General features: G+C 42.1%; 3 protein-coding genes across 7 annotated transcripts in view; 1 reads left to right on the top strand and 2 right to left on the bottom strand.

The window, feature by feature from the left end:
- Positions 1–9,759: 9,759 nt before the first annotated feature.
- csgalnact2 (chondroitin sulfate N-acetylgalactosaminyltransferase 2) lies at positions 9,760–49,286 on the top strand. 3 transcript variants are annotated; one of them, XM_055661717.1, is made up of 9 exons: positions 9,811–9,867; positions 19,906–20,319; positions 27,529–28,935; positions 37,603–37,819; positions 38,291–38,392; positions 39,012–39,190; positions 39,908–40,002; positions 41,064–41,145; positions 44,127–49,286. In XM_055661717.1, the coding sequence occupies exons 3-9, from the start codon at positions 28,257–28,259 to the stop codon at positions 44,417–44,419; spliced, it is 1,647 nt and encodes a 548-aa protein (XP_055517692.1). In that variant the 5' UTR covers positions 9,811–9,867; positions 19,906–20,319; positions 27,529–28,256; the 3' UTR covers positions 44,420–49,286. The 3 variants fall into 3 exon arrangements, with proteins under 3 accessions (XP_055517695.1, XP_055517692.1, XP_055517694.1); XM_055661720.1 differs by lacking the exon at positions 19,906–20,319 and having other exon boundaries at positions 9,760–9,867; XM_055661719.1 differs by lacking the exon at positions 9,811–9,867 and having other exon boundaries at positions 19,591–20,319.
- Positions 49,287–62,480: 13,194 nt separating this feature from the next.
- LOC129712932 (basic phospholipase A2 myotoxin I-like) lies at positions 62,481–64,024 on the bottom strand. The gene has a single exon (XM_055661716.1). The coding sequence runs from the start codon at positions 63,470–63,472 to the stop codon at positions 62,801–62,803; it is 672 nt and encodes a 223-aa protein (XP_055517691.1). The 5' UTR covers positions 63,473–64,024; the 3' UTR covers positions 62,481–62,800.
- A 989-nt stretch (positions 64,025–65,013) lies between these two features.
- LOC129712930 (ras-GEF domain-containing family member 1A-like) overlaps positions 65,014–65,213 on the bottom strand; it is a 177,581-nt gene continuing 177,381 nt past the window's right edge. For 2 of the 3 annotated variants that reach the window (XM_055661713.1, XM_055661715.1), the window contains one exon: positions 65,014–65,213. This exon is cut by the window's right edge and continues 388 nt beyond it. The gene's annotated coding sequence lies outside the window, so the exon portion shown is untranslated. The other variant, XM_055661714.1, reaches the window with a different exon arrangement.

Below are 65,213 nucleotides of genomic sequence, written 5' to 3'. Positions count from 1 at the left end.
ATTTTAAACTTAGGCTTAAGATTGGTTTAATATCTGAAGATGTTCTGACATAGGATCTTCAACCTGAAGCATTATCTCTGTTGCTCAACAGGTGCTACCTGACCTGTTGAGTGTTTCCAGTATTCTCAGTTATTGTTTCAGATTTCCAACATCTGTAATTTTATTTTGCTTTTCATGATTTAATAACATATGTACTGGAAAGGAATTAGTCAGCTGGTTTTGTTATCTACTTAGCTCAGGCAGTGTTAATGGTGCTGTAGCTCTAGTCTTAAAGATAGTTAGATCTCTTCTGCTTTATCCAGTGTATTTCTGATCATATGACTGACAAACTGGTGAAAAAAATTGAAATTGCTTTTTAGCTTCTTGCCAGATGTAGACACAAGGAACTGCAGATGCCGGAATCTTATGTAGAACACAAAGTACTGGAGGAACTTAGCGGGTCAGGCAGCATCTCTGGAGGACATTGATAGTGATGTTTTCAAATCGGGACCCTTCTTCAGATTTAGTTCCTAGCCTTTGACCAGGTCTTTAGTGCAGTCCAAGAATATAAGCAACTTTTTGGAAATTCTCCAGCCAAATCTGCTTTTTCACTGAGAAAGTTTTACTTCCTGAACTTAACATGAAAGATTGAAAATAAAACTAATATTCCAGATGTAGGAGAGTTTTGTAGTGAAAACTTCTGGGCCTCAGGAGGCCGGATCCATGTCGGAAGGTTTGGGATGAGATATTAATAGCAAGAAAAGAAATATTATTTTCAGACTATTCAGCACGGCTATTGGGAATGTACATGATGATTACCAATGAAAAATATTAATTTAGGTCCTCACCTTTATTGCGTTGAGATTCTGGGGCAATCCCTTGGCTGTCTGCATGTCTGTGCTTGCAGCTTTACTGGAGATACGGATGCAGGTTAGGGCATTGTTTCAATCTGTCAAACCAACCTTTGCCAGCTGTGAATGTTTCTGAGCTATCTCCTTCTTCTTCCAGTAAGTGTTTCTAAGCTATCTCCTTCTTCTTCCAGTAAGCTCCTTGCTTTTTCCATGATTATAAGTTGGCTTAATGGCTTCTTGCAATGTGTTTGGTCATCCAATCAAATGCAAAACTTCCATTTCTCCTTGACCACATTGCTGATATCTGTGAATTTGGCATGGCAGAAGCTTTTATCTCAACTGAATTTTTAATAAAGGTTCTAATCATTGATTCAGTCAAGTTCAAAGATTTATCAACATCCATATTTTCACCAGCTTCCAAATGCCTCAACACTTGTAGTTTTACATCCAATGGACACAGTGGGGATGTAGCATTTTGTCACGGAGTCTTTGAACACATCCTTGAATTTTTACCTTTATCAACCTACTAATTCTTTCCCACGACAGAGCTTGGAATAAAGTATATTTTTCTTGAGTAATATACTTGGCAGATAATCGATGCTAGCCTGGCTAATGTTGCTGACTGAGCCTGTCTAGGACCTCAATGCCGGGGATATTGACCTGGGACAGGATATTGACGTTGCCTTGCTTCCACATACAGTGAATCCGCGTGTGGATATAACTATTCACTGGATTTCAACAAGGGATTAATGCATTAGAGAACATAAAAGCACTAGGTAAATTCAAGTCTCATTGTTCAAGTCTTATTGTAGAATTTTAATCATGGCAGCTCAATTTTAGGGTTAATGTCCATGCCTCTGAGATATAATTGTATTTCATTGTATAACTGTTCACTGTGCCTGAGAGCATGTAGTTCTATTTTAGGTCACACAATCATTATTAGTCTGTGGTGCAGCGTAGCTTTAATTGTAGCACATATTGTAACTTAGAGCAAATGCTTGGAAGTGAATCACTGACAATTCCACACAACTCTTTCTGCAATGGTTTTATTCGAAGACAGTCTGACTCTGCTCTTTCCCCCACATTGGCCTGCTTCCACGGGTTAGTTTTGATCAATGGGTTTCTGTGGTATTACTTGGTGTTACTATTTCCCAGGGGCTACTGTGTGATTGCTTCCTCACTGCCAGACCTTGAATCAAACTCCAAGTCTGTACTCATTTACTGCAAAGGGCAATCGAGGAAATGAAGTGGGAAGAGGTAGCGAGACTGGGTTGAAACATCAAAAGAATGTTGGAGGATTTGTTATGATTGTGGGGGTTTTTATTGCAGAATGTGCCAACATGCAGAAATCAATCTTAAGACAATGATCATGGGATAGTGATTCCATGCTGGGAAAGATGACTGGCAGTTTCCACACTTTCCCAAAGTACTTTACAGCCAGTGAAGTATTTCTTAAGTATAGTAATGTCTGTAATGTAGATATGATTGTGCTGGGGAGAATGCAGCACAGATTGATTTTGCTGGAGAGAGCACAGAGGAGATTTATCAGGATGTTGCCTGGATTGGAAGACTTTAGTTATGGAGAGAGATTGGCTTGTTTTCACTGGAACAAAGGAGATGAAGGGGGTGACCTAATAGAAGCATAAGATTATGTGAGGAATGGCTAGATAGGCAAAATAAATCTTATAACATGGCTCTCAAAAACAATAGGACTTAGTTCTAAGTTGGGAGGTAGATGTTTTATAGGGGGTCCGAAGGGTATGTTGTTTTTACTCAGTGGTTGATATCTGCAACTGAGGTAGTGGAATCAGATACAATTACTTCTTTTAAGAGGCAATTAAACAAACACTTAAAAAGCAAGGCATTAAAGGATAGGTTCCTAATATGGGCCAATGTGATTTGTATAGATGAAATGAGACCATGTGTTCAGTTATTCAGTATAGATGAGATGAGAACATGTGTTCAGTTATTCACAGCTCAGAGAAACGTGACCCTCTGCCTTCCTCCAGCTTGCAGACTAATTGAGGCACACCACTTCCTGGTTTTATAGTCCATCCCCACTGCCGCCAGCGGGGGCAGCAGAATGAATGGGGAATTTTGTAAAATCATTAATATCTCTGTCATTTTTCATCGACTGGAAAAATCCTCAGCGCACATGTGGCGGAGGGGGGCTCTGAGCAAGGTGGCCAAAAATGACGGCCGTAGGTGGCGGCGTTCTCTCGGAAATCGCAGCACAGATCGCCAAAACCGGTCAAGAACAGACTTTTAGTAATATAGATGGAAGATATTATGTGCCTTTTGATGTGATGGTTGTGCACTCGAAAACACTTGAATAACCAGACATCATTAAATAGTTCTATTTTAGCAACGTATCCTTTAAGATATGTTTTTATTTTTTTATTTTTTATTTTATTAGAAGTTAATACAGTACAAAACAATACAGTGGAACCTAATTTTAGGTGCCAACTGTGTCATACCGTAATCCATTCTATGTACAACCTCTAGTTTTATGTTTTGAAAAGGAAGCAAGAGAGGCAAGAAAAAGAAAACAATGGAAAGGGGAAAAAGAGGAAAAATAGATGGTAGAGAATAGAAAAATGTGAAATGTGTATATAAAAAAAGTGGAAAGTAGAAATAGGAGAGAAGGTCCCTTAAAAGAGAAATTTTCAAATCTTTATTCGGAGATGTAGATCTATCCACGGCATGAACTGAAATCAGCAATCTTTACGGTACCGCTGCATCACATGATTCCAAAAAGTCGATGAAAGGAGACCAACTCCTTAAGAATTGGTCATATTTATCTATTAGTCGGAGCCTCATTTCTTCTAGGCGTGCCATGTCCATCATATTCCTAATCCACATTTTAACAGTTGGTATAGCTATATTTTTCCAAAATTTAAGTATCAATTTCTTTCTAATTATTAGCCCATAATTAAAAAAAACATTTAGTCTTTATTTAAATTGATATCTTCTACTATTATTCCAAATATAATCCACCCATGATAAAGATCTCGAAGGATAGATGAGAAAAGTATCTGATGAACACACATAATTGTTCCATTAATGAAAGACATAATTTAATTCAATTCTAATTACTACATAGACTATATTATTAAAAAACGAGGTTTTACCCAAACGTCTCTCCCAGATGCGATAAATGTTTGTTTCAAAACGCTAATATAACACATTCATTTGTAGGATGTACAAAGTTGAATAAATTTTGGAGCGATATATTTACAAAGCTTTTCAAGTCAAGAATAGAACCTTTAAGATATGTTGTGTGCAAAGTCTCAGCAATGTGTTTAAGTGATGTGTTTGGGTAATCCTAACTCTTCAAAATTGCTCTTGTCTACTGGAATTAAAGGTTAATGTCTACAAGCAGTGCAGATCAAAAGGTACAGGATTCACACACACACATCATGAAAATGTCAAAGATAGATATAGAGATTATCCTGGACTTGGCATCGAGCACACTGATGCACAAGTTACACTCTACTATGCAAAGCCCTGGTTTGACTGCACCTGGAGCAGAGAGCAGTCCCAGGCATCTCACTTTATAGGATTTGGCTTGGTGGGAATGCAACAGAGATTTTTTCACCAGTGTTATATCCAGGTCCCGGGAGAGAACTTACCAAAGAAGATTATGTTTCCTGAAATTTTGCACCATGATGTGATATTCAAATTAAATAAAACACATATTGTTGACACAAATCTGGGTAATTTTGGCCTTGGGTGCACAATCAAAAAATTAAAGTTACATATTTCACAAATAAAACTACATGCAGAGGGTAGGATAAACTTGTAAGGCAATTAATGCTACACCAATTGTTAATTTTATGATTTAAGTTTTGAAAATATGTTAAGTGAAAGGATTAAGGGATCTCGGGAAGAGGCACACAAAAGTTAAGTTACTGATCAACCATGATCTCACTGAATGAACAGGCTCAAAATGCTATCTGGCTTCTTACTCTTATTGTCCTTTGTTCTAATAATTGGCCTAAAGGCCTAATACTTTGCATGGTATATGTGATATAGGTTGTGAATAATTCTTGTTAATTTTAAGTATTGCGACATGTGACCAACTACTCGAAGGGTTGCAGTAATGCTCGTTGTTAGTTCCAGAGACTGTTTGTGAAGTGCGCTTGAAATTATTGCATGCATTTTTGATTGAACTCCTCATGTCTCACAGGTATGTATGTCTGTACACTCTGCAATGGACTTCATTAGAGGTTAAGAACTTATTGAGTGCACAGGCTTTACACTTTGGAATTAAACTGTGAAATAATGAGCGTATAAATCTGAAGTACGTCTGGATAATGTCGTCTGCATACTTCTTTAGCAGAGGCAAAGACTGTTTTATTTTACATAGGTTAACACATTTCCCTCTCAATATTGCAGACCAATTTCTTTCCAATGTACAAAATGTACACTGATAATGAACTGGCTAACCAAGATTTGTTGTTTTAAAAGGGGTGCTTCTAGAATTAAGTTGGGTCGGATTCCTGTAGACTGGAATATTTAATCACAATGTATTTTGATGGACCTGGTCTGTAAGCATATTAGTTATCAGTACTGTTGTATATAGCTCTAATTAGTGTCTAACGTAATGGAATAGAGAAAAGGTAAGAATAGGGCAAAGTCCGATTGACTGCATACCCTGCAAACATTTGACATTAGTCTAACGAGAAGCAGGAGAAAGAAGACTATAACAAATAATAAACTGCTGGTGGTACTCAGCAGATCAGGCAGCATCTGTGGCAGGAAATAAACAGTTGACATTTTGGCTTCCTGTGAACCTAAAATGTTGACTGCTCATTCCCCTCCACAGATGCTGCCTGACCCTCCTCAGTTCCTCCACAGTTTGGTATATTGTTTCAGATTCCAGCATTTGCAGCTCTTGTGTCTCCAAAAGGAGACTTAACCCTGAATATATAAGAATTTAAAAAATACAGCTTCTGGTCATTTCATGATTTTCTAGTGGATTTCTGAAGATTAATTTTATAATAGAGAGTTTGAACAGGAAACACTGGGAATTAGGAAGATATGCTCAGTAAGTAACGATCTTATCGGTGTAAGATCATCGATGATTAATGTATCATCAACCATTTCATTAGTTTAGTTTACTGGCATGTTACTTAAACTTATTTCATCCACTATTGTCCAGAAGCAAATCAGCAGATGTTGGAAATCTGAAGTAGAACAAAAAATGCTAGATACACTCACCTCGACAGGCTGCACATGTGGTGAGGACAAGGTAACTTGGCAAAGATATGGAAAACAAGTATTAACATGCAGACAAAGGAAGGGTGGAGAAGGAAGAACAAAGGGGAAGGTGTGTGATTGCGGACAGCAGGGAAGATTAAATACCAAAAGGAGTGTGGAGCCAGGTGCAAGGGTGCATTGAAGGCCAGTTAATTACAGAGAACCAATAAATGTGTGAAATCAAAAGAAATTATAGATGAAAACAAACTAAGCTGTAAATGTGAAAACTCAATCTAATGAGCCATAACTGACACAAGAGACTGCAGATGCTGGAGGCTGGAGCATAAAACAAACTACTGGATGAATTTAGCAGGTCAGGAAGCATATGTGAAGAGAAATTGAATTATATTCTGTTTTCTTGGTAAATTGCCTGAATAAAGTTGAATTTGTATTAAGTTTTCATCGCAAACTGGAATGCCGGGGCAAACACACAATTTGTTTGGCTTTTATGGCAACCAGGTAGCACAACATCTGAAACTGCAGCAAGTAAAATATACCCATTACCCAACGGACATGGAGGTCAAATAATGATTACTTCCAGGTTTTTAAAGATTTTAAAAACTATTTTCTTTATCTCTTCAGCTGTCCCAACTCTCTTCTCTCAGATCAGCTCATGCCTTCTTTTGGTTTAGTTTATTATTGTCTCGTGTACCGTGGTTCATGACAAGCTTTTATCCAGTGGTATTTTATCCAGTGAAAAAAAAGACTACACATGTTCCAATCAAGTTGTCCACTATACACAGGTAAAGAATTCAGGGTACAACATTTAGTGCAAGCAAGATAAAGTTGGATTAAAAATAGTTCACAGGTTTCCAATTAAGTAGATGGTAGGTCAGGACTGCACTCCAGCTGATGAGAGGGTTATTCAGTTGCTTGCTAACAGCTAGAATGAAACTGTTCCTGAATCTGGAGGTATGTGTTTTCAAACTTCTGTATCTTGCTTGAGGGGAGAAGAGGCAGTGACCAGGCTGAGATTCATCCTTGATTATTCTGGTGGACTTGTTGAGGCACTGTGAGGTGTAGATGGAGTCAACGTTGGTTTGCGTGATGGTCTGGGCTACATCCACAACTCCCTGCAATTTCTTGTAGTCCTGCATGGAGCTGTTCCCAGACCAAACTATATTGTATCCCAATAAAATGCTTTCAGCGGCTCATCTGTAGAAGTTGGTGAGGGTTGTTGGGAACATGCCGAACTTCCTAGGCCTTCTAAGAAAGTAGAGGCATTTGTGTTCTTCTGTCCAGTTTTAGAATTGGCAATGGGTGGAATTCTAACCCAAAGGAATACATTTCACATGGTTCAATTTTTGGATATGCCAAAATCAGAAGAACATTTTTCTCACACACAATCCACTATTTCTCATATCTCTGAGGGATCTGTTGATTGCAGAGTTTACATCAATACTATACAAAATGGATTGGGGATACCTAGTCACTATCATAGAAACAGATAAGGTTGTATCTGCTTACATAAGGAGGACTAACATAGGCCAGAAGATAAACTTTTTAATAAGTCCTTTAATACATTCTTGGAATGTGAATGTTACAAGAGGGGATGAATGCACAAATACGTTTACCCAAGGTATGGGAATCAAAAACCATATGATATAAATTTAAGGTGAGAGGGACCAGATTTATTATGAACCTGAGGGACAATATTTTCACTGAGGGTGGTGGATATATGGAACAAGCTTGCAGAGGAGGTGGTTGAGGCAGGTACTATAACAGCATTTACAAGACTCGGACAGATACATGGATATGAAAGGTTTATAGGGATATTGGCCAAATGTGGGCAAATGGGACTTAGATGAGGCACCTTGGTCAGCATGGACTAGTCAGGCCGAAGAGGCTGTTTCCAATCTGTATGTTAATTTGTAATTCCCTCTGCTTTGGTGTGAGATCTGCAATGGGAGATTTGCCGGTGTCACAATGGTAACGGTCACTTGCAGAAATCTGGAAATGATTTGATTATATAACGTGTTTGGTGATATAGAAAATTTGGAAAGAATTAAATAATTTAAAATCAGGAAATAGCTTCAGGCCACACAAAGGTTTTCTTAATGGGGATTGGATACAATGAAAGCTGCACCACAGAACTTCTGAAGAAGGGACTCGACGCGAAACGTCACCCATACCTTCTCTCCAGAGATGCTGTCTGTCCCGCTGAGTTACTCCAGCATTTTGTGTCTATCTTCAGTAAACCAGCATCTGCAGTTCCTTCCTACACCTCTCACATAGAACCTTCTGAATTTTGTAGTCGGCATCTCTGCATATCGCAAATTTGGACAATCTTACAATTTTTTTAAATTAAGCCAATTAACCTACAAACCTGTACGTCTTTGGAGTGTGGGAGGAAACCGAAGATCTCAGAGAAAAGATCTCAACATAGATTACATGACCTACACCAAACCCAAACTAATTAGGAGCAGACGAGGGCATTCAATCCAATTTGAGATTCCAGCTACCAAGACAGATGTGTACAGCAATTCGTTCTTCCCCCGCACAATTAAAGCATGGAATAATCTTCACCCTGCTATAGTTACCCAACCAGATGCAACAAAATTTAAGGTAGTCTTTCTTCCCAAAATACCCTTTCTGGCTTAAGTCCTCCCTCCACCACCTCCATCTGTGAAAAAAAATCTTGTAAATTTCCTCTTCTGTTTTATTAGTGACTAATAGCCAACCGCTTTTGCTGTTATGCCCCTGTCCCACTTAGGAAACCTGAACGGAAACCTCTGGAGACTTTGCGCCCCACCCAAGGTTTCCGTGCGGTTCCCGGAGGTTGCAGGTGGTTGCCGGAGGTTGCAGGAGATTGCCAGAGGTTTCAGGAGTTTGCCAGAGGTTGCAGGTGGTTCCTGGAGGTTGCAGGAGGTTGCCGGAGGAGGTTGCCGGAGGTTGCAGGTGGTTCCTGGAGGTTGCAGGAGGTTGCAGGTGGTTCCTGGAGGTTGCAGGAGGTTGCCGGAGGTTGCAGGTGGTTCCTGGAGGTTGCAGGAGGTTGCAGGAGGTTGCAGGTGGTTCCCGGGAGGTTGCAGGTGGTTCCTGGAGGTTGCAGGAGGTTGCCGGAGGTTGCAGGTGGTTCCCGGAGGTTGCAGGAGGTTGCCGGAGGTTGCAGGTGGTTCCCGGAGGTTGCAGGAGGTTGCCGGAGGTTGCAGGTGGTTACTGGAGGTTGCAGGAGGTTGCAGGTGGTTCCTGGAGGTTGCAGGAGGTTGCCGGAGGTTGCAGGTGGTTCCTGGAGGTTGCAGGAGGTTGCCGGAGGTTGCAGGTGGTTCCCGGAGGTTGCAGGACGTTGCCGGAGGTTGCAGGTAGTGGAAGCAGGTAGGGAGACTGACAAAAACCTCCGGGAACCGCACGGAAACCTTGGGTGGGGCACAAAGTCTCCAAAGGTTTCCTAAGTGGGACAGGGGCAGTAAGGCAGCAACTCTACCGCTGCGCCGCCGTGACATAGAACGGTATAGCATAGGAGGAGGCCCTTCAACCCACAAACATGATGTCAAGACCAACTCTTATCTGCATCTCCCGGCGAGGCGAGGCGTTGCTCTGCTCCATGACCCTGCAGCAGCACCAGCAGCAGCAGCAGCAGCCCCCACGCTGGGGCGGAGCAGGCTCCCACCGGGCCGCGGTTGCTAAGCGACGGCGTGTGCGGTCCATGCCCAACCTCCACCCCCCCTCACCCGCTTCCGTGTCAACTTCCGGCCCGCCGGACTAATGCATCCGCCGCTCTCAGGGCATCGCTGGCGCTGCAGAAGGAGCTCGGCGTCTCCAGAGAAACCACTGACGGGTGAGTAGAGGAGTCCGGGAGTAGAGGCTCTTCCTCTTGGCTCCCGTGCGGGTGAAGTGGATGGGTGCACCTCCCCCCCCACACCCACCCATCCCTTGTCCCATCAGCTACGACCAGTTTCACTGTCCTCCTGATTCATTTCACCGTTTGTTTTGCCGCGTTGTCACCTTCACCTCAGCCAACAATGGACCAAATATTCTACATTTCCTTCTTCATCGTCTGCTTTGATCTGTGTAGGGGGAGGGGGAGGGGGCTTTCACTTTGACTCTGACATGGGGGGGGGGGGGGGGGGGAGTGCAGTGGAGAGATAAGTTTATTTGGCCTTCCATCACAGCTATGTGATGGATGTTTATGTAAAATGTAATTATGTTGTGTCTGGGGTCTATTTGTGTGTAATGTATGGCTGCAGAAACGGCATTTCGTTTGGACCTCCAGGGGTCCAAATGACAATTAAATAGACTATTGACTATTGACTATTGGGGGGGGGAGGGGACTGCAGATGCTGGTATACACCGAAGCAAGACTCAAAGTGTTGGAGTAACTCAGCGGGGCAGGCAGCATCTGTGAAGAGAAGTAGTGGGTGACTTTTCGGGTCGAGACCCTTCTTCAAACTGTTGTTTTCACATTTTCTTCTTTCCATATATTCAGATTCAGATTCAGATTCAATTTTAATTGTCATTGTCAGTGTACAGTACAGAGACAACGAAATAGTCTCCCTCTATCCTGACTATCAGTCCGAAGAAGGGTCTCGACTCGAAACGTCACCCATTCCTTCTCTCCAAAGATTGAGCCTGATCCGCTGTTATTCCTACATTTTGTGTCTATCTTCAGTGTAAACCTGCATCTGCTGTTCCTTCCTGCATCTCTCATGTCCTCTCCACACCAAACTTGCACCCTCCAGACCTTACTCTTGTCCAGATCTTTTATTTCTCATCTGTTCTCCACTACTATCTCCCAACACCATAATCACAAGATCTGTGCTCATGTCCTGATCCTCTCGTAATCAGTCCATCCCAATGTTGACCCCATTGGTCAAATTGTCCATCAATTGCTCCTCCCCACCCGCGTTAAAATGTTATTCATCTCAATCAGTGCTGTCAGAGTTACACAATCTTGCTAATCTGTGAAAAAAAATCTTGTAAATTTTCTCTTCTGTTTTATTAGTGACTATTAGCCAACCGCTTTGACCTCTCTTAGTTTAGTTTATTGTCGCATGTACCGAGGTGCAATGAAAAGTTTTAAAATTGTATTTGCATTTCTTCTTGCAAGCCCTTTAAAAGTGCCCTAAAATGTACACATTGGAGTTCTCTTCTGATGCAATATGCTTTGTTTCCATGCCTCAATTACATCCTGTTGCTAGTTGTACCATGTCCAGTTTGCTATAATGAAATACGGGGCTTGGTAATTACAGAAAAACAAATAAAAACAATAGTGTGCACAAAAGCCCTAATGATTGGTTAGAGTTACAGCGAGCAGAATAAACCATTGTTTTTCGTCATGTTTTAGTTTTGCAGAACTTGGAATGAACAGCAAAGCACACTGCCTCTTGAGTTCCTTCTAGAGTAATGCAATTGTTTTGAATCTCTTGCCCTTTATCCATAGCCCTGCAATTATTTTTGAATAGTGATCCAACTTCCTTTTGGAATCTATAAATAAATCTGCCTGCATACCCCGTCGGGCAATGTACACCTGATGCTAATCACATGCTGTAGAAATGAAGAGTTTTAATTTGTACTGTTGTTTGGTTCTGCTGTCAATTGCTTTACAGCTATTGACTCTGGTTCTTGATATTCCTCATCTATTTGGAAATTTTTCTCTGTACCAAATTTCTCTGTACCAAAAGGATAAGGGGGAAATCCTTTAAAACCGAGATGAGAAGAACTTTTTTCACACAGAGAGTGGTGAATCTCTGGAACTCTCTGCCACAGAGGGTAGTCAAGGCCAGTTCATTGGCTATATTTAAGCGGGAGTTAGATGTGGCCCTTGTGGCTAAGGGGATCAGAGGGTATGGAGAGAAGGCAGGTACGGGATACTGAGTTGGATGATCAGCCATGATCATATTGAATGGCGGTGCAGGCTCGAAGGGCCGAATGGCCTACTCCTGCACCTAATTTCTATGTTTCTCTGCCTAGATTCTTCATTATTTTCAGCACCTCTTTCAAACTTCTCTGCACCAAGGAGTGATAGGTTGCAGGGAAATAAATGTGGAATCGACGGACATGATTACCCTGAGTGCTGAAATAGTGCCGATGAACCAATTGTCCTCCTCCTCCATTGGAAGGAAATATAGAAATAACAAAATCATTCCAGCTGTTGACAAAACAGTGCTTTTTAATAGTTCATTATAACTTCTCAATGTTTGTGGTCTGTCTCTGTTTTTTAAACCCAGGATCCCTTTGCAGGTCAGACAGAAGGGTCAGTATGGGAAGGGGAGATGAAATGGTGAGCAACCAGGAGAAGTAAAAGTTGGTTAACCAGCGCCACAGTTCACAACGATATATCCCTCTTGGGATTACACCATCCCTCACCATCAATTGGCCTCTCAGGGAACCACCTGCCTAAAGTAATCTGTTTTGCCAGTCCTGATCTTTTCTTACTTCCAGTCCCACACCAATCAGTCTGAAGAAGAGTCCTGATCCGAAACATCACCTATTCATTTTCTCCAGAGATGCTGCCTAACCTGCTGAGTTACTCCAGCATTTTATGTCTATCTTTGGTATAAACCATCATCTGCAGTTCCTTTTTATTAAATCTGGGAATATTTTGAGTACAACCTAATGGAAGTGATAGAGCAAATTAAGAAATACATCTTTAAAAAAATGTCTGAAATGGGCTTTATAAAGAGACTTAAAATATAGGAGCAAGAATGTTGTGATGAACTTTTTTGATAAAGTACTATTCCTAGCATAATTGGAGCGTAGCAATCAACTTTGTTGAATATATTACGACCCTAAAATGCAAGAGATTTATTATAATGATTCTAGGACTGATGGTCTGAACCAACATGGGTAGACTGGAGAAGCAAGTTGTTACTCTTTGGAAAGGAAGAGGTCCAGCGGAGATCTGGATGCAGTTATTTCAAATCATGAAAAGCCTTGAAGGGAGGGAAATTGCTTCCACTGCTGATGGAGCCAAGAGCCAGAGGGCATAGAATGGTAATTGACAAAAAAAAAAGATTATATGATGCAGTATTGTTTACACCAAAGATGATAGAGTGGAGATGATCTCTGGTTCACACAGTGAGTATGTTTACACTGTGGATTGCAAGCTTATAGCGAAGACAGATTTAATCATGGCTATCGAATGGGAATTTGCTTTACCAAGAAGCTTTCCATAATACCACAGGAAGGGGATAAGAAATTATACTTGGTGTATAGCTTGACTCGGAATATCGCAAAGCTGATCACATTCGATAATAATTTATTCATGTTGCAACAAGCCGACAGCAAGTTTTAACTTGTGTATTTCAAAATTAGAAAGCTTTCAATATACTCTCTTGATAATTCCCGTAGAATTTCTGTTAAGCTGTTTTGCTGGTTTGATGTTTCCTTTTCCCATATTTTCAAGATGAGAATGCCAAGTTTCTCAAATCACTACTGGTCCTTTTTAGAGTAGTGATCCATTCTTTAGCCAAGCAAAAATTTTTTTCTCATGGCCAGGACCTCGCAATACTTGAAGTACAAGAGACTGGTTGGAGTCCTGCCTCCAGACCTAAACTATACTGATATATTTTTCTTCCAGGTTCAGTTTTATCGAGTTAAAGGAATATTTAAAGGTTTTACTTGGTTGTGCTTAACCCTAGGGTAAAGGGTGTGCAAAAATTGAGGCACAGGCTCTCCTTCTGGGGACTTCCAGGAAGTTGATGAAGACTGTAGAGAATGTTTGCCCCTAGTGTTCAAGGGAATTGGATAGGAAGAACTTAAGGAAAAATTATAAAGGATTTGGAACAATGGAAAGGAAAAGAACAAGTTTGCTGTTGGGCACTATCTGCCTGAAAACATATACCGATTCTTGGGAGATAGGGTTCAACTCAACAAACAAATCCCCCTGCATGTTAGTGCACCGCAGACCACAAGCTTGTTTTCATTATGTTCACTCTTTGCCTTAAGGTGACAAGATAAACACACTGCCTAGCGGCTTCAGTCGCCTGAGGCTATGTTACAAAGAGTCTATAGTATAGAATGGATCAACCATCTTCAGCTCATTCCTTTAATGTGATCCTTTAAATAATAATAATAATAATAATAATAATAATATATTTTTGCCTTCATGCTCTTGCGACTTCCTGTTAATTGTTTCCATTGAATATAAATTTCAGACACACTGTGAGATACCATGTGTACCTCTTTCTAACCGTTCTTTAGGCTCCCAAGCTGTTTGACATTGATACTCTGATGGGCTGAAAGGAGTGGGGAGAAATCACAACTCCCAGTATAAGTTGGCCTAATATCTCCAGAGGGCAGGGTGTTTTAAAGCGATTCAAAGCATGGCCAGGAAACAGGAGACCACTAGAGAAGACAAGAGTTTAAAAGACTGGAAGCCAGGGAGAGTTAAGTTAAAGATAAAAGAGATCTTGGTGGATGGCGCAGCGGTAGAGTTACTGCTGTACAGCCCCAGAGATCCGGGTGTGATCCTGATTATGAGTGCTGTACGGAGTTTGCTCAACCTCCCTGTGACCGCGTGGGTTTTCTCCAGGTGCTCCGATATACTCTCACATTCCAAAGACGTCCAAGTTTGTAGGTTAATTGGCTTCTGTTAATTCTCCCTAGTGTGTAGAATAGAACTAGTGTATGGATAGGTCGGTGTGGCCTCGGTGGGCCGAAGCCGAAGGGCTTCTTTCAATGTTGTATCTCTAAATCTAAAACTAGGAGAGAACAAGTGGAAATGGGTCTGATCTGACGTCCAGGCTATCGTATTAACAACAATGTTGACAGTGCACATCTCCCTCTTTAATTCCAAATACATTAAGATAATTTTTTGGCTTATCTTGATTGCTGCAGTTGATCTTGAATGAATTAAATGTTCTCTTCCATTGTTCTCTGCCAATTTTTATTTTTGCAAAGAGTTTTCATCCTCCATCTCAGAAAGACCCTTGTATTGTATGGTACAGCTTTGCTGAGATAAATTGTATCAAAAATGTGCATTTATCTAGCCTTTTGGCAAAAATACTATTAAAATAAATGCTGGAGGCTGGAATGATTGAAAGTGAGATGAGGTGCCACAAGATTCTGTACCTGCTGTTATGACAGAGTGCGTCTTTGTGGAGGGAAGGAGCTCAGCTGTTTCGGTGACCTTGGTCTTGAACCGCAGAGCGAACGTCTTTCATTTGGATGAAACTCTTTTGATGGCTGAAAGAATGTAAAACTTTGAACTGCAGTGTCCGGTGCTGCAGTTTTGATTAGGAATGCAATGGGTTTCATTGCATCGGAAGCCCTTGAAACCTTAATATCTTCCATTAAACCCTGTGTACACTTTTCTGAAAGATTCACAAAGTTTTTTTGTAATTGCAAAAAATAGTGCTGTGTTCAACAAAGGTCTGATGGCGGTGACAATTTACGTCCTTTTCCTTGTATATCGAGTGACCCCCCCCCCCCTCACCCCAACCTTCATAGAGTTAATTCATCCCTGTTTGGAAATCTGAATTGCTGCATTGTATAAGGCAGCGTGGCACACAGTTCTGCTGCATTGCTTGTCTTGGGTAAGTGCATCAATCAGTTTTTTTAAAAGCCATTTGTGACTTGTTGGGAAATAGATTGGTAGGATCAATGGTAATGGCATGTTGATTTTGTGTCTCTGTAGCAGTGTATTTAAAACCTCACCATATTTTGGTGCTTTTGACGCAAAATCCAGATGTCTGACCTCATTAAACTCTTGGAAACTCTTTGTAGATCACACTTTTGTAAAAGTGTGACAATCTATGTGGGAAAATCTTACAATATTCAGTAAAATAACATGAATCAACAAATAAAAAGAGAAAAGAACTCAGAATTCTGGAAACATTATTATTGGAGTGCATGGTACATCAAGATACAGACGGATCTTTGTAGATCTATTGGCACGTCCTAGCTTTGGAAACATTACTTAACATAAACCACGTTATCTATGAGCTCAGCAATGTTTAAATGGTGAAGGACTTGTTGATCATCCAAGTTCCACTCTATTTTCCTAATGTTCAGAAGCTGTTTGTGAATTTCTTTGGAGGTTGGACAGATTAGCCTCAATGCACATTTATGGTCCACTTGAAGTTAGAGCCAAGATACTCCACACTTTAGGAATTCTCGATCGTGCAATGCCGACTACACTTTAAAATGGTTGAAAACTGCTCTGCACCACAAACGGTTAAAGCCCCTATCTAAACATATCTTTTTGAAAGAATGGGTTCCTAAAAGGCTTTGACATGGAAGCTGCTGAGCATTTTGGACTGGACTGAGAGTCTCTTTCATTTAAAAATTGCCATGAATCTTCAGAATTCTGGACCTCAGAGGATTGTGGATTTTGTTACCAAGTACATTCAAGATAGAGATAGTATGTTAAAAAAAATCAATTCATATGAAGATTAGTGTAGAATGGAGCAGAAACTGCTTAGGAACAGCTTCTTCCCCTCTGTTATCAGGCTTCTGAACGGTCCTTTCATAAGCTTGGGTATTGTCTGATTCACCTCTACCCCATTCCAGATATTGGACGTTGTCTATGGAACTGATTCTGTGTGATGCTGAGACCTATATTCTGCATTCTGTATCTTCCCTTGTGCTATATTTATTATACTTAAGTTTGACTTGATGGTGTTTGAGTGTAGTATTATCCGATCTGTTTAGAAAGCACACAAAGCAAAACTGTTCAGTGAACACAACAATAATAAACCTAAACTTGAATATGGCATTGAATAGAATCAGCCATGATCATGATTTGTGTCACATATCTCTTCTTGTGGCTATGTTCTTTTTAAGAGAGCCGGGGAAAGAATGTTGTTCAGATTGAAATTGAGTTAGCACTGCTGATGTAGTTCATTTACCTTTTTAATAGTGTTTTCCAATATCCCAGTGGCCATGGTGTCCGACAATATTACCAAAACAGGTTGATGAGGAAACATGGGTCTGGGACGTCATCCAATAAGGACTGTTTGAGTGTTTTGTGGTTAGTTTATTTTAGAGATAGTCAGATATAGCGCGGAAACAGGCCCTTCAGCCCAACGAATCCGCGCCGACCAGCGATCCCCGCACACTACCGCTATCTCACACACACTAAGGACAATTTACAATGATACCAAGCCAATTAACCTACAAACCAGCTTGTCTTTGGAATGTGGAAGGAAACCAGAGATTACGAAGAAAACTCACGCAGGTCACGGAAAGAGCATGCAAACTCCGCACAGACAGCATCCGTAGTCAGGATCGAACCCGGGCCTCTGGAGCTGTAAAGCTGCAATTCTACAGCTGAGCCACCATTCTGCCTTTTGGACCTTTGTTGTCTGGAAATTCATGACTTGTCAAATTGCAAGAATACTCCCAGATATATTTTTGGGTGGGTACCAATTCAGGTAGAATATAGGTTTCCACGCAAAAATAATTCTCTGCAAGAACAAACAATGAAAATGCTCCACTGATGCAGGAGATAGCAATAATTTATAGTTTAATTGTGATTCATTATTGTGATTGTATAGATTTTTAAAAAATTGTGTTATAATGGCAGAGAGTTCCATTCTTTACTCTACTTCCTTCCCTTAAGAAAATTAAGTTCTATGTTTTTTACCCTAAGTTCATTCTCACCGTAAAGTTAGGCCATTTGATCACAGGGTACTAGCCATATATTTAATCAACCAAGAAATGTTTAAGTACAGGTTTGCTTTTGGTGTTGATACTTTTTCCTTTAGTTGCTTTAACACTTCAATGAGTTTTAGATTACACTGGTTCTCCTGCAGTATTTTCTTAAACCAAATAAGTAATCATAAAGATTTAACATTGCACCTTTCCTCCCTTCCCTCACCAACTTCATAGATTTCACTGGAAATTTTGTCTTTCTGGTCTGTAGTCATAATATGACTTGCACAAGCTGGACTAACCTCTTATAAAAATTCCCTCTCAAAGTTCAAATTACCAAGTGTTATAAGTTTCTTTTCATAATTTTTCCATGATCACACCATAAGGTAAATGCTTATAGGATTCATCTTCTCACATGCAATATGTTATTTATTTCCTCTTTGAAATTACTAATATCATACAGCCTGGATAGAGCAAATATAGAGAGGATGTTTCCACTAGTGGAGGTGTCTAGGACCAGAGACCGTAGCCTCAGAATATAAGGACGTACCTTTAAAAAGGAGATGAGAAGGAATTTCTTTAGTCAGAGGGTGGTGAATCTGTGGAATTCATTGCCACACACAGCTATGGAGGCCGTCAATAGATATTTTTAAGGTAGAGAGTCTTGATTAGGAAGGGTGTCGGGGGTTATGGAGCGAAGGCAGGAGATGGGATTGAGAAGGAAAGATAGATCAGCCATGGTGGAGTAGACTTGATGGGCTGAATGGCCTAAATCTGCACCTAGAGCTTATGAATATTGTCCATCTGCCCCATTTCACAGCAGACAACATAAATTGGGAATAAATGCATATATCATGGCTGGCTGCAAAGCTGATGGACATCTTTAGGCAGGAGCAGTGCCCTCCATTCTGTTCTGTGCTTAGAGCTCCTTTTTAGTTGGGATTCTCTGCAAAGGTGGATATGGATCTTAGTCAACTCACAGTTATGAGGCTTGGAAAGTTTTATGTTCCACCTGGGCACGAGTCCCCTGCAGAAATAATGAGTGAATCTGATGTCAGTTTGGCACACGCAACCGGCCATGAATGTGTTCATTCATTACCCTGGCACTGTGTGGTTTAGAAGCTTGTCCAAGCCACTTTGTCCTATTCTGTTGCCAGGACTCAAAAGTCTAGTCAAGAATATTCAGCATACAGAAATAGAAGGGAGAAGGATCCCAATTCTCCACATAGATTTTCATCTTTTAAAAGACTATTTCAGTGATCCCTATAAATAGTTATAATTCTACATACTAAACATTGAAATGTGGGTAGACGCAAATTACTGGAGTAACTCAGCGGGACAGGCAGCATCTCTGGAGAAGTCTGATTAGTCTGAAGAAGGGTCTCGACCTGAAACGTCACCCATTCCTTCTCTCCAGAGACGCTGCATGTCCCGCTGAGTTACTCCAGCATTTTGTGTCTATCTTTGGTTTAAACCAGCATCTGCAATTCCTTCCTACACATTGAAGTGTGGGTCATTCAAGGGAAAATTTAAGTAACATACTTAAAGCAGATCATCCGCATGATATTTTAGAGATCATTCAATGTATAAAGTTGCTGTAATGGTTCTGTTAAAAATACCACAAGCTTTTAGTTATATAACTTGACATCAGTCTGAAGAAGGGTCCTGACTCAAATCGTCAGCGAATCATTCCCTCCACGAATGCTGCCTGACTGCTGAATTGCTCAATGGTGACTTCATATTTAAACTGTAGAATAAAACTATTTTGCATCTTAATTCCAAAATAAATCTATTGTGCATGTACAGTTTGGAATATTTTTATTCCAAATAGCTTTGCATTAGCTTAACAATTTTGTCGGCATGACCATTTGTGATAGAGCCCACTAATTAATCCATGTGGGATATCAAAATATATCTCTTTGTTGAGAATGGTAAGAATGTGGAGCTTTCTACCAAGAAGAGTTGTTATGGGAAATAATGGAAATATATTTAAGGGGAAGTTGTGTCTCTTCCCAATCCCCTCCTCCCTCCTGTTTGAAACCCACTCTTGTCAACAACCTTTTAGTGGCCGGTTCCAATATCACATATTGTTGCTTGGTTCTGGATTTTAAAAATATGTTTATGTGAAAAAAGTGCTACAGAAGTCCAGTTGATTGTTGTTCAGCCTATTTCAAAGATCGATGTGAAGCTGTGGTTTGACCAAATTGGGACAAGAATACTTGCAGTTAACTTGCTTACAAACATAACGACCAAATACATATTTTTTCTATCCTTCTAACAGATCTGCAAAGCAAGAAATTGGAAAGAAACCAGGGGGATTTGGAACCTTGAGATAAGAAGAGTGTCAGGTTCTCTTAAGTAAAGTTTTGTTTTGTCGGGAGTCCAGTTGCCAAGAAAGCAGTCTTCCTCATTTCCTTTTATGCCCCTCCTCTTACCAACTTCTCCTCCTTCATATTCACTGGAAAATAAATCTTCAGCAGTTTTACAGACATTGCTGCAAGTTCCAGCTCGGCACAACGCTCACAGCAAATAAATAAAGCACCGATGGCCTGAGCTGCAGGGAGTTACAGATGGTTCGAGTAATGACAAACACATGGGCCGCTTTGACCAAGGCATTTGTAGTTAGACACTGAAGTGTCTTTCTTCCCTTCCCGATGGTATTAAACACGCTTGGAGAGCAAGTGGACTGATATGGGTAAGTTGTTACTCACAAAAGTAGACAGAGCATGGAGGCAGGAAGGACTGTTTGGTCAGTTCGTATTTTAATGTTTGAAAAAGTCTGGAAAAGCTACCTCCAAGGTCTCTGGCCCTCTCTAAACAATAAGTTTGCTGTTATTGCCACAAATTACTCTACTAACCTCAGACTTAAGATTGCAGCAACCTTTCTTGTAAGCTTAATTATGTCCTCGGGGCGGGGATGTAGGTGGAAACCAGATGTAAAGATTAAAGGATCGAGGCACTTAAAAAGGTGGGTTTTAGCAAAGGTTAAGACAAAAAAAATTGGGATAGTGTAAATGACTTCTGTTGGGAAGATAATAAAGCCCGTTTCAGAAAATGAACTTGCTACAATAAGATTTTTTTCATATTTAAATCCATTATTGTTATTTATTTGCAAAACTTAGCTAAGAACTCAAATGTACATTTAACAGGAAGAGTGTGAATAGGAGTCAATCCTGCTTTCTCTTAGATAAGTAAAATTCTGATACTTCCAGGTTAACCCTTACTATTAACATTTCTCAAATATAATACTGATGGTGCTGTAATTTAAATGTGTTATGATTCTGGTCTATTCCTGGCAAATATGAATTGTGAGATGCTGTTGCCAGGATTAAGATCACTATTGTCTCCCTCCTACAGGAAATGTAAATAACCAAGGTCTCATTTGAGTTATATTTGAGGCATTGAAGTGAATGGGCTTAGTAACACTTCACATATGAAATATACGCGGTCTATTAAGTTAGTCTTGTGTATTAATCATTGCTTCAGTATACAATTTATTTGACCACCTGAAAATCTGCTCAAACCTCTGGTTTATTGTGTGATTTTTAATTTGTAACTGTAAGTAAACACTTATCTTTTATTACCTTCAACTGCAAGATATCTGCCAATAAGAGAGATGGGAAATACTTGGGTTAGATTAGAATGAATCTGAAGTGAGTTGGTGTTTTGATTTCAGGCTATTTCCACCCACTTTGCTTTTCTGTCCCCAGCTGGTTTCTTGTGTGTGGTTCCTTTGATTGTATTTTTAAACAGAATTCACTGTTCTTGGTGTGGTTATTTAACAATGTTAGTTCTGTAGCCTTTCATCTGGGATGTTCTAATTCTGGATTCATTTTTATTCCAGTTTTAATTGCACTGTTTTTGATATCGCACTCTTCATTTGCCTGGGTCATAAATTCTGCAATTAAATCCCTCAGCCTTTGACATGTCTGTTACCATTTTGATGCTGTTTGAACTAAACTTTGTTTGAAAGTTTGATCGGTTCTCCTAATAATTCTGTATGAAAGATGCTGGTTTACACTGAAGATAGACGCAAAATGCTGGAGTAACTCAGCGGATAAGGCAGCATCTCTGGAGAAAAGGAATAGGTGACGTTTCGGGTCGAGACCCTTCAAGGCAAGGCAAGGCAAGGCAACTTTATTTATATAGCACATTTCATACACGAGGCAGACTCAAAGTGCTTCAAATAAAAACATGTCATACAATAAAATGAAATAATAAAATGAAATAAAATAGAACTAAAAGAAAAGAAAAGCAAAATTAAAAATGCATTATAAAAAGTGCAAAAGTTAAAAGTGCAATGTAGTTAAGATTTAGCTGAAAGCTAAAGTAAACATAAAAGTTTTCAGTCTTGTGACTAAGTGATCTTCAGACTAAGTGATGAAGGGTCTCGACCTGAAACGTCTTCTATTCCTTTTCTCCAGAGATGCTGCCTGACCCGCTGAGTTAGTCCAGCATTTTGTGTCTATCCTCATAGTTTGTTTGTGGCAGTGGCAGATTTATTTGATGGTGTTCCTGTGGGATGCACAGTGACATTTTACTACATTAAAGATAAGTTGCCATGTTTAATTGTAGTTCCTGTTGTTTAAATCCTTGCTTTGAATTCTGATAGAACACACAGATCTTTATTTCCATTGCAGCAGCAATTCCATTTTAAGATTTGTATTAACTTGGACTCCACCCAAAGGAAGTGTATGTCAGCTACCGAACAATCTACTTGTTTTCTTTAATTTAAAAAAAAACCTTATGCACTGCTGCATTTTACAAGCTGTGCTCTTAGATATTCCCTATGCCATTTGATACGATTAGTTAATGCATTGCTTACCATAGTTGTAAAGAGATCATATAGGACTCAAAAATGTACCTTTTCGATTGTAAATGTTAGCATAATCATAGAACATTACATGAGAATGGAGGTCATTTGGATTTTGGGATCATTGTAGTACTGATTCCACTATATAAAGCACAAAATCGCTGAAATATTCTGCAGGTTAGCCAGCATCTATGGAGTGAGGTACAGTTAATATTTCAGATGGAAAACATTGGAAACAAACAAATATTAAGTTGTAAAGGAGGAAAAGGGTGCAATGAACGAAAGGGGAAGTTGGTGAGACGGTGACCACAAGAAACGGAATGACCCAAAAGTCGACGCTACCAGTTGAAAACTATGATGAAAATAAGTCTGGGGTATTTATAAAAAGAGTTTAAAAAAATCCCAGAAATTGCTGTAAATCTGAAAGAAAAAGAGAATATGCGTCAGTAATGTGTGGAAAGATTGGGTGAGTGCTTTGCAAAGCACCTGTAATCAGTCCACAGGAGTGACCCTGATCTTCAGGTTTCCTGCCACTGTTCATTATCCAACCTACACTCTGACCTTTCTGCAGTATTACATCGAGGCCCAATGCACTCTTAAGGAACAACAGCTCTTCTTCTATCTGGATACTTTGCAGGATTTGGTATTGAATTGGCCAACTGTGGATAACTCTTTCCTTATGTTTGTATCAGAGCTGGCCATTTCAACTTGCTGTCATTTAGGCACATTTTTATCTTATAATCTATGCTGCTGATCACATCCCACAGTTTAAGAAGCTAAATGTGGTATTAACTGCCATATGAGGTCAAGAGGCTCACCATGTTAGAGATGTTCCTTTGGTTCCAACTATAACCCTCCTCCACCTTCTCTGAGACCTAAAACTTCCCTTTTTTTCTCTATCTTTCTCACTTCAGAGAAAAGTTCTGGACCTGAAAAGTAACTGCTTTTCATACCTTTCTGTAGATGCTGCCAGACCTGCTGAGCATTTCTAGCATTTGGGTTCTGTAAAACAGAGGGAAGGGAATAAAACTATAGTGAAGATGAGATACTGAGCTGGAATTACTTTATGCAATCTTTCCCTACATTAAATGTTGAGTCCAGTCTTCTGATGAAGGCGGCTGTGCAGACATGTGTTAGCCATGTTGCAGATCCGCGGCTTAGTTTAGTTTAATAACCGAAAATCTTGGAGAAAATCCACCCATGGCTTGGATGAGTTATTTTTGGGTTGCTGTCTTGGGTTTTGGAGTAAGCACGTTGGAACCAAATGTGTTTGTAAGAACTTCATGGAATAGTTAGCCGTTCTTGAATAATGGAAACTTTGAACAACAGCTCCGGAGAGACAAGAATTCTGTGACGAGGAGCAGGAAGTTGGGATGAAGAAATTTTGAATAGTGTTACTAAGTGGAAAAATTTCTTATGAAGGTTCCAGTTTTCTTTTTGAATGTTATATGTTACATCCATATGTTCACATCCTTACCAAGCATTTAAAAACATTTCAGGACATTGTTTTTTTTTAAATATAACTGTATTCCCTGCAAAAATGGTCAGAGTTCCATTGCAATTCATCCACTTGCAATCTTATCCCAGTGATTGATAGAATTTACTCCTGACATATTTCAAGATCCTCTGTAAAATTCTACCTGCACCCTGTAAACATGCCGTAATTTCTATAAAATAGTATCTGCAATTTGGAGGATTATATTGCAATGATACAGAAAATATTTTGTCTTCTTATCCCAGATCCTCTAAAACTCTCCAATTCCACCTATCGTATTTTAGGATCTCTAGGATCTGAACCCATGAGATTTATCTTCTTGAATACATTGAGATTCTCAGCAAAATGGAGGTGGTGAGGTTAATGCTTTCCCTGCCTTAATGTTTTATCCACATGGATAGCTCCCTTACTGAAGGGAATTTTTTCTCCCACTCTTTCCCCTTGCCTGGAACGAGACTAATTGGATAGAATTTCCAAAGAGCCAGAAGAAGCATGTGGAGTGCAATTGTCCCTTTTATGTTATATAATTTAAAATGTTATGTAAAGTAAACCTGTTGATTGGGATGGATGGAGTTGTCCCTGAGATTAATATTGTGTTCAGGAAAAAATGAGGGAAATTTGGCTGGGACGAGTTAAGGGAAGAATATAATTGGTTACATTCAGGATGTAGTTAAAACAAAGTTTCTATACATTTTAGCAACTAGATTCTGCTTTTTCATATCTCTATTCAAAGAAGAAATTAGAAAGGATTTTGGCATCACGTCAATTTAGATTCCCTGGTAACAAAACCTTTGAGCTAACGGTGGTACAGTTATATTAATGCTGGGAGCTATTTCTTCAGTCCTGGTCTCACAGCATTGAACAGGGTGTAGAATGTCCAGGGGACTTTTTAAGTGGTTACGCACTGTCTGGACTTTTAATGGTTCGTATTTAATGCTGATGGACAAATGAAGTAAACAGATGTAAATACAATTACTTGTTTAAGAAGGAACTGCAGATGCTGGAAAATCGAAGGTAGACAAAAATGCTGGAGAAACTCAGCGGGTGAGGCAGCATCTCTGGAGCGAAGGAAATAGGCAACGTTTCGGGCCGAAACCCGAAACCCTGAAACCAGTCTGAAGAAGGGTTTCGGCCCGAAACGTTGCTTATCTCCTTCGCTCCATAGATGCTGCCTCACCCGCTGAGTTTCTCCAGCATTTTTGTCTAAATACAGTTACTGTTGTGGACTTAAGGAAAATGTTCTATTGTTCTTTAAGATATTGCTTCTTTTTAGCCATCTTTCTTTCTCCGGCACTGGGTCCTCAGATAGCGGTTCTTGAGATCATTTTATTATATAGTGAGAGTCAGTGGAGGTGAATTGTCCACTGTAGTAGATATCAAAGGCGCAGGTGTGACCCAGTTTACTTGTACTATCTGCTGGTAGTCAGGTCACTTAAAACATAATTACCTCAAGCTCTTTTTTGAATTGCAACGTGGAACTTGATAGCTGTCGTCTGTCTTCTGCTGAGGTCTAACTGGCTGCTTAAGCTTGCTGGAGCCTGAGAAAAGAAAATGATCAAAATATTATTTTTAAATCATAAACGTTGAAGGCCTTGAATTATATGGAAAATACGTGGTAAATGCATAGCTGGACTTGAATTATATGGAAAATACGTGGTAAATGCATAGGCCAGGCTGTGAGATTGGAGAAAATACCCAAGGTTGTATACATGGGAACTGGATCTATATCTGTCACTGTGCAACAAGATTCTCTACTTCCCCATGGGCAGACCTCAGTCGGTTTGAATTGGCAACACTTCCGGCTCACTGATTACCAGCACTGGGCCACTTCAAAGCTGTGTACTCAGTTCCCTATTTTACTCTCCCTGTACCCATGACTTCATTTCAATGCCATGTTTAAATTCACTGGTGATTCCACTGTTTTTGGATGAATAGCAGGTAATGAAGTCAGGGTACAGGAGGAAGATTAATAATCTGATTGAATGGTGCTAGAACAACAATCTTGCTCTGAGCGTTAGCAAGACCATGCAGCTGATTATTGACTACAGGAAGGGTCAACATTCTTTATCAGCAGGATAGAAGTGGTGAGAGTCAACAGCTTCAGGATCCTGGGCATACACATCTCTGGTGATCCATTATGGGTCCAGCACATTGATGTAACCACAAACAAAGCTCATCAACACTTGTACTTCCTCATAAATTTGAGGAGATTCAGCATGTACTGTATTAAACTTCGACAGATGTACCGTGGGGAGGATATTGACTGTTTGCATCGTGGCCTGGTTTGGTAACCTGGACATCAAGAATGAAGTGGGCTGTAGAGAGTGGTGGACTTTGCCTTGGCGATCACGGTATTGACATCCCCACCATCTAAAGGATCTACAGGAAGCATTGCCTCAAGAAGGCAGCTAATATCACCAAAGCCCTGTAACACTCCGGCTATGCTCTCACCTTGCTGCTACCATCGGGGAAAAGGTACAGAAGGGTGGAAACTGTTACCTCCAGGTTCAAGAACATCATCTTCCCATTAAATATTGCGCTCTTGAACTTGCAAAAGCCCGACCACAACGCTACCTCGGCGCCAAACCACTATTATAATGTAGTTACCTGGTATAACTGATAATTGAATGTATTATTGCTAATTGTATAATTATCTGTTGTGTGATTGTGTTAATGTGCCTGTGAAGCTCCAGCAAATAAAGATTTCACCGTTTCATCCCTGTGCACATAACATTTAAATACTCTTGACTTGACTTTTGATGATCTACCTGAATAGCTCACCAAGCAAATGTTTTTACTGTATCTCAAAGTATATGACAATAATAAACCAATACCAGAAAAGGATACAAAGGACAACGAGAAATGATAAGAGAGCAGTTTACCAGAAGATAAAAAAATTATTATTCACTCCAGTAGGTTTTGAAGTATCTGGATAGAAGATAAGAAGCTTCTCCTCTAATTTGCATGAGCATTGCTGTGGAAATGAAAGATGCTGCAGACAAAGTGATCACCCAATCTACTTATTTTTTGTTTTATTTCTGTTGTTATATATGGTGAAAATGTTTAATTCCAACAATGATTATTGTCTCCTGAAACTGATAGTGTCTTCCAGAAGTTACAACAAGGTGCTCAAATTCCTTCATGGCCTGTCCTTCCTTATCTCGTACCCCTCCAACATACTACAAAGATCTTTATAATCCACCATTTCTGATCTATCGTGCATCTGTGATTTTGATTGATGCACCATTAGTTGTTACGTATTTATTATGGAATGCCCTCTACTGTATCTGCTCTCTCTGCGCGCCATATGTTCTGAGTTTGCTAGATAGTTTGCTGTCAAAGTTTGATTTCTCTGCCATGAAGCACTTGGAGAGATTGCATGCATTAAGGGTGTTGTAGATAAATGCAAAATACCTTTTTACAGCTATTTTATACTTTACTCATCCTTATATTCTACAAATTGAATAGTTTGTTATCTAAGTGTTATGAGTTTTAGTTGTAAAGCTGGTTAAAGTATGCATGTTGTTTTCTGTACTTAAAAAATGTCTTCATTTGGACTTTAACCTAATTTTCTTTTTCTTCTCTGCCCTTTTCAGGAGACAGATTCTGAAGTCACTAATTCAAGTAGAGCTAGTAACTAAATCTGGGTAGTCAGCAAGTAACACCCTCCGGTGATGCCAGGAATAATTAATGGCAAAATCAAGGTTGTTTAACAAACACTGTAAAGTTCCTTTTCTTTTGGACATAATGGAATCTGGTGACCTTTATTTTCACTCGGTGTTTGCTGCTTTTCAAAACCCTGGTTTGCTCTGACCTGTTTAATTAGCAGCATTAAAGTACTCAGTAGCCTGTTCTTGATCAGCAGTCATCCTTTGAGGTTTGCCTTGCCTGCATGAAACCTTTGGGCACCCAATTCACTGGAAATTGCTGCCTTCAACTTCAAGCAAATAGGCTGTAGGCTAATGCCAATAAAATAGCACTGGCGCCACGCCATAAAAAGCCTTTGGCTTCAAAAAGGGGCCTCACTGTGAATGGGCTGGAGCTGCACTTCACAGTAGAGATAAACCACAACCAGGGACCAGTTGTCTGTACTGGAGCATTGTTGAATCATCTCAATTCTAGCCAGCTCAAAGCTCAACTGCTGAGGACAAACCCCAAATCTCCATTGGACCTGCTTGGTTTATTTTTACTAACTTGGAAGAAACCAAATTCTAAGCAGAATTGGAACCATTGGAGAGCATCTGACTATAATCTCTACATGGCTACTTTGAAACTAGCTGGATTGGAATAAACTTTAGAAGAGTGCACCATAATTCTTGAAGTAATGCCTCGCCGAAGCCTACTAATCAAAGTTTGGACAAGGCGCCTGGTTCTCGGCCTCACTCTGTTTTTCAGTCTCATCTCCCTACTGTACTTGTTGGAATGCACCCCTCGGCCAGACAATGATCCCCTGCTCCTCGGCGTTCCAGGCAAGCAGTATGGTAAAGAGTACTATCAAGCTCTCCTTCAGGAGCAGGAAGAGCACTACTTAACTCGTGCCGCTAGCCTCAAGCGGCAGATCACCCAGCTGAAGCAGGAGCTGCAGGAAATGAGCGAGAAGCTGAAAAATGTCCAAGAGAAAAAGGGGCCATCTCAAACCTTGGGTGGAGCACCGAGCAGCAAGGAGAACTTGCCCAATGATCTGCTGGAGTTCCTGCACTCCCAGATTGATAAAGCTGAGGTTAGCATCGGCGCCCGGGTGCCCAGTGAGTATGCCGTGGTGCCCTTTGAAAGCTTTACTTTGAATAAAGTTTACCAGCTGGAGATGGGCCTGACGCGGCACCCTGAGGAGAAAGTGGTGAGGAAGGATCGAAGGGATGACTTTGCTGAAGCCATTGAGGCTGGCTTGGAGGTGCTGAATAACCCAGAGGAAGAGGATGCTAATGCCGAGATCAATGATGACGATGAGGAAGATGATAATCGAATGCAGAAGCATACCTACACTGAGAATGACTTTGTGGAAGGTGCAGTATTAACATTTTTATGCCAACTACATATTAGCTATACATTACACCAGTGGTTCCCAACATGGGGTGTACGCCCCACAGGGGGGCAATTTGATTTTTAAGGGGGGCAATTGAGCGCGACTGAGGTCTGGGTCCAAATTTTCAATTTTTATTTTTTAGGATTTTCCATCAGGTAAACATATGTAGTTTATTTTTACAAATGTTATTTTGAGTAAATAATTTTTTTGGGGTTAAAAAGGTCTTTATTGTGTAGTTATTACAACCAAGGTATTGGCGTTTTAAGCTTCTTCAGCTGAAACGGAGTTCACTTTTTAAATTATAAGAATTATATATCACCACATGGGGGGGGGGCATCAGGATTTTAGAGGTGATTAGGTGGGGCATGGCCAAAAAAGGGTTGGGAACCACTGCATTACACAAATAAAACTTAAGCTGATCTTAACTGTAACTTTTGTGATACTTGGACTAACCTGTATATCTCTTTCCAAGATCTGATATCAGAGTCCTGGACCTGAAACATTAACTGTTTCCCTGTCCACAGATGCTGCCTAACCTGTAGTGCTTTCCAGCATTTTTCAGATTTCCAGAATATGCGGTTTTATTTAGATTTTCAGTGCATATTTTAACATGGATTGAGAAATAGAAAGAGGGTCTTGCATTTCAGAAGTGACACTCATGACAGTGGATTCCAACTCTGGCCCCACCTCCCAAAACACACTTTCCAACTCATTATTTAAGAAAGAACTGCAGATGCTGGAAAATTCGAAGGTAGACAAAAATGGAAGTGGTTTCATGGATCAGTCTGATGAAGGGTCTCGACCTGAAACGTCGCTTATTTCTTCTCTCCGTAGATGCTGCCTCACCCGCTGAGTTCCTCCAGCATTTTTGTTTACTTTTTTGTTTACTTACAATTAGTAAGCAAAAGCTGCTACCAATTGGACTCTCGGTAACCAATATGAGATGGAGTAGCTCAGCGGGACAGGCAGCATCTCTGGAGAGAAGGAATGGGTGACGTTTAACGTCGAGTCCCTTCTTCAGACTAGTCTTTTCTCAAATAGGTTTTGAAACCACAATTTCCTGGGTGTTTCTGTGCTTGCAGAGCAAGGTAGTCTTGCAAAAATATGTATAATGCATTCACTGGATATCACTTTCCCGATTCCTTAAATAATGGAATTGTCATGTAGAATTACAGTGTTCAAGTGCAGTATTGGAGGGAATGTTATCGACTTCATGAAGTAAAACTGAGTTGGCAGTGTCAAATTTGTTTGAATGTTACCCTGCAGCATCCATATTTATTGCATGTCTTGGGCCATGCTTCTCAACTCATTCGAACATGTTTGATCAGTTCTGATCAGCATTCTATACCTCAGAACACTAATCCAGAAATGTAACCTCCAGGTTTCTATAGCTCTCTCTTTGCCTTCCACTGTCTTCATTAGTTTTGCTGTTACAGTTCATCTTTCAACCTTTCTATATACCTTTACCTTTCAAGCATCTTCCAGTATTGTTATTCCAGTCTCCCTCAGACACCTAACCCCTCACCTGTACCCAAAAACATATATTATCTTAGATTGCTGCTTTCCTGTCATAACCCCACCCCATCCCACTATCCCAGTCTGTTATGGCTTTTGTTACCATTACTTGTAGATTCTGGACATGGCTGTTTTCAAGTAGATTTTGAAAGTATGTGGCTTCTGGCTTTGAATCTTTTCCTCCTGCAGTACGTAGTGGCCAAATATTTGTTTGATCTAACCTTGCTACATTGGCCAGCACAAGCCATTGGTGGCAATGTTTAATTAGTTTGATCCTAGTTATTGTTGCCCTGTAGGCAAATTCAAGCATCGTAAAATCCCTTGAGCAGCTTTATTTTGATTTACTCGTGGGGAAAGAGGAAGGTTGAGCTGAGAAACTTTATCCATAGTTCTCAAGCATCTTAATTAGCCATTTTAAAATTGGACATCCGGCTGCAGTTTCTAATGTCTGAAGTGCAGGCCGGATATTTAGCAGGAGCTGCATTTATATCTCTTAATTGCCAGTATTTAAACATTCAGAACCCAGTGTTTGAATGAATGCGAAAGAACAAATATGCATTGATTTGGTGCATGTCCTAAAGCATTTTGTAATAAGTAAAGTATTTTAAGTTCAAATCCAATCACTGTTGCAGTCTGGGTCTGTACCATACTTAATCTGTGCACAGCTGGATTGCACAAAAGTGGCACGATAATGATCACATCTGTTTTACTGATGCTGATTGGAGGATAAATATTAGCTATAAGCATCAAAGTATATGTTTCTCTTGTGTGCTTTAGGTTTCACTAAGAACTAAACATTAAGGGCATGGAGCAAAAATCCATGCCTGCCCTTTAAAATCTCACTGCTCCCTGATTGCCTAAAAATGATTTCCTAATCTAGTGCACGGTAGTTAATGAACAACCATTCATTCAAATGTGTAGTTAAATAACCCATTTGCCCAGTATTGACTTAATTGACATCATGTTGTAAAAATAAAAATAACTCATTAACAAGCACTATTTGTGCTTCTGATTTACTGCTACCTTTTTCTATCTGGGAACAGGGCTGGCAGTCAGAATTGCTCGGTGCCTTTTGACATAGTTTTGCCTTTAATTAATAGCACTCTAATCATGTATAGTCTTTCCACGGAAGATGGACACAAAATGCTGGAGTAACTCAGCGTGACAGGTAGCATCTCCGGGTACAAGGAATGGGTGACGCTTCGGATCGAGATCCATCTGCCTGGTTAGCACGCAACAAAAAGCTTTTCACGGTACCTTGATACACGTGACAATAAACTAAACTAAACTCATTTTACCTTTCAGTCAAAAACTGTAGCTTTGAGCTTTAATCGTGTATCTGAGGCTGTAGTTCCCCTGCAGTATCAAAGTCGTGGTCCATTTTCAGAGGCACCATCCCTCTGCTTGATCTGTTAATTACCAGTTGAACAAATGTTGAAATCCTTACTGAGAGGGCAGAAACTGCCTGGAGCAATTGTTAATTTTAAGGTGCAAGAGCCACGAAAAGAGAATGGTGAACTTATGGAACAGATTTCACAAGAAAGGAATTAACAAGTTAACCCAAATTTACAGAGTAAACTGTCAGGGAGATAAAGTGATATTGATAAGTGATTCTTGCATCAATGTCATCCAGAAAGACATATTTATCCCTTTGTGCAACTCAAATTTCACTGCACCAGAAATGTCCTTTGACCTATTATTTATTACCATGGCTCTTATTCGAATGTTTGATCTCAATGATAATCGCTGGTTGACCATTTACTTGAGAGTGTCCGCAGCAATATGTTGACAGACCAAGAGAGAATTAACTAGGCATTAAGTTTTGTATTTTTTTATCCTCTAATCTTCAAATATGTAGGCTGCTAATAGAACACTTAAGGGTTATTTAACACGGATTACGGAACGTGAGAAATCTCCTTTCTTTTCCAGGCAGGTCAATAGTGATCAGCTTAAGTCTCATCCCTTTCAATTTTTACAGTTTCCAATTGGATTCGGTACAAAAATATATCTTCCTGGAAATCATTAAAGGGACAGGTCGACAAAAAAATGATGTTGTGTGAGATGTCGGAATCCCTTTTTCTAGTTATATTCTTGCATTTTGCAACACCCTACTGCTATTGAGCAGGTTTATAAATTTTGTCTAAAATATAATTTTTTATATTTTGTCATTTTAAAGCCTGTGCAAAGAGATGAATTTACGACAAGGCCACTGTAATTGCAAATAAGTATCTCAATGTCATTCCAGCATTCATTTATTGTCCTGTTTGCTCCTGTGCTGGGAATCTTTTTCCCAATCCAGCATGCAGACCAGTTTATCATATTTCCCTTGATACATTAGGGTGGCATGGTGGTGCAGCAGTAGACTACTGCCTTACAGCGCCAGAAATACGGATTTGATCCTGACTACGGGTGCTGTCTGTACGGAATTTGTATGTTCTCCCCGTAACTGCATGGGTTTTGTCCAGGTACTCCGGTTTCCTCCCACACTCCAAAGACATACAGGTTTGTAAGTTAATTGGCTTTGGTAAAAGATTGTAAATTGTTCCAAGGGGTAGATTAGTGCTGGGTCGGTGCGGACTCATGGGACAAAGGCCCTGTATCTCTAAACTAAACTAAACTAAACTAAATCAGCAAAGAGGCATTTTCCTTATTGTTGAACATAGATCTACTCCTATGTTTGCCAGTTCCCAATGTTCGCTGCCTTTCACAAAGTGGAGGACGGCTTGATAGTAATCATGTATAGTTTTCTTTGACTTGATAGCACGCAACAAAAGCTTTTCACAATACCTCGTTACACATTATGATAAACTAAACTAAAACTAGTTTGATTATTTGGAGATTTCTTTTGGCAGTGAACCAGTTGTTGATTACAATGTTTGGACTCTTATATTATCAAAACTAAGGTCAAGAATTTCCACTGAATATAGTGAAGGAACTGCTAACATATATATTGGGGAACCTGAGTATTTTCCTCGGCATTAATTAAAGGATCAGGGAAATTTCAAAATGAAGTAAGGAACTTGCTCATAAAGAGTGACTGTGAGTAACTCGTGCTGGAGTAACTCGACACAGTGCTGGAGTCACCCGGCAAGTCAGGCAGCATCTCTGGAGGACGTGGATAGGGACCTTTCTTCAAAGATTACTTCTAGTAAATGAAGCATGGCACACCATCATTCCTAGATCATGTTTATGCATGGGCTGATAAGTGGCACTAACATTCACGTTACAAATGCGCAAAGCAATAAATGTCTCCAATTACACTTAACATTCAAAAGTATAACTATTGATGAAAGGCTGCCACCAACGCCCTAGAGTCACTGTTGATCCAAACTCCAAGTGGATCATCCACATAAACAATCTGGCAAAAAGTGCAGGTTAAAGTCTGTGAAAGTGATTCACCTCATTGCACCCCTATATCCTTTCCAATGTCTATAGCACATACATTGGGTGTATGATGGGGATTGAGCATGTTACTGGGACTGGGACTGAGTTGATAATTCATAAACCTGCTCAATAGCGGTAGGGTGCTGCACAAGGCAAGATGTCTAATGAGACGCAGTGTTCATTCCAATGGCTCGTATAGAAGCTGAGGATACCAGGGCGTGTTACTCTGCTTCCCTCCTCTGGCTGGCTCTCTTTACACCTCTCTACCTCTGTCCTGCTCATCTGCACTCCCCTTCAGTTGTTCGCCCTCTCTGTGCTCACCTGCTCTCTCCCCAGCCCAACCACCTCTGTGCTATTTCTCCACTCGCACCGTCTCCAGACAGATGATTAGCTGCTGATCCCCGGAGCTTCCGTTGGGCCTCAGTGGAAGAGGCAGCAGGCACTGATGGGATGGTATCGAGGGGAATCCTACTTCTGCTTCTCCGAATCCTCAGCATTGCAGGGGAAACTCCCTGGCACACATTGTCATCACCACAAACCCCTTCCCTTTTCTTTGCACTTCCCTATGCAACCAAAGAAGATTCAGCTCGTGCTCTTGTACTTGATCCTTCTTGATGAAGCAGTAATTCACTTGCACTTGTTCCAATTTGGCATATCAGAGTGTTGTATATTGTAACCTCCGCCGTATTATGGAAAAAAAGCGCAGGTTGGATGATTGCTGTCTGGAACACCTTGGTTCAAGCTGCAGGACAAAACCAAGTTCTAGTTGCCTGTAACATTAACCCACTATCCCACTTCCACTGTGACATATCTTGCTGTGGCATCCTGCTCTGTTTCAGTGAGGCCAATACAAGCCAGGGGAAGAACACCTCATCTTGCATCGGGGCACATTGCAGTCATTGCAACTTGCTGTCAAATTCTATGATTTCAGTTAACTTTGTATTGAATTTTCCCCTTTGTATTGGAACTGACTGTTCTGATGTGAGGCTTGACAAAGCTGCAGGAAATCTGGTGAAAACAGAAGATACCCTCACCATCTCTCTCTTTCTCTCTACCTCTCGCCCTGTCTCACTATCTCTCCTTCTCTCACTCTAAGTGCACACAGAGAACTAAATGTTTACCAAGGACAATATCCTGCAGGGTGTTGGTTCACAGTGGGCAAGTACTTAATGGGACATACAGAGTGAACTGCCAGCCATGGGGATAGGTATATGTTTACACGGGAGGGGGGTGTTCTTGGAGCAAATTCTACGATCCAGGTCTCATGGGTACTAGACAAGGGTGTTGCAACCTGTAGTGTAATACATTTTCCAGTGAACTTGTTGAGTGTAAAGGAGCAGGAGACCAAGCCCCCAGCAAGTTACTGCTTTGAAATTTCTGAAAAGTGCAAGCACTCTGACTGCAAACACGATCCCACACTCTCAACCTCCATCTCACACTAATGAATGACCCAGCTGCTGAACCCTTAGGGTCTCCAAAGAGTCGGACACCAGATTATTGGTAGACCATATTTTGGAAAGTATACATCATATCATTTTAACCATTTGTGGTGCAGTCTTGATCCAGTGTATCCGTTTGTTGCAATTTCCCAATGCCAATGCATCATTTATTGTCATGGATACATTTGTCAGCAGACAGTTTGTTAAACACATTTATATACAGTGCAAGTGTATCAACACGCCGACCATGTGCCAGCTATTTGTGGGTTTATCATTTTTTTTAAAAGACTTTTGTGGAGTGGCCACATTTAATCAAAGTGAAGTTTGCACTTAAGCTGCAGACATGTTGCTGCAGTTGGCGGTCTCTGAAAGATTGATTGAGTTATGGTTAGACTTTGTCCAGTGTACTCTGTCCTATCTCCCTGCCTGGTTCATGTCTATCTCCTATAGTAAACAATGCATGTGTACAGTTAGAATGCACTGCCATGAGCTCACTGAAAACACTAGACTCTTTCATTACCTGCAAACCCTAAAGGTTTAGCATAAAAATGCAACATTAACTGTGTTAAACTTCTGCACAGAGGGGCAGGGGGGATAGATTATTGCAAGTTATAAAAGTTGATCCTGCAGCCATGCTTCTGTTCATTTAAGATTGTAAGTCATACTCTTCCTATAGTTGCAATTTGCATAGATACATAGACAATAGGTGCAGGAGTAGGCCATTTGGCCTTTCGAGCCAGCACCGCCATTCAATGTGATCATGCCTGATCAACCCCAATCAGTACCCCGTTCCTGCCTTCTACCCATATCCCTTGATTCCACTAGCCCTAAGAATATCTAACTCTCTTTTGTTAGATGAGGCCAGTGTCGGAAAAGTTTGATCGCTTGGTAGACACAAAATGCTGGAGTAACTCAGCGGGACAGGCAGCATCTCTGGAGAAGGAATGGATGACGTTTCGGGTCGAGACCCTTCTTCAGACTGATTGCTTGTACAGACATGGCAACTATTCTCATTTGACATCCAACCCATGTGTGTTTTCCATGGGGAAGGAATCATTGTTTTTCTGTCTTCCTTGTTTTAAATTTGCACAGAACTGAAACTATTTAACTTTAATGCTTCTAACCAATGTTGTACAACATATTGGTTCTGTAGTGGAAACACTGCAGCAGTGTGTGTTACTGTTTCTGCAGAATTTTGCTCAGTCCCTGCATGATAGTTGCTGAAGAGGTTAAATTCCATTTTGATTACATTCTGTCTGTTTTTCTATGAAAGCATAAGTTTGATGACTGCTGGCCATTCAACGATACTTCATATCCTCTCAGTCACCCAGATGGCTGGGGCTGGTTGTTTTGAACTGTTGCTCTGTACTGCCCTCTGCTGTCCAATTTTGCCATTTCTAACCGAGATTCCGTTTTCTGAAGAGGAGACGTAAAAAAAACTGCAGATGATGGAATCTTGAACAAAACACAAAGTGCTGGAGGAACTCAGCGCGCCAGAGAGCATCTGTGGGGGGAATGGACAGGCGATGTCGCGGGTCGGGACTCAGTTTTGTAAACATCTAACTAAGATTTAGATAATAACATTGACCATCTGTTAGATAATAATTTTGTTTCTTGAATGGTATTTTCAAAAGGTGAACACATATGCCTGTTTCCTGTGCTTCAAGGGGAAGGATTTTTGAGGGTGGGGGATAGGGAAGAGATTCTCCTCCGTACAGAACCATTGATGCTGCAGTGTAGCAGAACGGTCCAGCGGCGGAAATCCTGGGGGATACATTGTCATTGACATCAGGGTGATTTGATCGAGGCAAGTTCTGTCAGCCACAGGGCCGCTTTTGTGCTGCAATGACCTTTCCTTTCAGGGTTTCCATGTGCAGTGAAGGAAACAACTCTCTTGCCAGAGTAGGTGAATCGAGGAGCAGAGGAAATAGGTTTAAGGTGAAGGGGAAAGGATTGAATAGGAATCTAAAGGGTAACTTTTTCACACAAAGGGTGGTTGGTGTATGGAACAAGCTGCCAGAGAAGGTAGTTGAAGCAGGGACTATCCCAACATTTAAGAAACAGTTAGACAGGTACATGGATAGGACAGTTTTGGAGGGATATGGACTAAATGCAGGCAGGTGGGACTGGTGTAGCTGGGACGCGTTGGCCTGTGTGGGCAAGTTGGGCCATAGAGCCTGTTTCCACACTGTATCACTCTATACACCCAAATTAAATCCTCGACACTGGTCAATAGTATTTCAGCACTAAAAATATATATTTTTAACTTTCTAGTAACTTTATTTTCTCAACTTATTTACATATTTCAGGTTACTATCGAACAGAAAGGGACAAGGGCACCTTATATGAATTATTCTACAAAAAGGAATTTCTAGATGAATTTCAACATGTCACACTCTTCCGGCCATTTGGTCCACTTATGAAAGTGAAAAGTGAAGTGATCGACATCTCGCATCAGATCATCAATATAATCGTGCCACTATCTGGCCGCACAGAGGCGTTCGCCCAATTCATGCAGAACTTCAGGTGAGAGTACGTTAAAGGGAGCAAGTAAAATCCAAGCAACATGACCGGAGGAGCTTATTAGATCCTCTTAAGGTTAACTGAGGATTTCAAATCCAAGGGGCTGCTGCCAGAACTTACCTTGAGGTCCCCAATAGGAATTTAGCTATATCAATTTTACAGTATTGGTATCAGGATATATATCATCGGTGAATGATTTCTAATATCAAATTTCACCTCGTGCAATGCTTATGTGGGATGTTAGTCTGTTGCTTGCATTGTACATGTGACTAGTTTGTATCGTATGTTATCGGGGCTATTCACTTTAGTTGCCATTTGATTAATGCTGTTGGTTCAGTAGCAGAAGTAATGCAGCAAAACATCAAAGCCAGGCGTCTGTACAATCAGTGCACCTGCATTTCATATCAATTCAATGAGTCGGTATTATTATTGTATTCTTCTACCCATGCTTAAATTTCAAATTATTTTACTCAGGGAGGTATGCATTCAGCAGGACAGACACGTTTATCTTACAGTTGTCTACTTTGGCCAGGAAGGATTAGAAGAAGTGAGGAAGATCCTGGATCTCACGGCCAGGTGAGCTACCTAGCAATCACTGTTCAGAAACTAACTCTAAGAATGTGTATAAAAGTTGTAGCTGCAGATCTATCACTTCGAGTTTGCCTTCAGGGTTGAGAGATTAAAAGAGTCAGGAGTGTTTTATCGTCATATGTCCCAGATAGAACAATGAAATTCTAACGTGCAGCACCACAACAGAATATGTAAACAGTACACTGTGAACAATAACACACACACACACACACACACACTCCATATTTTTTCTGATTTCTTTTATAAGCAGAGAAATTGGTTGACATCTCCCTAATGCATTTTGACCAGAGGAAATATTTGGTGAGAATGTCTGCCCTTGGACAAAATAGGACACATATCATTTTTTAATAAAATGGCATATTTGCTGGGTAATTCACGCTACAGAGCATACCAAACCTGGAGGATCATATCTGCAGGTCTCTCACGTTGAATTCCATTTGGATTCATTTTCAAAACGATAAGAACATATCATGTCCCAGAACTTTGCTCTTCCTTTATCTCTGTAACACTTCGGAAAAGCTCCCTGGTACCTTTAAGTTATTGACGCTGTCAATGTAATATTTACAGGTTAACGCTACAATAAAAGATTTTTGTTTCTTTGCAGTGAAACTAATTTCCACAACTACACGCTGGTTTCATTGGCTGACGAGTTTTCACGTGGCCGAGGTCTAGATATGGGAGCCCGGACCTGGGACAAAGGCGAAGTGCTGATGTTTTTCTGCGATGTGGATATTTATATCTCCCCCGAGTTTCTTAATAGCTGTAGGGTAAATACAGAGCTTGGTGAGTCATCAGTGTTTTTAGCTAATCAGTTTAAAGTGTTTACAATGCATGAGTCATCTTAATCATCGGCCACTTAGTGCTGAGGAAGTTATTTGGCAGCTTGTTGGTAATCTCTGATTCAGAAGATTGTGGGTTCATGATCCATTCCAGGATCTGAGCACATTGGCTTGGTTGTCACCACATACTGTAATACTTGGGGTGGCGCAGCAGTAGAGTTGCTGCCTTGCAGTACCAGAGACCCAGATTCGATCCTGACTCCCGGTGCTGTCTGTATGGAGTTTGTACATTCTCCCCGTGACCTGCGTGGGTTTTCTCCGGTTGCTGCAGTTTCCACCCACACTCCAAAGACGTACAGGTTTGTAGGTTAAATGGCTTTGGTAAAATATTGTAAAATTGTCCATAGTGTGAAGGGTAGTGCTAGTGTACTGGTTGGCACGAACTCAGTGGGCCGAAGGGCCTGTTTCCGCGCTGTATCCCTGAACTAAACTAAAATTACCCTTTGTGTAGGAGGAATAATCCAGGAATAAAGATCCAGAGGAATTAGTCTAAATCCCTCTAAAGCAAGAAATGTAATTGAACTCCAACAATTAAATAATTTGTAATAAAAAACTGGTGATGATGAAATTATTTGGATTATTTTGTGTGATGCCTCTGACATTAATCTCTCTTTCACCTACCGGCATTTGCAGCACTTAACAAAATCCAATCTTTCTATAGGCAAGAAGGTTTTCTATCCGGTCGTGTTCAGCCTGTACAACCCCGTCATTGTCTATGCCAGCATGGATGGTTCCCCCACTATTGAGCAACAACTGGTGAGAGTCATATGAAATTAACCTTATTTAATTTGAAAAACAAACTGGATTACAAAATGTAATTTATTCAAGTGGTTGTTAAAGATCCTGTGGCACCATATGAAGAAGGTCACCTTGCTATCCTTGGTTAGCATCTATAGAAAACTTCAATTGCCTGTTCATCATCATACAGGAATACACATGCAGTTAGCATGCAGATACAATAAAATATAATGGAATCTTAGCCAAATTGTATGGAGTACAGGAGTAGGATGATATCTTGCAACAATACCATAGATTGGCGAGAGGAATTGTATATAATTTTGGCCTCAGAATGGATACTTACAAATAGTATGGTGAGCTTTCACTGGATTGATTCCTTGATGGAGGATAAACCTAAAGCAAGATCCTGCAATTGCTGCAAATGTGAAATATATCAGAAATTGTTGGAAATTGTCAAAGTCAAGCAGCAACTGTGGATAGGGTAAAAGAGTTAATGTTTCAGGTTAATGACCTTGCATCAGAAAGGTTCTGATGCTGCCAGACCAGCTGCGTATTTCCAGCATTTTCTGTTTTTATATAACATTTCGGGGGAGCTCAACAAGGTGGATACTGTAAGGAAGGTCAAGAGAATATGAAACTAGGAGCCACATCCCAGGATTAAGAGTGATGGATTAAAGATAATAAGATTGTAAACTTCTACTGAGGATTGTGAACTTGTGCAATCGTGTATCCCAGAGTTGTGGACACCATGTCATTAAATATATTCAAAACAGACACGCAGTTTTGAGAAATAGAATTTACAGGCAAGAAAATAGAGTTGAAGACAGTGGTCAGGTCATTCCCAGCAGGGTCCATTCTCGTCATGTGCCTCCTCCATTGTGATGTAATGAGGTTGGGAAATAAGTAGGATTTGGTGGTGTCCTCCATAAAAGTGGTTGCTCCTTGAATGTCACATCGGAGTCCCCTGATACCTATTCCATGGTTCAATACTTCTCCATCATGGTGTAAAATGTAGTTGAAATTCCAGAAGGATGAACTCGAATCATTTTCTGGAAACTTGTTTTACTTCTTTCACACAGGTGCATAAGAAAGATTCTGGTTTCTGGAGAGATTTTGGATTTGGAATGACTTGTCAATATCGCTCAGATTTCCTCACAATTGGTAAGTGGACCATGAAATGAAACCGCATGCTGTCCTATTCTGTATTCATTGTCTGACTTCACAGCCGAAGGGTGAATATCGGGGAAAGGTCACTTTTGCTTGTAATGAATAGACAACAATCGCGGCCCTCTCATAGATCAACTGGGGCCCAGGCCAATTTCAATTGTAGAGGCCCCCCAAACCAAGAATATCTAGTGTAAAGTCTCAAAATTTGAGGCCCCTTTGAGGCTGACAGGCATGAAGCCCATGCCAAATGCCTCGTGACCCCCCCCTCTGAGAGGGCCTGACAGCAATAATGAAGGCACAAAATGCTGGAATAACTCGGTGGGACAGGCGGCATCTCTGAATAGAAGGAATGGGTGGGGTTTTGGTTCGAGACCCAGTTTAGGGGCGGTATTGTGTTGATCAATCCATTGCACTTGGTTTATACAGCAGGCCAGGGTTGAAGGGACAATGGCAGCAAGTAGCAGTGTTTGCATTGAGTAATTGTAATTCACTGAATACCACATTCTCTCCTCTGATTCTGATGGTTGTAGCTTCAAGCTCATTGCAGAGACTTAAATACACAATCTGCGCTGATTTTCAATACAGCTTTCAGGAAGACTTTCAAATGTGACAAATTAACGATGTTAAATTAAACCAGGGTTCCTATTCTCCGTCTTCAAATGGATACAAAAAATCCCTTGGATGGTTGCCAAAGAATGGTGAAACTTTGCTTAAAAACTCTGACCAGCATCTGTAAAAGAGATTTTTATATTGGTAGTAATGACCTTGCAGTGTGGAAATTAACTATCATATTTTCAACACTGCACCACTTCTCTGGTTGCAGTTCATTCATCTTTTAGCTGGCGTATCTTTTCCCAGCTGTGCTTCTATGTTACCTCCTTGTCCTATTGCATGCAACCTGGTTTTCCTCTAATGTGCCCTTCGTGAATCCTGGAGCATATAAACTGAAGCTCATTCAATCTAAGACAAAACCTACGTGGAATTTGAACCTTCACCAATGCGGGTGAAATGGTGGTACAGGTGCACAACCTTTTATCCGAAAGCCTTGGGACCAGACACTTGTCGGATTTCGGACATTTTCGGATTTCAGAATGGAAGATTTTTAGCGTAGATTAGGTAGGTAGCGCGGGCGGCTTGAAAAGTCTGGAGCTGCTGCCTCCTCCCCGGTGATCGGGAGAATCATTGCATAAATGTTAGTCAGTTAGTTTGGAGGGATTTTATGTGGTGGTGGTGGAGTCGGGGTGAAGGGGGAAACTTTAATTCTTAGTCCCCTACCTGGTCGGCGACTCCCAACCTCGCGGAGCTGGGGGCTCCGTCCGGCCGCGGGCGGCGCCGGTTGTAGCTCCGACCCCGGCAACTCTACCCCAGGCTGCGAGGCGCTCCAAATCCAGCGCGGCCCGCGGCCGGACGCCCCAGCTCCGCAAATGTCGGGAGTCGGCGGCGTCGCAGCGCTGGGATACCAGCGGGGAGCGGGCAATGCCTTACCGGGTCGCCGTGCGGCAAGCTCCGGAGCGCTGTGGCCGCCGACACACAACATCGCGGAGCGTCGCTGGATTTGGAGCCGCGGAGCTGGGGGCTCCGTCCGGCCGCGGGCGGCGCCGGTTGGAGCTCCAACCCCGGCAACTCTACCCCTGGCTGCGCGGCTCCAAATCCAGTGACGCTCCGCGATGTTGTGTGTCGGCGGCCACAGCGCTCCGGAGCTTGCCGCACGGCGACCCGGTAAGGCATTGCCCGCTCCCCGCTGGTATCCCAGCGCTGCGACGCCGCCGACTCCCGACATTTGCGGAGCTGGGGCGTCCGGCCGCGGGCCGCGCTGGATTTGGAGCGCCTCGCAGCCAGGGGTAGAGTTGCCGGGGTCGGAGCTACAACTGGCGCCGCCCGCAGCCCCAACGGCCACAGCGCTGCGGAGCTTACTGCACGGCGACCCGGTAAGGCATTGACCACTCCCCGCCTCTCCGACCAGGTAGGGGACTAAGAATTAAAGTTTACCCCTTCACCCCCCCTTCACATAAAAGCCCTCCAAACTAACTGACTAACATTTAAGCAATGATTTACAGATGTTTAAGCGTCTCCCGGTCTCCAGGGAGGAGGCAGCCGCTACAGTAGTACAGACCTGGGTTGACCGTGGGTCGTTTTGGGTCAAGTTTGGCGCCAAACGCGAGCTTTGGTGCGCAGACGATATCTGGAAAAAATGGCCGGTTTTCGGAGCTTTTTGGTTTCTGGAACACCGGATAAAAGGTTGTGCACCTGTACTGGTACATGTCAGGGAATGAGGAGTCACAGTCTCTTATCCAATGTCACTGCCTGAATTATGGGAGGCTCAAACCTCTGATCACCTTTTGATTGAGTCTGTTGAATTTGGTACTTGACTGGATAGCAGTCACCAGGATCAATATCACAGAACCATGAAGCATAGTAAAAGTCCATTTGGCCCATCATACATATGTTAGCACTTTGAAGGTAATTACCACCATCCTGCACTTTTTCATTGTTCACTCAAATGTCTTTTCAAGTGGTTATCCTAATCGTTTTCCAAGTTATCATTGACTTGTCTTCACTATCATTTTCAAATTCTGCTATGTTATCGACAAGAATGAGCGCTAAAGCTATTTTCCCCATGGAGCCAATTTATTACATGGATTCTGAGAGAGACCGTTATAGCTCCAGCTTCATTCTATGACTTGAGCAACTAGCCCGTGATTTAACCTGACACTCCAGTGCAATCAGGATGGAGTTCCAAAATATTTAATTTCAATTGAGGACCTGACGCTGTTCTGTCCAGTATCCCGGTGCACTGGTCCAAGAAGGATTCTCTTGAGGCTTGGTCAATATCTGCATTCCTCGTCCATACCGGCCATTTTAACGGTGCAATCTAGTGCATGAGATGGCTCGCACACAGGTTGCTCCACATTTGCATGGAGCTGCATGGACACATCTAAACTGATTTGCAATGCCGTGTTGATTTTTCTTTGCAGGTGGCTTTGACCTAGATGTGAAAGGCTGGGGAGGGGAGGACGTCCACCTGTACAGGAGGTACCTCCACAGTGATTTGATTGTGGTGAGGACACCGGTTTCCAGCCTCTTCCACCTGTGGCACGAGAAGCACTGCGCCGATGAGCTGACGCCAGAGCAGTATCGGATGTGTATTCAGTCGAAGGCCATGAACGAGGCTTCGCAGGCTCACCTGGGAATGCTAGTGTTCCGCGAGGAGATCGAAGCACATCTCCGCAAGCAAGCCTACAGAACGGACAGTGACATTCCTGACTGACCCTGATCACCACCAATCTGTGGTCTTTGGACCAGGACCAAACATGTTTCATAATGGGGCAGCAGATGACAAAATAACACACAAACATAGTGCAGTGCTTGATAAGTGGCACCAATTGAGCTGATAATTTAAAAAAAAATAATTGGGCTCATTGTCAATGTATTGGGTCTGTATCAGATACCCAGGTTGGTTAAACAAATAAGTCACTTCCAATGTGCACCCTCGACTTAGACATTTTTCAACTAGACTGTCTCTTTGCAGCATGCGAGTATTGGAGTCCCAGAGCAATAAGCTGCACATGGTCCAGGAAAGGCAATGCTTTAGTTGAATTGACAGGATAATGGAGAGCTATGGAACTATGCGGGACCACAACTGTACAACCTCCAACCTTCATAAGGCTGCCTCTTTGTTTCTAGTCACCTGCCAATTCAATAGAAGGTCCGGTTAAAGATCAGTCAGGACCTGGGAACCATTGATGAGTGTAACTACGTACCAGTGTGTCTCATTTTAATTGATTCTGGGTCTGAAGACCTGCATTGAAACCCAACCAAAATGCACCGCCGGCTGTGACTAAACGCTTGCTGCATTGTCAAGAGCCATCCATTGGATGGGATGTTCAACTGAGAATCCGTCACATTCAGGCAGATGTTAGAAGATCCATGGATCAGTTGAGCAGAGGCATTGTCCCATTTCTCTGTCCAATGTCTCACCCTCAACCAATACCACCAACAAATCAATCAAGACATCTCCAAACATTGGGACCAAAAAACGGCAAACCATGCAGAGACATTGGTACAATCTTGGTAGAGGGAGAATACAAAGAAACCTGAATTAAACTGTGAATAAAAGCGGAAATCTTATGTTTTTTTTGTAGACGCCTTCGAAATATTGAATGTGAAGCACTTTGAGATGTTTTTTTTAGATGCAAGGGATTATTTGGTAAATGATATTATCTTGCATATTTTCTGCCATCCTACTAAAGGTTTGGGATTGTACACCCCAAGACGTGTTGGGTCTGTGTGGCTGTGTCAAGAGAAGTACAGTAAACAATGTGAAGGAATCCAGGGTTAATTAGTCAAAGACAAGTCCTTTGAGGAACACCTCATAAGCAATTTGAGCTGAATAGTATTGGAATATTAATCCATTTGTCCATTTAGGTGGTGAGAGTGTTTGAGGTTAGTGTCTGTTTAAATGTGGGAAGGTGCAGCAGAATTCTGTAAGTGGAGATGAACCCCTTTTAGCATTAGTTTAGTATTATTTCACTTCTTTTGGCTTCCATTCCAAACCATCAGGAAAGCCGTTGACAATATTACTGGGAGTATACTCAAACACACATGCTAATTCTTCAACAGGAAATTTGCCAAAATGAAGCTGAAAACTGCCGACAAATTTGTCTTTAGAACAGGGTTCACATCATAAGGCTTCCGTCCACTTCCCACACCCTGGCCAGTTTCTCTCTTATTTTCAATCCGTCTCTCCCTGATGAAATCAAATATCAGAGAAGATGGAAATCTGAATGAAGGCAGGGAATTTGTAAGAGCTCAGGCAGTGTCTGTGAAGGATGAACTAATGTTTCAGTTTAATAAAATGTAATTATTTTTTGTACAGATGTAACTTGTAATGTTGAATCCGACCAATAATTTTCAATCTTCGACCCTGCACATTTATTGGCCCATTCTACTGAGCTGTTTCTGACTGTTCTGTATTTGTTCCACTAGAAGACCGTGCGTCTGATATATAAAGCAGTGGATAAGGAGCTCAAATCGAGAGGGGTGTTCCCATTTTAATAATCTCGTGATTAATTTCACAGCTAATAAATTCCAGGGAGCCAGATAGGTGCAATACTCCCATCTCAGCACCTGAATTTAGTTTAGTTTTTAATTCTAGATATACATCACAGGAACAGGTCCTGTTATAGTCCACCGAGTCTGCACCGAACATCGATCCCCGCACACTAACACTCTCCTACACACAAGGGAGATTTGTTAAATTTATACCAAGCCAATTAACCTACAAATCTGGAGCGTGGGAGAAAACCGAAGATCTTGGAGAAACTTACGCGGTCACGGGGAGAACGTACAAACTCCGTACAGACAGCACCTGTAGTCAGGTCGATCCCGGGTCTCCGGCGCTGTGAGGCAGCAGCTCTACCGCTGCGCCACAATGCCGCCTAATTATGTAATAATTAGATAGTTATAAATAGGATTACCAGAAATGTAAGTAACTCATAAATAATACAGAGAGTTACTTAAACAAGCTTGCTCAACCAGCACTGACTAATATTCGACTGATGAATTAAGGCAGAGGCACCTTTTGCAATAGCGAATTACTCCATAAATTGGATGTTATCAATTAACATTGTAACTCAGTTTAGATCCGTCTGGTTGTTTTTGGAGGATGTTATTTGGTTTGCCAATAACAGCAGATAATTAGTCAGTAAGGTAGACAAAAGTGCTGGAGAAACTCAGCGGGTGCAGCAGCATCTATGGAGCAAAGGAAATAGGCAACGTTTCGGGCCAAAACCCTTCTTCAGACTGTTGCCAGAGTTAGTTTGTGATTTTATCTCTGGGATGCAGGCAGTTGATGTCTTCCCTCCCTTTGGTTTGTTGAGGTGGGTGCTGACCTGTTGGGTTGATGAGCTCCATGGTCTGCTCCACTTTGCACATAACTATCTGAGATAAACACAAAGTGCTGACGGAACTCAGCGGGTAAGCAGCATCTGTTGAGGGAAGGATAGACAACGGTTCGGGTCAAGACCCTTCTTCAGACTGATTATCTTTTGGCTTGGGACTCGTCTTCAGATGGAGTTAGTTCACCCTGATCTTTGATATGTGATAACCTGTACTGTTAAATGATTTGTTTCTCTCTCATTGCATTTGCTGAACACTCAAACTTTTATAACTTCTTGCCCTGTGCCGTCAGGATTCTTTTCTGTATTTACAAAATGAAGGCCAGGACTAAAAAGAAACTTACTGATTAACAAAGACAAAGATTACCAGCTGAGAGGTATACCAGACCAAGATTAGTATCCTCTGGTGTTCCTTAGATTCAAAGATGTTTAATTAGCAATCAGAATAAGAAACATGCAACTCTTTCGGTAGTAATGGCTCCTGTTGGGCTTTGGAAAGTGCCAAAGTTAATTCAGTGTGGCACCTCATGCACCAGTAAGAACATTTCACTTCCCTCACCTTGTTCATTAACAATGGGTTTTCAGACATTTCCCACAAACTACTTCTGAGTTCTGCCTTCTTGGCGTGCTTCATTTCATTGGTGAGGAGTGTTTGTTAGTAGAAAGTAGACAAAAGTGCTGGAGAAACCCAGCGGGTGCAGCAGCATCTATGGAGTGAAGGAAATAGGCAACGTTTCGGCCCGAAACGTTGCCTATTTCCTTCGCTCCATAGATGCTGCTGCACCCGCTGAGTTTCTCCAGCATTTTTGTCTACCTTCAATTTTCCAGCATCTGCAGTTCCTTCTTAAACAGGAGTGTTTGTTACACAGTAAATAGGTCTTAATTAGTTTTTAGTAACCACTTACTCTGGAGCAATATGATATTTTTAACCAGATTAAGTTTTAAAACACCATCTTATCGTACATTGTCCCCCTATTTATTTATAGAATGAAGGACAAAGTGGGGGAAAGGATTGAAATTGCTAGGCCACAGAGGCCACTGATATTTGCCGTGCAGATCAGTGCGCCCCAAGTAGAAATTTAACGCCCAATTCTTAGACTCCAGCAGGGACCAGAATTTCATGCGAGTGCGTTCAGTAAAAGTGGAACAAATGGAAATTATCAAATTAATTTCAGCAGAAATCTAACCAAGACAGCAAGGAATTAGAAGGAATTGTAGTGGTTAGATATGTAGCCTTTGTCGCTAGTGTGAATCAGCTGCCTTGATCAGCTTCTGATTTTATACAATGTTAAAAGTTTCTGCAGAAATTAATTTGATAATTTCCATTTGTTCCGAAAGAGTTCGATGATTAAAATGTTTACAGTGCACCTTTGGTACATGGTAGAGGCCAATTATGTAGACTACAGAGAGCTAACCTGACTTCTGATATTGCACATGAAAGCTGGTAGTTGCTAAATCGTGCCTTTATATATTTTTCCGTATATCTGTTCAGTATTAAAATTATGGAAGTTATCATCTCCACCCAACTTGGGAACCTGTTAGTTGACATTTGTGCTGTTAATTGAATTCATTCCACCATGTCTTATTTGCACTTCGATGATGTGAAGTGTCACAGAAGCTTTTCAACCAGTCACATCTATTGTTTTTGTGGAATTGCGAAGAGGGATTTTGAAATTAAGACTCGTGAAAGAGCTAAAGAAGGGGTGAACTGTTCATCTGGGAGAATGAGTTGTTGAATTCTCTGGGGGAGCGATTTTGGCACAGAGCATGACTTCCCCATCAATTGAGGACGGATGGCAGTATTTTTGTCAGAAGCAAGCTGACAATCTCTGTGTTCTGACTCCTCATATCTGCATTGACTGGGAGTATCAAATATTTACTCCCAGATATTAAGCTCCACAGGCTTCAGCAGTAGGAAACGACTACCGAGATGACAGAATAGGGTTGGAGAACTTGTTGATCTCATGATACCGTTGGGTTAAAGTAAAGTCTCTATACCGTCAGCCTGAGATAGAATCGTGTGACTACTCATTACTTCCCTAGTAGTTTTCTTTGTTACATCGGGGGTCTTGTTCAAAGCATTAAGCCACAAAGGTATACTGTTTATATGCAGAGGGTGGTCCAAATGGTAGTCTCACATACCGTGTGTCCTTATTGTTCTCGCCTATGTTAAATAGGGCGTTTATGTTTACCATCAGGAATCTGTATGACCTCTGTCTCAATAAATGCTGAAATACTGCTTAATGCATTATCATTATTTGATCTTACATTGCACCAAACGTTTACTCAGAATGTACTTTGAATATCTCAAGAGTAACGCAGCATATCAGGACAGAGCGATGTTTTGGTACGTGGTCCCCTACTTCATCCATGACTTTGTGCTGCTTACACAGTGTAACAGAGGCAATAGCGGTAAATGTAGTATGAGATAGATAGGTGTGGTGTGAAATATAACACGACTGAGAAAGATGTTTGTGGGTTCAAACCCCAGTACAAAATGCAAGGTGATATCCCAGTGCAATATTGGGGGGACAAAACGTGACAAATAGTAGCATCCTTCAGAAGAGAATTTACTTCAAAGCCCTGGCGGCTTTCAAGTGCAGGCAAAAGTCCCAAGATGGACTGAAGAAAATGGATTATTGCTACCCCCTCAATCAACCGCACCAATTAGATTCTGTGTACTTTGTGTATTGTATGCAAAAACAAAGAATATCTCTGTACCTAGGTACACATGAGAAGATTGATTGTCTGCCCATCAAACACCTTGTTTATTGTGGGAGCTCGTTGTTACATTTACAATATTGACTGAATTTAAAAAAAAATTATCTTTGTAGTTTGGCATATAAGGTTGTAGAATAGCCCTTGAAATTATTACGAATTCTCAGCAAAAGTGAGCAAGATTTAGGTGCAGTGAATGCAGGGAGTGTAGATTTTTTGTTTAGACAATCTGTTGATAAAAAGGCACTTTTTTGGAGAACTGTGGTGATAAAGGCATCGATGGGTGGGTTTACATGGTGGGATGGGAGGAATTTCACTGTACGTGATAATAAAGACATTGAACCAAGATACTCCCCACGCTCTGAGCTGTATGTAGGGCAATATGCAAGAAGTTCTTCAACGTGAAAAGTATCATAACAAGAACAGAACATCCCTATAATCCCACTGTTACACAAGTCTGCCTATTGTCTGTCATTGGGTTTATGATTCTTGAAGTGGTTAAAATCTCCAACAAGGGTGACTGGACAGATAGTTTCATCAATTTGTGAACGGGTTGAAGGGTGAAAATATTCTTAATGCAATGAGAAAGGTGTATTACACATCCACTGTTGCACATTTGTGATGTAATTAACAAATTTTAATTTACAGATAAACATTGAAGCTCGATGTAGAAAATGTGCATGTTTGTTTTAAAAAAACAAGGTCATTTTAAGGCCTGCTCCTTGCAAGGACAAAGCTATGCTGTGCAAAATGGCAGAATTCAATGAAATTATCCTTCAAGAGTATCACTTATATTCGGGCAAGTTTAAGCTGTCATTTGAGTAAAAATCAAAAAGCTGGAAAATTTTAAAATAAAAACAGGAAATGGTGTGAACATGCAGCAGGTCAGGCAGCATTTGTTGAAATGGTAACAGTTAACATTTTTGATCTAGGACCCTTTGGCAGAACTACATTCTTCTTCCTCGTGTCCGGCCATCTTCCATATCACGACTTTCCGGTCGATCAGTGACGGTTGTCGGTCGGTGGTTGCAGAATTGGCTACTTCAGTGGTACAGTTTCTGTCGTCAGCATTGCCCCAGATGCGCCACATGGAGGCTTCTGCTTGCATCCCAGAACTACAATATAAGTGTTCTTCCAGGAGAGGGGGGTGTTGTGCTTTAGTGAACAGTCATATCACATGCATACTGCTACGACATAAGAGATTAGATGGTATCGCTGGGGAGTATGTAAAGATTGGATATTAAGTAAGTGCCTTTCCAGTGCTTTCATCTTGCATGGTTGGTTGTCGTGGGAACTGGTTTCTTGAGTACATCACTTGTTAATGTAATACATCCTTTCCCCCACAGATATTCCTCTATTTATGAATATCTAATTTATGATTTTTTTTGTTATTATGCTATTGACTTTTAGGGTATGTAGTCTCAATTTTTGAATTGTATAATGGGAAGTGTCTCACCATAATGCACCTTGTGCTTCTTTAACAGCACTTGTCTTCATTTCAAGTGTAGGGTTCTGGATTCTTCACAATTTATTGCGCACAACCTTACAAGATGGCTTCAAATCACTCCCGGAGTTCTGCAGATTGAACCTACTCTGACAAGCTAGGGGTATTCATACTAACTTCATCGTAATTAATACAAGTGAAAAGGATGAAGGCTTGGCGGGCACCAATTACTCATGAAATCCACAACATTGACAGTGACCCTGATCAAAGTTAATGTCCAAAATGTGTTCCGTAACAACGCAATACAATTTACAACAAGGCAGAGTTGATATAATGAAGGGGGAAAGGGCTAGAAGAGTGGTTAGAAGTTGAGAATTAACAGCGAATACCCATGAGTTCAGTGATTTTGTAATGTCATGACTCTAGGAATGAAATTCCGTTCGAACCTTGAATGACAATAAAAGGCATTCTATTCTATTTTGGCAAAAAACAAAATTGTGTGACTTTCTACCTGCCAATTCCTCCCTTATCTCTGCTTTTGGTTGTTGAATCTCCAGACTGCAATATCTACAGGTGATCATTGCTTCACTGCATACATCAGCCACATTATTTCACTGGAAGCAGCAATTCCTGGTTTAGTGGATAAAATGTGAGCATCAGAAAGGATGGTCGATCAAACATTTCTTATCAAGGCAATGCTTTGGTGTGGCAATGTGCTGCAGCAGCATAAACTGGTTTAGACTCTGTATAGTAGAGTTTGTTTTAACAAGAAGGAATGTCTGGTACCATGTTTGATACTTGCACTGATGTTGGGCCCCACTTCTCTGCTTTCCTTCCCTCTGGACAACGTTGGGCTCGGGTTGCTGTCCTGAGGATTTCATGTCTTTTCATCTTTAGCCAGCCGTGAAATCACTTCCCTTTCACTCTTGGGATTAATTCAAATGGCGACTGAGCTTCGTGATATATTGGACTGCTCACAACTTTTTACTGTCAACGGATCTGGACTCTTCACCCTCCAGAGTAGCTGGTCAGAACCTTTGGTCGATGTTCTCAGGGAGCATACGCCATGGTTGATATCAAGCAATGTAGGATGAAACATTTCTACTGCTATGTTATCCTGCCATTATTTTGAGAGATTGTTTAAGAAGGAACTGCAGATGCTGGAAAATCGAACGTAGACAAAAGTGCTGGAGAAACTCAGCGGATGCAGCAGCATCTATGGAACGAAGGAAATAGGCAACGTTTCGGCCCGAAACGTTGCCTATTTCCTTCGCTCCATAGATGCTGCTGCACCCGCTGAGTTTCTCCAGCACTTTTGTCTACCATTATTTTGAGAGAATTAGCCACCTGTGATCATCCTGAGGACATCCAAAGAAAGTAAATTTCTACATTTCCGTCAATCTCAACCTTTCCATGAGGGCACCCGATGTGTCAAAATGCTCTCACCAATTTGTGCATAGGTGGTTATGGATTATTTGTGATGGAATTGGAGACATTTATTGGGAGTATACAGAAATGAAATGTAAATGGTGAAGGAGTGTGACACTTCCCAAACTACCTACCTGCCAACGCTTCCAAGCATCTTCAGCCCCATCTGTGGCAGCATTCTGTGAGTCTCTCATTAGCCTCATCAACCACCTCAGAGCCTACAATACTGGACTGGAAGCACATCCTTGATTACAGGAGACTACTTGAGAAGAGAAGATCTAATTAAATGTCCAGTCTGCCTATAACTGCTGCTAACTGCTTGCCTCTGGTGAAGCCTTCAATTAGGGTAAATGGCAAAGTTTGGTCTGGCAATGAAGGTGTTAAAAGGTTGGTGAGATTTCTTGGCTTGCTGGTTTGATGCTGCTGCCAAGCCATTCTTTGCATCTGAGCTGCTATATTTCTATTAAAAGCCTCAATGCGCTTTCACACAAATACTTCAATGGTTATTTTACAGATGGTGCACAGCACCATCCAATTCAGAGGCTGTTATAATCGTCAGATCAGAGACGGTTGGCCAGATTGTGCTGACATCTCGCTGATGGTTCTGCAGAGAGTCTGAAGAAAGGGCTCAACCCGAAACGTCACCCATTCCTCCTCTCTGCCTGTCCCGCTGAGTTACTCCAGCATTTTGTGTCTATCATCGGTGCAAACCAGCATCTGCAGTTCCTTCCGACACAATAACTGGCTGCAATGGGAGGACTGGCACGTTCTGGCTGCTTTGCATTGCAGTGGTGGAAGTTGCGTGCCATTGTGTCTGATCCCTTGCTCTGCCCTTAATCCCACCATTGAACTAGGAATGTCCAAGCAAAGATTAGATGATAAAGGGAGGTGGTCTTTTGAAAAACAAATTAAACAGATAGGGAAATGTGAAACAAAAAAACAGAAAATGCTTGAAGAGCTAATGTGGTATCTGTTAGATCATCATCAAAAAGAAACCAGTTAACGTTTCAATTCCAGGATCATCCTCAGAACCTATCCTCGCCCTCATGACCTCTCTCCGCTTGTTCCATCAGTATCTAGGTTACTCTCCCATTCCTCCCAACATTCTGTCTGGTATTTACCTCCCACCCACACCAGCTGTTTTCCAGATGAATAAATGACAAAGCATCTGCTGTTTACCAGAGCATCAGGAAGTGGGATGCCTCTTGACAAGGTCATAGCAATGTTATGGTCAGTTAAGGGAACACCTGGTTAAATGCGTAGGAAGGAACTGCACATGCTGGTTTGCACCCGAAGATACTGTACGCACAAATTTCTGGAGTAACTCAGCGGGACGGGCAACATCTCTGGAGAGAAGGAATGGATGACATTTTGGGTTGAGACCCTTTTTCGGACTGAGAGTCAGGGGAGAGGGAAACCTCTCAGTTGGAAGAAGGGTCTCGATCCGAAAAGTCACTCATTCCTTCTCTCCAAACATGCTGCCTGTCCCGCTGAGTTACTCCAGCTTTTTGTGTCTAACTCCTGGTTAAACTTCATAATAGGACTTTGTGGAACTAATTTTAATTAAACACATTGGAATTATTTAGGCTGATACTTGTTCTAGTACATTTGTATGAAGATGTGTAAATGGTGGTGGGTGCATGGAACGAGCTGCCAAAGGAGGTAATTGAGGCAGGGACAATTGCAATTTCAAGGGATATGGGAAAAAGATGGAAAGGGGTACTGATTTCAGATGATCAGCCATGATCATATTGAATACGGTGATGGCTTGAAGGGCTGAATGGCCTACTCCTGCACCTATTTTCTATGTTTAAGAAACAATTAAATAGGTATACGGATAGGACAGGTTTGGAGGAACATGGGCCAAACGCATGCAAGTGGGATTAGTGTAGATGGGACATGTTGGTCGTATGAACAAGTTGGGCCAAAGGGCCTGTGTCCACGTTGTATGACTCTGACAACATGTTTAAATGTTTTATGTGAGAATGTGAAGTCATAATATCACTCATATGACATGCAGGTTCACCCAGGTTACTAATGCCAGACTTATGGAAATCAGTCCATTCAAATTAGCTCCCATAAATATTATTAAATTCAAATAGGAACCAGTCTTGGAAAAATAACCCATTTACATGTAACCTCTCCCGACAGTAACCAGGCACCATTGTCTCATAAGAACACAGATTTCTAGCTTTGCCACAGGAGGCCACTTAAAAGGTTTGGAAATCGACAAGCAATCACTTTTATTCATACTTGTTTGTCAGTGGTACGTTAAACTACTAGACTTGAAACCAACATGGAAATAGATCTGAGTTGAATCCAGTGCAGAACTCACGACCTGTGCAGATTTCAAGAAGTGATATTGGATTGACATTTGAAAGTGTGGTGAGCAAGCTCCCAAAAGCCTATACATTTTAGCTATCCTCAAAGAATATTGTGTAGGAAGGAACTGTAGGTAGGATGCTGGTTTATACCCAAGATAGACACAAAATCCTGGGTCAGGCAGCATCTCTGGAGAAAAGGAATAGGTGACATTTTGGGTCCGAAACATTCAAACACAAAGAATATTATTCTGTGTAACAGGTGTAATCTGAAGTAGGGGAACTCTACCAGGAGAGGGAAATGCTGTGCTTTTGAAAAGTACAGCAAAGACTGAGCAGATAAAGCTGTGTCTTGTGAAGTGTGTGGAAATTGGATATGACAGTAGATCCTTCCTAGGTGTTTATCTTGGATGATCATCGAATCTGGAGGCAGCAGCAGAGATCAGTTGGGCTGAACAGTCTGCATATTCTAGGTGCATCATAGCATTGAATCCCAATTACAATATCACAAAGAGGCAAAGAGAAACAGCATGGCAATTGGCCCTTCGGCCCATTGAACCCATGCCAGCCCTCTACCACCCTTTAAGGCAAATTCACCATTAGCTCCACAACCTCATCAACTCTCTCCAAATCCCACCACTCAACTATATGAGGGGGCAATTCATAGTTTAGTTTTAGTTTAGTTTAATTTAGTACATTGTCAGGTGTATCGAGGTACAGTGAAAAGCTTTTCTGTTGCGTACTATCCAAACAACAGAAAGATTATACATGATTACACCCCTCCCCACCTCCACCCCCCCCCCCCCCCCCCTGCTAGATTCCACGACTACTCTATAGACTGGGAGCAAGTCAATTCACCTTCCACCTGCATGTGTTTGCAATGTGGGAGGAAACCACAGCACCCCGAGGACCCCATTGTGACAGGGAGAACATATAAACTCCATGCAGACAACACCCGAAGTCAGGATTGAACCTGGGCCACTGGAGCTGAGACCAGCTGCACCACTGTGTCGCCCTGTACATAAATACACAGCGCTAGTGCGCATCTGTGTGTTTTCCTTCTGTAATTTCCTCCTGTGCAGCGTTGGGCTCGGACTGCTGCTCTGAAGACATAATGCCTTTTCATCTTTCGCCAGCATTAAAACCATTTCCCTTTCACACTTGAGATTGATTCGAACAGCCGCTGAGCCTTTAGACGTGTTGGACCACTCCCAATTCCTTACGATAAACCCTAATTGGTTTCTCGTCCTCCGGAGTGGTTCATGTGAACTCTTGGCTCATGTTCTCTATCTTTATGGCTGAGCCTTATCACATTCTATTGAAAAGATAGGACTCTGTTAAAAAGAGTTTGGAGGGGAAAAATATATATCATTATTTTGTGCCCTTTCCCTATTAGTAGTTGAGGAGGGATGGAGATATTTTATCGTTCTGAAGGAAAAAGAGTGTTTGTGTCTCCTACCCCTTCAGGTTATCTTGGAATGTCATAGAGGCATGCAACATGGAAATAGGCCTTTCGGCCCAACTTGTTCATGCTGACCCAGATGCCGAATCTAAGCTAAACCCATTTGCCTGTGTTTAGCCTATATCCCCCAACACCTTTCCTATCTAAGTAACCTGTCAGGGAGAGCTTTACAACAAATGAAATACTTTAAAGATAAGTTACTGATGCTGCTAATATTTGTACATTGCAAACTAGCACGAACAAGGATTTAAGGAGTTAATATCAACCATTACTTTAGAATCATTTTCCTGCTCTTCTTTAGAATAAAACCTTGCATTTTTCCATCCACAGAAAGTAAACTTGGCTCTTATTTAATGAGTTCATCCAAAGTACACCTCTTCTGACATTGTAGCATTGCACTGGAATATCAAGTAGATATTTTGGTGCTATAACACAAACTGCTGGAGGAACTCAGCGAGTCAGACAGGATCAATGGGGGGAAGGTGGACAGTCTATGTTTCAAATTCGGACCCTTCTTTCGTTATTCAGATATTTCTGTTCTGAAGTCCCTGGAGTGATACTCAAGCCCAAGATCTTCTGAGTCAAAGCAAGATGACTACCTACTGAGCCACAGCTGACAGGGAGAGTTTCTGGTCTTTTTACGCACTGATGATGAGGTCCCAGAATCTCTGTGTTTGAAATCGTGAGCAGGGATGCCAGTTCTCCCAGTCAGTCTGCATGACGTAAGGATTAATTTCCAGGACCACCACAAATGGGCGAGAGAAAAATAAATGAAGCTCAGAAAACTCCACAGGGTAGATGCAGCGATGGTGAGGAAACTAAAACCAGGGATCACTGTCTCAGAATAAGAGTAAGCCATTGTCGAGTGAGATGTGGAGAAGATTCGTCATTCAGAGGGTGGAGTTCTATACCCTGGAAATGTGCCAAGAGTTACTGAGTTCATTCAAAACAGAAATCTAGAGATTTCTGGATATAGTGGAATGAATCGCTGGAAAATCAGCCATGACTTAATGAATGGCAAACCTGGCTCGAGAGGCCTGGCATCTAATATTTATGTTCACTAAAAATACAACGGTGTATTTAATATTTTTGAAAACTTTTTGATTGCAATTTATATTTTTCTAAAAGTTTGCAGCAGATAAAGATTACCAGTCAGGCAGGACTCTTGGAGTTGGGCAACCTAGACTGTACCTGCCGTCCAGTCAGTAGAGAAGGGCTGGGTTTGGTCAGTTTAGGCTGGACGGTGAATGCGATGTAGGTTAGAGATCATCATATGTGAACGTAGCCAGGCGTACGACATACCAAAAAATCCAGCCCGACTTGCGATGTTTCTCGCTACCAGATGTGACACTTGCCTCAATCTGTGTACTTTTCCATTAGCCTGATTTCCACTGTCTTGCATCCTATTGTGATGCAATGGTGGGAGTTTGGGGAATATCCCACTATGGGACAGAGGTTCACGTCATTCCCTGTGGCCTCTCTACCATTTGAGACAGCCTTTGCCATTCAGTCTGAGTATTCCAAGTTTATTTCCCATCTCCCAACATGGGGCAGAATCAACTTCAAGCTCCTCATATACGTATACAAAGCCCTTAACGCGCTTGCTCCCTCCCCCGATATAAAAAATCTTCTAACCCACCATTCTACCTCCAGGTCCCTCAGGTTGGAATTAATTTTTAATAAAAGACCCAACGACTTAGCCAAGAACCAAGTATCAAGCCCAGAGAGAGAGATGAATAGATAAATAGATAGAAAGACGGAGAGGGAGGGAAAAGAGAGTAGAAAGAGGGAAAAAGAGAGTAGAAAGACAAGATGAGAGAATCGCGTGTTCACTGTGTTTGACATAAAATAGTGAGATTGTATTTATGTAGCATCTTTTACATCCTCAAGACATCGCATGTAAGGCCTGGGTAGAATGGATTTGGAGAGGATGTTTCCACTAATGGGAGAGTCTAGGACTGGCCGTAGCCTCAGAATTAAAGGACATTCCTTTAGGAAGAAGACGAGGAGGAATTTCTTTAGTCAGAGGGTGGTGAATCTGTGGAATTCATTGCCACAGAATGTTGTGGAGGCCAAGTCAATGGATATTTTATAGCGTAGATAAATTCATTCTTGATTAATACGATACCAGGGGATGAAGGCAGGTGAATGGGGTTAGGAGGGAGAGATAGATCATCCATGATTGAATGGCAGAGTAGACTTGATGGGCCGAATGGCCTAATTCTGTAACTATCACTGATGAACTTAAGAACTCTAATAGCCCTGTCCCACGGTACGAGTTCATTCCAAGAGCTCTCCTGAGTGTAAAAAAAAGTCAAACTCGTGGTAAGGACGGAGAATGAACGTAGCGGGTATGTCGGAGCTCGGGGACGTCTCTTAGCGCTAACGGCAGGTACTCGGGAAGACTCGCTAACGGCAGGTAAGCACGGGAAGACTTGTGAAGATTTTTCAACATGATGAAAAATGTCCACGAGAGCCCCGAGTACCGACGAGTGGCCATTACCATAAATCTCCGAGTTCGAATCGGGGCAAACTCGGGAGAACTCTTGGAATGAACTCGTACGGTGGGACGGGGGTTTTGCAGGCGATGAAGTGCTTCAGAAGTACACTCACCGCTGCAGTCTCAGGTTCAGGGGGTACAGAGTGCAATAAAGTCCCACAAACAAAGGCAGCAGCAACTTGCATTCGTGGTGCCTTTTACTGTCGGATGAATCCTGATTTCAATCAGGTGGAAGAGGGAGGATGGAGGATGTGCAACTTTGGACGAGCAATATAAAAATAATTGAATTTTCACAGTAATGTACTCGAGCACTGTAGCCGGGTACTGAGGGACCCGAGCTGTTTCATGTACGATGATGCTGATGTGAGCGTGCTGGGAGGACCTGCATTTGTGGCCCGCCCCAGGTTTGCTGTGCATGACAGCGCACCATCCCTGAGGGCAGTGGGAGTGGTGCCATGGAGACCAGACGGGATGAGGACAACAGATTTACAGCATTTGACGACCAGCTGTCAGCTAATTACACTCTGACAGCTTGTAGCAACGCCAACCTTTTTAATTCAAATCGTCATAAAGACATACAGTACAGAATCAGGACCTTCAGCAAACTGAGTCCACGCTGACCATTCCGTGCCCGTGATTGCACTAACCCCATTCTGCCCAAATGTTGCTGCAGGTTCTGTACCACTCAACTCCAGACCAAGGGTAATGTACCGTGGCTGACTCACCTGCAGGTTGGCAAATACTGAAGTAACTCTGCAGGTTGGCAGGTGTGTCAGCCACCTTAAATTATGTGGGAGGGTGTGGGAAGAAACTGCAGCACCCAGCGGAAACCTACCCCCGGTCACAGGGAGAACATGCAAACTCCGCACAGACAGCACTGGAGGTCAGGATTGAACTTGTGCCTCTGGCAGTGTGAGACAATAGACAATAGGTGCAGGAGTAGGCCATTCGGCTCTTCGAGCCAGCACCGCTATTCAATGTGATCATGGCTGATCATTCCCAATCCGTGCCCCGTTCCTGCCTTCTCCCCATATCCCTCGACTCCGCTATCTTTAAGAGCCCTATCTAGCTCTCCCTTGAAAGTATCCAGAGAACCGCCCTCTGAGGCAGAGAATTCCACAGACTCACAACTCTCTGTGTGAAAAAGTGTTTCCTCGTCTCCTTTCTAAATGGCTTACCGTTTATTCTTACCCCATACCCAGCTGTACTAGCTGCACCACTCTGCCATACAATGAGAGTTTAGAGATACAGCTGAGAAGCAATCCCTCTCGGCCCACCAAGTCCCTGTCGATCATCGATCACCTGTTTACACCTGCTCTAGAGTTAATCCACTCCCTGCATAATAGAGGGAATTTGTACAGAGACCAATTAACCCATAAACACGCACGTCTTTAGGATCTGGAAAAAAACCCCACCCGGTCACAGGGACAATATACAAACTTCACACACACAGCTCTGGGGGGTCAGGATTGAACCTGAGTCTCTGGCACTCTGCCAGTACACCATTGTCCCACCATATTATTCTAGTATTTTTACATGAACTCGATACCACGAGGTTTTACAATGGATATTTTCCACTACTACATTACTCTGATTTTGAGATGAAAAGTCAGGTTTCCTGATCATGTTAAATGAAATTTCGTTCAGACCGAAGGGTCTGAATGACAATAAAGGATACTTTGACTTTGACTCGGACAAAATACCGAAGTAACTCTGCAGGTTAGGTAGTTCTGTGGAGGGAATGGATGGGACATTTTGGGTTGGACCACTTCTATCTCAATATTATTCAGATCTAAATACCATATGGTTACCAGAAGCCAACATACTACACATCAGATGGCTCTTTGTAATTCATGTAGCAACGCAGCACAGGCTTTGTGTGGGTGGGAGGGAGGTAGTGAAGTGAATATCAGAGCATGTGGGAAAACAACCAGATAGTGAGAGTGAGTGAGAGGAGATAGGGCAGGAGGGAGCAACCAACAGGAAAATACAATCCCCCCATCTTCACCACCCATTTGGTGGTCTCTCGTCTCTGTGCTCCCCTCCAGTCACTGACTGTTGGAATGAATGAGACGGATTTATGCAGCTGGTTTATCACTGAACCAGATTTTAATCTTAGTTAGCAAGCTCACTGTGCAAATCTGAAGCCCATTCAGTCTTTGAGCTTGTTACTGCCACAGCGTCCACATTGGATGAAGTTGTGTGCAGTCTGTAATAAACACTTTGATGATTTTGAGCAAGACCGCTTCACGCCTTTTAATAGGAAGATTTCAGCCCAGGTTCTGTAATGTCTTTGCACCATCATCGAACCAGCAAGTAGAGAGGTTTACCCCCAGGAACCATTGCCCACCAAAGACAACCAAATGCCACATTCAACCAAGTCTTCATCATTCCTTTACCAACATTGTCTCCCTCCTCAGTGGCCTCGGTTATAGAGGAAGATGGTCAACTCCTCTCTTCGCTGTGCCTCACCTGGATAGACATTTTTCCACAATCCTGCCCTTTCCCAATCCCCCGGTACCCTTCCACCTCTATCCTTTCATCTGGCTTCACATTTCATACCTCTTCTCTCCTTGTCTCTATCTTTTGTCTTTTCATCTCTCACATTTGGCAATGCGCTAATCAATCGAAGCTCCCAGAACAGTATCCACCTATCGCATGCCTGGCTTTGTCATGCCCCCATCACTCTTGCACTTTTCTCCTCCCACTACAATCAGTCTGAAGAACGATCCTGACTCCAGAGATGCTGTCTGGCCCGCTGAGTAAATCCATCCCTTTGTGCCTCTTTTAACCAGTCTATTAAATGCCTTCGCTCCCGGGATGGTCTGACCAATTTAAACCAATTGCATCACTGGAGGTGTAGCAGTGGGAAAGAGAGGTGTGAGGAGCATTAAATATTAGTAGCTTTTGCCCACCCCAAGGGAGAAAAACTATGAACATTGATTGCAAGATAATTAGTCAAAGCAAAGACAAATCCATTCACCTTCAGCAGTGCCAACCCTGTGCCTTGTCTTCCCCACATGGGGCAGAGGATGGATTAAAGTCACATCCCTGCCTCCATTTCTCACAGACATTTAATGAGTTGGCTTCTAGTGGCAGTAAGCTTGCTTCATCCTTCACCCTGTTCTGCATTGAATTCCCGACTGGCAAGGCTGTTTCTCAGCTTCCTTGTGTTGCTGGGATCCTCTCCTGGGTTGCTAATGCTGCCTTCACTCCTCCTGCCGTTGCTATGTTGCTGCTCTCTCCGTGCCCGTGCTACCAGCTTGTGATGTGTTATTAAATTCGCCCCAGCAACGGTGACAACACCAGCTACAGGCTGCCTTTTGGAAAGGAAGCCTCTGTATCTGTGGCGCTCCGCTGAAGGTGACCAGGACTCACTTTGCTCCGAGATCCACAAGTCCTGACTCAAGCCACCATTATACACAAGTGCAGGTTGAAAATCTCTGGCATTTCTCCTCTCTCTCAATAAACCATATCAATCCCCCCCCCCCCCCCCCCCCCTCTCCCGCCCACCCCCCCTTCCCAGCTCACTAAGGTTTAAAATGCTTGCTGTTGACAATCCTCCTCTATAACCTTGGCCACTGAAGAGGGGAAGCGTGGTGGAGGAAGATAGATGAAGCCGTGGTTGAACGTCCGATCTGGTTGTCTTTGGTGGGCAAGGCCATGCCTAAGGACACCCTCCTTGGGCTAGAGTGGGGCATGGACAAAATTGGGGTTTGGTCACCCAAGAAACCCAGCCCTTCCCCTCATCCACAGCAGGTCTACTCCACTAACGCAAAATTGAGGCAAACAAGGCCGTGGATAAAGTTTGTAGCTTTAACATTAATATAATGTAACTTCCACTGTGGAATGAGGCAGTGCTGAGGACCCCCCCCCATCCTATCTCTTGGTGTCCAGATCCACATCAATCTTCTCCTCGGCAGGACATTTGCGTTTGGGTTCCGTGCAGAACTTCTGCTGATAGCTGGAGTGCTGGTCCTGGTATGTGGCGATGGCCAGGCACTCGGCAAACTGCTTGTCGCAGAGGCAGAGGTCGCTGGAGCAGGGTTGCAAGCCCTCCGGGCACTCAGCCCTGCCCACCTCGCACACGGCGTAGCTGGGCTTCAGGTAGATGTTGGTGCCCTTGCCGCAGGAGGTGAGGAGCGCAGCCTCATAGCAGCAGTCGTGGTGGAAGCAGCAGGTGTCAAAGTCATCCAGCGGCACGCCATCGCCTCCCTTGCCGCAGTAGCAGCCGTAGCCATTGACGTTGTAGATGGAGAACTGATAGCGGTTGCGGTAACACCACAGGACAAAGGCAATGTCCAGCACACTCCTCCGGCCCAAGTGGTGGCGGTGGAGGCTCCCGTCCTCCACCGAGATGTTCTCCTCAGCGGGCAGCGGCATCAGCCGGCACAGCAGTATGAGGTGGAAGACAACTGGCTGCCTTGCCCAATCCATGGCAAGCCAAGCCGTCTCTGCTCTTGTCCTTTCCTCTCTTCCCAACAGCGCAGATGCAAGTCTGTTCTTCCCGGCTCCTCCTATTCCCTGCTCCCAACGGGAATCCTGCACCATGGCCTGGAGGAGCTAGAGGGCCCCCTTAAACCCCATCAGGTGGGAATCACTTGCTGGGAGTTTTTATCCCCTCCTTCATACTGAGGCCAGAGAGTGAAGGACAGTTGAGGAGGCGTATGTACAAAACAGAAGGGATTCTAGAATGGACTGATGTGCAGGAGACAACTGCCAGAGGCCAGTGAGGAGAACGAGACAAAGGAAGACAAAGGAAAAATGAATATATGATTAAGGACTTCGACGTAAACGTAGACGGGTTGGTTAGTAAGTTTGGGGAAGGCTGTCAAGGTATATAAATCGCAGGATATAAATCAGCTACAGAAATGGGCAGAGAAATGGCAGATGGAGTTTAATCCGAGCAAATCTGAGGTAGTGCACTTTAGGAGGTCAAATGTAAGAGGGAAATATACAATTAATTGGATGACTTAACAGCATTGATGACCAGAAGGATCTTGGGATCCAAGTCCATAACTCCCTGAAAGTGACAACACACACAGAGTGGTAGAGAAGGTGCATGGTACGCTTGCTTTCAGAGATTGAGGGGATACATCTTTATTGGACTTTGACTAGGCTGCATTTTGGAGTATTGCATGGTATTCTGATCTCCCCATTGCAGGGAGGATGTGGCAGCTTTTAGAAAGGACGCAGAGGAGATTTACCAGAATAATGCCTGGATTAGGGGGGTTTTAACTACAGGGAGAGGTGTGACAGATTGTTTTATCTGGGACGTCAACGATGGTATGAAGACCTGACAGAAGCATATAAAATTATGCGAGTCATCAGGAAGAGAAGACAGCCAGAACCCAGGATGGAAACGTTTCCCAAGAATGAGAAATACAACCACAAGAGGGCATAGTGTTAAGCTAGAGGAACAAAGTTTAAATATGCAGGGCACCCTATTTACGCTGAATGCATCTTTCAACTGACTTAAATCATGTACTTGTAATTATGTATTGTCTTTCCGCTGACTGGTTAGCACACAACAAAAGCAATTCACTATACCAACTAAACTTAAAGCTATGGCCTCTCACAATATAAGTGCCTGAGTGTTTTTTTCCAAAGAAAGAGTGCAGGAGAGACAGACAGAAAGGGAACTGTTAACAGTCGGAGGGAAATATAACAGAAAGACAGAACACATTTGAGGGTCATGAAGAACAGCTGTTTAGGTATACTGAAAGCAAAATGAATGAAGGACTGTGTACGAAGGAACTGCAGATCCTGGTTTAAACCAAAGATAGACACAAAATGCTGGAGTAACTCAGCGGGACAGGCAGCAGTCTGAAGAAGGGTCTCGACCCGAAAAGTCACCCATTCCTTCTCTCCAGAGATGTTGCCTGTCCCGCTGAGTTACTCCAGCATTTTGTGTCTATAAAGGAAGGACTGACAGACTGGGAAGCATGCTACAGAGTGGGGGTTCTTCACGCGTTGAGCTGCTCCGGGCACCTTGCCTTTGGAAGGTTATATTGACCTTGGAGGGAATGTAGTATCAATTTATCAGCAAGATTACGTGACTCAATAATTAAATCACAGGGAGTGATTATTGGAACATGGAGATGTTTTCTCTGGGATTTAGAAGGTTTCTTGATTGCTGTTTTCAAAATATGAAAAGAGTACATGGGTCTTGTAAATAAACTCAAAGGTTAGAGCCAGCATTTTTGGGAGTGAAGTTGAGAAACACTCCTCCACATGGAACATGCCAGATATTCAGACCATACTTTTACAAAGGCAATTGGTAATTTACACT

This window comes from Leucoraja erinacea, chromosome 34 (genome assembly GCF_028641065.1).
Source record: "Leucoraja erinacea ecotype New England chromosome 34, Leri_hhj_1, whole genome shotgun sequence".
NCBI classification, from domain to species: domain Eukaryota; kingdom Metazoa; phylum Chordata; class Chondrichthyes; order Rajiformes; family Rajidae; genus Leucoraja; species Leucoraja erinaceus.
The sequence above is the reverse complement of the archived record's forward strand: the minus strand, read 5'-3'. Positions and strand labels throughout refer to the sequence as shown.

Bases quoted from the DNA above. Each gene is read 5' to 3' on its own strand.
- csgalnact2 (XM_055661720.1), top strand. From the start codon at position 28,257: ATGCCTCGCCGAAGCCTACTAATCAAAGTTTGGACAAGGCGCCTGGTT. The intron at 37,820-38,290 runs GTGAGAGTACGT...TATTTTACTCAG, and splicing joins CAATTCATGCAGAACTTCAG to GGAGGTATGCATTCAGCAGG. The intron at 41,146-44,126 runs GTAAGTGGACCA...TTTTCTTTGCAG, and splicing joins CTCAGATTTCCTCACAATTG to GTGGCTTTGACCTAGATGTG.
- LOC129712932 (XM_055661716.1), bottom strand. From the start codon at position 63,472: ATGGTGCAGGATTCCCGTTGGGAGCAGGGAATAGGAGGAGCCGGGAAG.